The 70,902-nt window shown below is 45.2% G+C and overlaps 4 protein-coding genes and 1 long non-coding RNA gene across 6 annotated transcripts in view; 3 read left to right on the top strand and 2 right to left on the bottom strand.

The window, feature by feature from the left end:
• The window catches only part of LOC311116177 (uncharacterized protein), a 6,005-nt gene extending 2,238 nt beyond the window's left edge, over positions 1-3,767 (bottom strand). Inside the window, exons 1-5 of the mRNA XM_084191299.1 lie at positions 2,770-3,767; positions 2,402-2,615; positions 1,634-2,215; positions 1,244-1,456; positions 768-1,048 (exon numbers count right to left, since the gene is read on the bottom strand). Coding sequence (XP_084047425.1) covers positions 768-1,048; positions 1,244-1,456; positions 1,634-2,215; positions 2,402-2,615; positions 2,770-3,435 — 1,956 coding nt within the window. The 5' untranslated portion in view covers positions 3,436-3,767. The remainder of the gene's footprint in view (positions 1-767; positions 1,049-1,243; positions 1,457-1,633; positions 2,216-2,401; positions 2,616-2,769) is intronic.
• Positions 3,768-4,003: 236 nt separating this feature from the next.
• On the bottom strand, positions 4,004-5,695 carry LOC311116180. The gene is made up of 3 exons (XR_014611375.1): positions 5,653-5,695; positions 4,823-5,031; positions 4,004-4,124 (listed from the first exon to the last, which is right to left on the bottom strand). It is a non-coding gene; the product is annotated as an uncharacterized lncRNA (long non-coding RNA).
• An 8,976-nt stretch (positions 5,696-14,671) lies between these two features.
• LOC311116182 (transmembrane 4 L6 family member 4-like) lies at positions 14,672-17,895 on the top strand. Of its 2 annotated transcripts, none has more exons than XM_084191303.1 (5): positions 14,672-15,008; positions 15,691-15,756; positions 16,526-16,677; positions 17,226-17,412; positions 17,537-17,895. In XM_084191303.1, the coding sequence occupies exons 1-5, from the start codon at positions 14,814-14,816 to the stop codon at positions 17,543-17,545; spliced, it is 609 nt and encodes a 202-aa protein (XP_084047429.1). In that variant the 5' UTR covers positions 14,672-14,813; the 3' UTR covers positions 17,546-17,895. The 2 variants fall into 2 exon arrangements, with proteins under 2 accessions (XP_084047429.1, XP_084047430.1); XM_084191304.1 differs by having other exon boundaries at positions 17,534-17,895.
• Positions 17,896-19,663: 1,768 nt separating this feature from the next.
• On the top strand, positions 19,664-26,367 carry LOC311116178 (lysophosphatidic acid receptor 6-like). Its single transcript, XM_084191300.1, has 5 exons — positions 19,664-19,939; positions 22,199-22,324; positions 22,541-22,696; positions 23,361-23,559; positions 24,884-26,367. The coding sequence occupies exons 2-5, from the start codon at positions 22,219-22,221 to the stop codon at positions 25,374-25,376; spliced, it is 954 nt and encodes a 317-aa protein (XP_084047426.1). The 5' UTR covers positions 19,664-19,939; positions 22,199-22,218; the 3' UTR covers positions 25,377-26,367.
• Positions 26,368-35,029: 8,662 nt separating this feature from the next.
• Positions 35,030-67,909, top strand: LOC311116179 (galactose-3-O-sulfotransferase 4-like; the record flags this gene model as incomplete). Its single annotated transcript, XM_084191301.1, is given in 9 exon segments — positions 35,030-35,063; positions 35,484-35,777; positions 41,816-42,362; positions 61,572-61,697; positions 64,814-64,964; positions 65,085-65,231; positions 66,280-66,400; positions 66,992-67,719; positions 67,721-67,909. Coding segments are annotated over 9 exon segments (2,337 nt in total).
• Positions 67,910-70,902: the final 2,993 nt, after the last annotated feature.

Below are 70,902 nucleotides of genomic sequence, written 5' to 3'. Positions count from 1 at the left end.
ATAAATGTGTAAATTTCTTTGAACTATTTGAGCAATGTTGACCTTTTTTCTCTCTCCATAAAACGTAATACTTGACGTTTTACTTGACAAACGTATGATACTTGTGTTAGGCTATGGTTCAACCCAGCACTCAGAGAAACAAACACGACAAAGGGAGTGGAAGAAACAAAATATTTAATAAAAGTAAAAATTGTCTTAGTCCAAAAACCACTGAAGTAAAGGAACAGAGTGGGCTAGTCGGCTCCGGAGGAAGGAGAGGCTGAGGCAGGCAGGCAGGCAGGCAGGCAGGCAGGCAGACCGACAGGCAGGAAGGCAGGCAGGTTGGGAGGTATGTCCGAAACTAAAGACAAAACAAACGACAGGTTAAGGAGAGTGGAGAGCCAGGCTGAAGACAAAGACAAAATAACTTTACTGGTGAGCCAAGTTACCGCTCTGGTAAGAACAACGATCTGGCGCCGGTGGAGAGCCATGCCCCGGAATTAGTAGTGCAGGATGATTAGAGAATAGGATGCAGCTGCGTAGGCAGGAATCACTGGAAACAACCCGCAGCTGCACAGGAGAGGCAGATCCTGAGCCCGCCCCCTGATCCACTCCAGACACCCACATAAAGGGGACAAACACACATACAGATACAACAGACACAGAGGGGACAAAACAAGGAGGAAGGGAAACAGAAAAGGGAGAGACAAGCTGCCCACATAACAACTTGTGGCATATCATTAGCGAACTTGTTACATATCTTGTTTTTGAGAAAGGTGTTACATTACCTGGTCTGATGTGCTGTCTTGTGTGTCGTCTTCCTCCACAATGATGTCCTCATCCAGGGATCTGGGTCCACTGTCACCCTCCAGTGTCACCTGGGCCTCCACGGCACATATTGGAGGATCAGGATCACCTACCCTAAGGTCAGCTACCTGGCACACCGTGACGTCAGGTTCACCCCCGTCGTCCTCGAGCTCCTCTGTGGGGATCTCTGGCAGCTGCTGTGGAACCAGCAGGTCGCCTCTATTGGACTGGGCCAATAGGTACTCCACAGCAATGCGCTCGCCTGTAACACATAGTGTTTAAACACATAGTTAAAGAAGAGGAAAGGACACAAACACAGACACAGACACATCTCCTACATGTAGAGCCCGATCTTCACTCCCACGTCCTCTGAGGAGGGGTGGAGGTGGCAGAGAAAAGAAAAGTGGGAGAGGAAGTAATACTCAAATGCTCAGTGCTGATCTGAGAGCTATCTCACCAGTAGGTTTTCCAGGTGGGGTGAATTCTGGAACCAGAGAACAACCAAGGACCCGCTGGCTCATGCTGTTTAGGTGAGACATCAAGCGAACATCAAATGTCCTCAGGGTTGATGCCCCCACCACAGCTACAGCTTCCTTTGCCCGGTTCATGTTCCACCTCGATACCCCCTCCAGCATGTACATTTGTGTGTGCAATGCATTGCATCGAAAGCCTAAGAAACAAAATACTCAGGTTAGGTCAACCATTATTATGAAGTCAATACATATTAACACCTATTAAATACAAAGTGACAATTACATTGTTATTTGAATAATTCAAGTGCATACTATGTCATAACACAGACTTTTTTTTAAGATCAGCATACGGCAAGTTAACATTTTGAATTTACCTGGAACAAAAGCACACTGGTGGCGGTGAAAACTCTCGAGGGAGGAGGACCCCCTCCCACACCTGAGGACGTCAAGGACTTTGCCACCCTTCTGCAGTGTCCCTGTCTTTGTGTACAACTCCACCCCTGCAGGGTCCTGGATGCACTCCAGGTGCTTCTGCTGCACCTCCCACACATGGTGCATGCTGTCAGGGTTCACTAGACGCAGCCCCGTGGTGTCAGTCAGCTCCCACATCGATTCGAGCAGCCCCGAAATCATGACCCGGATTTCCTCCACTGCACGGGTCCTCCGCCTGCAGTGCTTTGCCATTTCACCAGTGCTGATACTGGCCAAGAGCAGTGCCTCAGTGGGAGCATTTCCGCCATGGCTGCTCTTCCACTCCCCTTTCTTGGCCTCCTTAAGCCGTTGCACATCCTCCTGATCCCACTCAAAGATACAGGCGGAAAGTTTGGAGCAAAAGGTACCGTAGAGAGGGTGGTGCTCAGTAGTGAGGCCGCAGTTAAACCTTCGCATGAAGTGGAAGACGTCTAAACGGACGACAAACTTCCATGGTCGAAAGAGTCTCAGCACTGACGACACACCTGTGAAAGACAAACATTGATTATTACAGACGTGATCATCTATTTTTTGGGCAATTACATTACATTGTTAGTTTATAGATTACTATCACCATTTTTCTCTTTTTTTAACATCATAATTAACTTTAGTTAATTACATACTGTAATCTGCAATGTATATTTCATAAAGTAACAATTTCAGCATCCCACCTGACTGGCTGCAGCAGTCCCGGTCAACATAGATAGCCTCAGGCTCAGCTTGTCCAGCATTCTCATAACGTGTGACGATGCCCTGGCACAACTCTTCCAGCCCTGCACCTTCACCTGTCGTCAGAACACTGTTCAGAACCTGGCCAAGCTCGTTGCCGATGTTGGACATCCATGCAGCGGTGTCCCCTATACTGCCAGCCAGCTTCTTGGTGATCTGAAAAACAAACAAAAACAGAACGTTCTAAAAAAAACTGTACAAACTTACTAAAATTAATACTATTTCATCATTAGGATGATAAAGTAAACTATTTATATCCATTCCAATTGGTTAACATCAGAGTAAATAAAATTAATGCTAAAACCCTCACCTTCTTTGTAGAGTCCATCTTCAGAATTCTACCATAGGTAGAGGTGATCACCCCCTTCATCTCTTCCAGGTGGCTGAGGATGTCGTTGGAGTGGACCGTCTCAAACCACTGGGCAAGTGGAAGGGGCCTGAAGGGTGGAGGAGGAAGATGGACAGCTGCAGAAGAGACGAAGGTAGCCATCTTCAAATGAAGCTCACAGTCAGACAGGTAGCGGATGGTCTGACGTGCCCACTCCTCGCTGTGTGCTTCCTCTACTGCAGACTGGAGGTAGGAGGAACTGTTCCCACTGGTCCTTGGCTTCAGGAAAGTCATACACTTCCTATCCAGGGCTAGCTGTGTAGTGAGGACAGCGGGAAACAGGCTCCTATGTGCCACATCCAGTTGAGCAAGGATTTCCTGGCTCCATGGGCAGACCGGCAGCATACACTTGCTGCAACGTGGATAGTCCCCTCCCACAAGGTAGTAGCGGGTATCCACATCTATCACCTCCCTCACCTTCGGGTAGATCCCTGAGTGGTGCATTTTCCGGTCACACCGCGTGCATTTCAGAGGAATCCCCCACATCCTCATTGGTGCCCAGAGGAACATCCTCTGCCGGAAGTGCCACCCGGGCTCGGGAGGAGACGGTTTGTGCTGCAGTGGTGGATGAAACCAGCACGCCTCCATTTTCTGCCTCAGCTGACCTGTAGGCTCATAGAGGACCTTGGCAATCCACACCCGATCTGCTGGCTGTATAACCTTTTTGAATTGATTGGGGAGAAAAGCTTCCCAATCAATGGAAGCTGGCCTAAGTGGAGTTTGAGGAGTGTGGCGTGGCGTGCTGGAGCAACCTGTTGGAGGAGGGAGCAGAGATGTAGTTGTCGGCGGAGATGGTGTGGGCTGTAGAGATGGTGTGGCCGTTAGCCGTGGAGATGGTGTGGGCCGCGGAGATGGTGTGGTCCACGGAGATGGCGTGGCCGTTAGCCGTGGAGATGGTGTGGGCCTTGGAGATGGTGTGGGCCTTGGAGATGGTGTGGGCCTTGGAGATGGTGTGGCCGTTAGCCGTGGAGATGGTGTGGGCCTTGGAGATGGTGTGGGCCTTGGAGATGGTGTGGGCCTTGGAGATGGTGTGGGCCTTGGAGATGGCGTGGCCGTTAGCCGTGGAGATGGTGTGGGCCTTGGAGATGGTGTGGGCCGCGGAGATGGTGTGGTCCACGGAGATGGCGTGGCCGTTAGCCGTGGAGATGGTGTGGGCCTTGGAGATGGTGTGGGCCTTGGAGATGGTGTGGGCCGCGGAGTTGGTGTGGGCCGCGGAGATGGTGTGGCCGTTAGCCGCGGAGATGGTGTTGGCCGTGGGGATGGTGTGGTGGAGCTACCTGTTGAAGTTGGCGATGGAGGTTGAGCCAACCAGGATAAATAATGGAACTGTTCTATATGCTCCAACAGGCCAACAGAACCTTGGACCTTGGCCCCACAGGTGTCACATGTCTCCTCTACATGGCGGTCAGAAAGGTGCATGGAGAATTTTTCTGCCTTCACAACCTGATTGCACTGACAGCACTTTACTGTTCTGTCTGCACTGGTGCCTCCGCCTGCCTGCCTTGAGCCTCCACCTGCCTCATAGGAGCCTCCACCTGCCTGACTGGAGGCTTCTCCTGCCTGACTGGAGCCTCCACCTGCCTGACTGGAGGCTTCTCCTGCCTGACTGGAGCCTTCTCCTGCCTGACTGGAGCCTTCTCCTGCCTGACTGGAGCCTTCTCCTGCCTGACAGGAGCCTTCTCCTGCCTGACAGGAGCCTTCTCCTGCCTGCCTGGAGCCTCCACCTGCCTGACTGGAGCCTTCTCTTGCCTGCCTGGAGCCTCCACCTGCCTCTGATGCATCTGACTGAAGGGGGGAGGCAGGATTTCAAGTACAAAAGAGGCTCATGCTACTTGTAATAAATAATTTCACCAATGATCCTACACTGTTAGTTTTATCCAAATTTGTGCACATAGGGTATGATCCATCAAATAATCGACTTCATGCTACAGCAACTTATCATCACTTAAATGAAATAAATCATCATATAACCTACCTTATGGAACCCACAAGAGCATTTTAGGTGTCTCCCGAACAGATCCACCTTACTCTTGCTCTGCAGCGGGCAAGCATCTATACACTCCAGGGCTCTTTTCCATTTCTTACCACCGGGCCTTTTGCCTGTGGAAAACTGGTAGCTGCCCTGGGCATACTTTTGGCAGATGTCTCTCCAGTATGAGTCTGGCTTCCCCGTCTTGGTCATATCTGCAAACATGAGCTAAGTTAGACTAAACGACCAAGTTCTCTGTTGTGATTACATTCTCAATCAATTTAGCATAGATGTACAGTCGTGATAGTTTGCTCTGGCTATGGTACAGTAATACCAGGTCCATACCATTTTATAAAATTAATACTTCCATAGAATAATATGCTTGTACTCCAACACGTCAACTTAATTTTGTTATCTCAACAACCTGGTCAAAGTATCATCAATGTAGTCATATTTTGTACTTCTGAGGTCAAATTAAAGTCAGCGGAAAAGTTGCATCTCACAGAGGGGACTGTACTATGGGGGGCAGCGAGTCTACATCGACAATTTAAATACCAGGACCGACATAAAAACATGTACATTCAAATCGTACGTCCATGGAATAATTTGCCTGTACATATCGATATTATTTTTTTTGTTACGCTGACAAAGACCAAGTAACTACTCAATTTAGCATTGATGTATCTACTGTCTACTGTACGCGTACTGTACCACTACGTTCAGCGGATAAGTTACAGACAATAAGAATACGTTTATCGAGACAGTTAGTCTACATCGGTCAATCAACATAATTCAGAAATACATGTCGCTTATACATATAATTTGCATTTACATACCTATTTTTCTGTTGTTCTTTTCTTTTGTACGTCTTAAAAAAAGTTATGTGCAGTACTGGCTCTTTCACTCAGCGCGCTGATTTGTAGTCTTCTGCAGTTTTACCTCACGTCAAAATGGGGCAAAAGGGTCACGTGACCCCTAGACCCACCTCTGTTCAGAATGGTTCGAAATGTGTTCGGAATTGTTCAGAATGGTTCGAAATGTGTTCGGAATTGTTCAGAATGGTTCGAAATGTGTTCGGAATTAGCAGTTGTTCAGAATATTTTCCTAATGTGGTTCGGATATTGTTAGGATGTATTTGCAGTCCAATTCTTGGCGGGTACGGCCATCGCAGCTGCTATTTCTGCTGCGGAAGAGTTTACTATAAAATAATGTCTTACCTGTCGGTGAACAATTAGTTATAATGTTATTTCAGTAACTGCTGGAATTATGTAGCTACGCCTACGTCGATCTGTTTGTAGCGGTCTACTTTTACAAATTGCCATGTGGTACAGCGCGCATAAATACGCAGTACACTCACTGCGTGCAAAGGCACAATATAACGTACAAAACGAGGATCATGCAGTACTTTGTTCTAATCTGTATGTAGGTGGCAGTACTGGGTATGAATTAAACTTTCATTACATGAGCTAGTCTTCTGTGTGGTGTTGAACCCCTATGGACCGGTTACCCAGACACAGATTAAGCCTAGTGCTGGACTAAAAAACGATGTGAATGGTTTTTAGTGCTGGACCAGGCTTATCTGTGTGGAGGAAACTGGCCCTGTAAATGTCTGTGGTTGAACCATTGACATAGTTAAACTATCTCTGGTTTAACCTTCACCAAACCCCCTGACACCACAACACAATGTATATGCACTGTAATGTAAAGTGTAATAGGAATAAAGCTCTATATTTCTTTCTCTGTCTCTCTCTCTCTCTCTCTCACTCACACAGAGAGAGAAGTGTCATGTCGCCGTCTCTCCTTCGTTTAGCTCCACGACCCCCACAACCGTCTTGAGGTTGGTACAGCCGATCTGCCAACTTCTGTCAGTAGCGTTCAAACAGTTTGGGCTACACTCTAATATGACAGACACTTCAGAACAAACTTCCTTTATATTTTTTTGGGGAACTATGTTGTTCCATGTTGTGAATCTGTTATTCAATGTATGGGCTAATAGCAATAAGGACAAAAATGTTTTTTCATCAAATAGTTGTTAAATATATTTATTTGATACTTCAAAGGGTCTTAAAATTCCAAATCAAATAACAAAATGATCCTTGGTATGACCTTCTTGAAACAATTCCGTATAGCTTAACACAATACTATAATAAATAACCTGGGATTAGAGGAACACCTCTCTTTCCATCTACGTCAATGGTTATACTAATATATTACCAGGCTTTTATTATGACCTTATTATCACAACTATGACACACTTATAACCTAGTGTGTGTGTGTGTGTGTGTGTGTGTGTGTGTGTGTGTGTGTGTGTGTGTGTGCATGCGTGGCAGGGCTTGTACCAGGCACAGGCTGGTAGATAGGGTGAGACGTTCATGCAACAGGGGCCATAAACCTTATTGGTGTCCTGGTCAAAACTGACTGTATCCTGTTATGTTATCTGTCTCCAAACAATAAACTGTCCATTGATATTTAAAACATGCTTTAATGATGCAATTGGTGTTTGAATTTGAGGAAATAGCACTTCCGTAGCCTATACACTTCTGTAAATTAATTGAGTGTAGAGAAATTGATGGCAAACAAGAATGACAAAAGGGTTGCTTTCTGTTGTCTCGCCAAACTTATGCTATAGCTTGTCAAAGGATGAATGAGACTGAGATGTCGATTGAACATTTCTCACTGGTCTAACTCAAGTGTAGTAAATGGTTTAAAACAAGTACTCGAATCTAGATTAGTGTAATGAATACTCAGGGAGAAAAAGGTGTAGATTCACGCACAGAGCGCGGCAGGTGTTAATTTCGCCTTCGCAAAAGGCAGAAATCGTGGTCACAGGCAGGCAATGGTCATACACAGGTAGGCAAACAGGCAGGAGAATCAAAAACTAGGACTGAAGGCTATAACTGGTTCTCATAAACGAGTTAGGAAAAGGTTTAGTAGAGTCAAAACGAACAATACCTCACAAGGCACAAAGAGAATGAACTGAACTAAATAAGGAGCTAATGAGACCAGGTGAGTAACTAACACAGGTGAAATCAATGAACAAAAATGAAAGACAGTGCTACGTTCAAGAACACAAAGAAACAGGTCTACATTCAAGAACACAAGGTTGACTAAGAAAATAAATACAGAACCTTACAACTAGTCTAACTTGAATCCATATTTGCAAATCATCCTGTTGCGGCTATTTGTACACCGATTTACAAAGATAATGAAAACAAACATTCTCTTTCTCTGTGGACATTTCAATGTGTCTGTGAACATATTAATCATAATCAAATGAGACCTATAATCTTTAACCTTTAGCCTTTAGGTATTTTATAAGGAGACCTATAACCTTTAACCTTTAGCCTTTAGGTATTTTATAATGAGACCTACAACCTTTAACCTTTAGGCTTTTTATAATGAGACCTATAACCTTTAACCTTTAGGTATTTTATAATGAGACCTATAACCTTTAACCTTTAGCCTTTAGGTCTTTTATAATGAGACTTATAACCTTTAACCTTTAGCCTTTAGGTATTTTATAATGAGACCTATAACCTTTAACCTTTAGGTCTTTTATAATGAGACTTATAACTAGCAACTCTCGAGTGGCGCAGTGGTCACTGCATCGCAGTGCTAGCTGTGTCACTTGAGATCCTGGTTCGTGTCCAGGCTCTGTCGCAGCCGGCCGCGACCGGGACACCCATGGGCGGCGCATAATTGGTCCAAGGTAGGGGAGGGTTTGGCCGGCAGGGATGTGGGTTTGTTTCCCACGGGGGGCCAGTATGAAAAAAAATGACAGCGGTCTAGGAGACCCTGCTGATTGTCTGTTTGTCTCTCTCACAGAAGAAAAAGCTTGTATGAAAAACCCAGATAAAGATGCCTGGCAAATGCTGATCTAAGATGGGATACTGTGGCATGTAAACATATGTTGTTTTTGTGGTCTGCGCAGGCTCAGTTTCGCATATCATGGGTGTTGTGTGATGATGTTTTCATCTGATTGTCAAACAAATCACTTCAAAGAGTAGGCTACCTGTGCAGTTTCATCCACCATAATAATTCCCAGGGGCGCAATTATATATTTTTTAATCCGGTCGGATAAACACTCCAAACAGCCTACCCGACCGCTCGGAGGCGTCTGCATGGTCCTAAAGCACACCGTTGCCTCGTTTTGTATCACATTCCAATGATAAAACTGGAGGGGACACAAATGCAATTTCAGAATGTGGGAGGGACATGTCCCCCCCGTCCCCAGTGTAAGTTGCGCCCCTTATAATTCCATAATAATTTAGCCTACTGTAATTAATTTAATATAATTTACTACTGGCCACTTTCACCCCTAATTTAGACAAGTTTTCTACTTATAATTCCCGACATTTGTTAGCCAACTATATTTTGATACATAGCTTCTCTTCTGTCATAACTTGTTGCACCAGAAGACTAAATAAAGGTGTGCTCACCAGAATAATGTCTTACTGTCACGACTTCCTCCGAAGCTGCCTCCTCTCCTGGTTCGGGCAGGCTTCGGCGTTCATCATCACCGGCCTTCTAGCCACTGCCACTCCTCATCTCATCATTCCATTTGTTTTGTCTTGTTTATTACACACATCTGGTTTATATCCCCTCATCAGTACCTGTATAAGTGTTCCCTCTGCCCCCTTGTCTTTGTGTGTGATTGTTTATTGTGGAGGTTAGTTCAGCTCGGTGGAGCTCCTTATATTTTTGTATCGCTGGGATATTTCACCCGTGTGCCTTGTTGTTTCCCAGTGCACCTGATTTACGCACTGGAGTGTTTGACGCATTGCTGCGTATCGCTGTGTTTTGGAAATAAACCCTTTATGTAGTGATTTACCCTCCTGCGCCTGACTCCGTCAAAATCACTCACCGCAGAATCACACACCAAGACATGGAGTCAGCAAAAGAAGAGCACTTACCTGGAGTTCTGGCGCGGGTTCGGGAGCATTCTACGATGCTAGTCAGCTTGGGAAAGCGATGGATCAGGTTCTCCAGGTCGTCCAATGCCTGGAGAGGAGAGGACCCGACCCTTTGGGACCAGCTGAGCGAGCCGTCTTCGATCACCCGCCCGAAGATAGAGAGGCGGGCGAGCGGCTGGTCCACCTGAGGCAGGGGACGAGGACCGCGCAGGACTTTGCCCTGGAGTTTCATACTCTAGCGGCCGTTTCCGGTGCAGCCTGCGAGAGGACGTCCGAAGGGAGCTAGCCTGCCAGGATACCATATTGACTTTCGACCAGCTGGTGGACATGGCCATCCGGTTGGACAACCTGCTAGCTTCAAGAGGACATCCTGGAAGGGGCCTGCCTGTTTTACCCCCCCTCAACCCGGATTCAGTTCCGATGGAGCTGGGTGGTGCAGCGATCCGGGAGAATGGAGGACGACAGCTCCAGTGTCATTCTTGTGGCAGGAGAGGACATTCGGCTGCACACTGTCGTCAGGGTTCTTCCGGGTCTGGAGGCGGCAGGCAGGGCACTCTCGCGTCACCCCAGGTAGCGCAAACCCACACTCGTTCAGAGCCCTCTGCTGCGCACTGCACCATACACGTCACCTTCCCTGATTACACAGTAGTTTCCCAGTGTAAGGCGCTGGTCGATTCAGGCGCAGCTGGGAATTTTATATACAGGTCGTTAGGGCATAGTCTAGGTATTCCATTGGTTCCCCTATCCATTCCACTGCCCATCAAAGCACTTGACAGTCGACCATTGGGGTCAGGGTTTATTAGGGAAGTTACAGCACCAGTCACAATGGTTACGCACGAGACCCATAGAGAGCAAGTCACCTTTTTTATTATTGAGTCCCCTGATTTCCCAGTTGTGTTGGGTCTTCCCTGGTTAGCACTACACAACCCCACCTTTTCATGGCCGCAGAGGGTTCTCACGGGGTGATCGTGAGAGTGTCAGCGTAGGTGTCTAGCTGTTTCCGTGCGCATTCCCCCCAAATACCTCGGTTTGGAGCCTGCGTTTTCCAAAACACAGGTGACCAAATTACCACCTCATCGGGCGGGGGATTGTGCGATAAACCTCCGGGTAGACGCTGTGCCTCCCAGGAGTCATGTATATCCCCTGTCGCAAGCTGAAACGGAGGCGATGGAGACATACGTCTCCGAGTCCCTGTGCCAGGGGTTCATACGTCCCTCCACTTCGCCCGCCTCCTCAAGTTTATTTTTTGTGAAGAAGAAAGACGGAGTTCTGTGCCCGTGCATTGTTTACCGAGCACTGAACAAGGGGACAATACGCCTCATTCCATCTGTAATCGAGTCATTGCATAGTGCGCGATTCTTCACAAAATGAGATCTCCGGAGTGCGTTCAACCTGGTGCGTGTCCGAGAGGGGGACGAGTGGAAGACAGCATTCAGCACAACCACAGGGCATTACGAATACCTGGTGATGCCGTACGGTTTGATGAATGCTCCATCCGTCTTCCAGTCCTTTGTGAACGAGGTGTTTCGGGATTTGCTTCGTCCCGGCTCCGCTGGTCTGCTGAGGCTGACAGGGCCTTCAGTAACCTGAGGGTTCTGTTCACCTCAGCCCCGGTACTGGCCCATCCCGATCCATCACTACCGTTCGTAGTGGAAGTGGATGCGTCCGAGGTAGGGATAGGGCCAACCAAGCTCCGCCCCTGTGCCTTCTTCTCCAAGAAGCTCAGCCCGGCGGAGCAGAACTACGACGTCAGAGCCCTGACCGTGTGGTGGCTCGAGGGTGCGAAACACCCTTTCCTTGTCTGGACGGACCACCGTAACCTGGAGTACATCCGGGCAGCGAGGAGGCTGAACCCTCGCCAGGCCAGGTGGGCCCTATTCTTCACCCAGTTTGATTTGACACTGTCTTACATCCCGGGTACGAAGAACGTGAAGGCAGATGCACTGTCACGGCTGTACGACACAGAGGAGAGGCCCATAGACAACACCTCTATACTCCTAGCCTCCTGCATTGTGGCGCCGGTAGTGTGGGCGATGGACGCGGACATAGAGCAGGCATTATGCAGAGCCATCTCCACCTCAGTGCCCAGCTGGGCTGCAGTACGTGACGTCTCTTGTCCGTGACCGTCTGATTTATTGGGCACACACGTACCCCTCCTCTGGTCACCCAGGTATCGGTCGTACAGTGCGCTGCCTGACCGGAAAGTACTGGTGGCCTACCTTGGCTAAGGACGTGAGGCTGTATGTCTCCTCCTGCTCGGTGTGCGCCCAGAGTAAGGCACGTAGGCACCTCCCAGCGGGTAAGTTACATCCCTTACCAGTGCCACAACGGCCATGGTCCCACTTGTGTATTGACTTTCTTACTGATCTTCCCCTCTCTCAGGGTAACACCACCATCCTGGTCGTTGTGGACCGCTTTTCTAAAGCCTGTCGCCTCCTTCCTCTGCCCGGTCTCCCCACGGCCCTGCAGATTGCGTAGGCCCTGTTTACTCACGTCTTCCAGCACTATGGTGTGCCAGAGGACATAGTGTCTGACCTGGGTCCCCAGTTTACATCAAGGGTCTGGAAGGCGTTCATGGAACATCTGGGGGTCTCGGTCAGCCTGACCTCTGGGTTTCACCCCGAGTCTAATGGGCAGGTGGAAACGGTGAATCAAAGGGGGGGGGGGGGGGGGGGAATCCCATAATTGAACTAAAATTTGTTATGAGCTATGGTCCCACACACGCATGCACCCAATCAGGCACACGAACACACAGCAAGAGACAGAAGCCAGCATGTCTGTGTGAACGATTGTACTGTTGTGGGGTGGTTTCCCAAACACAGATTAAGCCTAGTCCTCAACTAAAAAGCTATTTCAATGGGAGGTTCTCACTTGAGCATGCTTTTTATGGATTAGTTTTAACCTGCGTCCGGGAAACCGGCCCTGTAAATTCCACTTTATATGGTATTGATGACATACTTACAATAATCCAAATGTAAAATCTTACAGTGAAGAACTAACTGTATTGAATGAAATTTCACCTTGTCATGATTGGTTGAAAACAATATTTTGCTGCCAGGACTTTTCCCCCTGGATTAAAGTATGTTCTTAAAAGTGCCTTACGGCCTAACTGTGTTCTTGGTCTGTGATAGGATGTCAAGGGTCTTGTCAGTTTTTCCCATCATGGTTTATGGTCGTCATTTGCGTGTGTGTTTGTCTGATATGGTTGTATCAGTGAATTATGGTTCCCTACTCTGATGAGCGGGAGGTAGGGTCCAGAGTTCAAACATACACACACACACACACACACACACACACACACACACACACACACATAGCCACACTTGTCAAGGACACACAGATTCTGACGTCACATTATACATCTCACAGACACACAGATGAAACACACACCCAATCCCCCAACCCTCCCCCGGCTTATCAGTAGCCATGGTGATGGACCATAGTATTCTGATTAAACACAGATACTGCATACCCTAAAACTATAGGTACACTCTGGAGTATCTTCAGGTAAAGGTTACCCATTGGACAACATTTTAATCAAATTGAATTACTAAACTGAGCATTATTATCACTGTTCAGATTCCAGAACATGTCACAGGGTTGAAAATGTGACATTACCAAGTTTACAGATGTTTGAACAAATTGAACCACTAAAAGTGATTAGCCACCTAACATATACAACTTCAACAGGAACATTTCTACCAATGGATAGATCAGCATTGAATTGAAAATGAGTGGAACAGCAGTGAATGTTCCGAATGAGAAAGGTTCCGAGGTGGGTGCCGCAGCCAATACAAGAGTCCATATCTGATTTTCCATTTGGAATGTTCAATTTATTGACCGTTTTCACATTGGAACTCTGTGCCACATCGAAATTCTACACCAACTCCAGCAGTTTCCATTGGCCCACCATATTGGGTGTAGCCTACCCAGAGCAATAGATAGAACATTAATTTATGACTGTACCAACCTATATCCATATAGTCTGTTCAAATACATCTGTGTGGAGGAGACAACCTGTGAAGCAACCCCAACCCTGTTTGTGTACCAACCCAACATAAATTTACATAATTTTAAGATAGGGGATTCAAAGCATCGACCTTTCAGTTACTTGCCAATATTGCCGTCTCGACCTTCTTGCCCTTTGTGCTGTTGTCTGTGCCCAATAATGTTTGTACCATGTTTGTGCTGCTACCATGTTGTGTTTCTACCGTGTTGTTGACATGTTGTGTCGCTACCGTGTTGTTGTCATGTTGTGTTGCTGCCATGTTGTGTTGTTGTCTTAGGTCTCTCTTTATGTAGTGTTGTGGTGTCTCTCTTTATGTAGTGTTGTGGTGTCTCTCTTTATGTAGTGTTGTGGTGTCTCTCTTTATGTAGTGTTGTGGTGTCTCTCTTTATGTAGTGTTGTGGTGTCTCTCTTGTCGTGATGTGGTTTTGTCCTATATTTTTATTTTTAATCCCAGCCCCCGTCCCCGCAGGCCTTTTGCCTTTTGGTAGGCCGTCATTGTAAATAAGAATTAGTTCTTAACTGACTTGCCTAGTTAAATAAAGGTTTAAATCAAATAGATAATGCTCTTAACCTGGTACCTTCTGGCATACATAGAACGGCTTTGTTCTAGAACAGCTAACTCTATACACACTGTATGTGTTTCTTTATTGAGCTGACCTCTTGTTCTAGGTCTCCCTCCTAAAAGAGGTCTTCTGCCCTCAATGGAACTTCCTTGATAAATAGCGGTTAAATACAAAGTGGACGAAAATAATCCTGTTTTATGACTCAACGCTCAGGCCAACTAAAGGTGATGTAGTGATGTAATCACTGGGGTGTGGAGCCAGTCTTATCGCCTAACTAACCCCTCCTCTACCGAGCTAACCTTCACCTCAGGATTTAAGTAGCTTCGCCTCCATCACTAGACCCATGCTAGACCTAGGCTGAGAAGAGAGCGAAGGAGGAGTAGTCTATAAATTATTTTCAACTTCTGAATTCTTCTCATATCTCTTTCTACGAGGAAACCAAATAGAGTCTTGAATTATCTACGCAACATTCTTGAGCTTTTCAACGTTGAAGAAACCGTACAACCAGCAACATGTGTACAGGAAAGTGCTCTAAAGTCATCGCGATCCCGCTCTACATCTTGGCGGGGGTCTCAATCATCTGTAACATCATTGCGTTCTTCCCCGGCTGGAAGACGAATTACGCTGAGGAAGAAAGAGAAGGGAAGGGAGACCGGATCACAGATGAGGTTAAATATATGGGAGGGTTCATCGGTGGCGGACTCATGGTGAGTTTAATTTTGACCATTTTGTAACATGGTTGGTTTCATTTTGACCATTACCTAACATTATTAGTTTAATTTTGACCATACTACAATATGATTCTTTTAATTTTGACCATTATGTGACATGATTGGTTTAATGTTGAACATTATGTGACATGATTGGTTTAATTTTGGCCATTACGTGACATGATTGGTTTAATTTTGAACATTATGTAACATGATTGGTTTAGAAGACCAGTGTTTAGGTCAGTTCCATTTTAATTCAGAAAATGAACTGAAATTTCAACTCCAAAGTTCCTTATTGAAAAACAATATTGACTGAATTGAAATGGAATTGACCCCAATCTTGGTTTAGACATGCTGATTCTATAGACAATTGGTCACACCATGATCACAGGTTTGTGTAGTCATTTTTAGATGTATAAAAATACAATAAAATGTACCCTTTTCATGATCAACAGTTTCCTAAGTGTAAATTCATCTGAATGCTGAATGGATCTATACATGTGAAATATGCTGTCTCAATATGCTACTCCAAGACAAAATAATTGTGAAGAAGTGTTTTATCTCTCTCTCTCTCTCTCTCTCTCTCTCTCTCTCTCTCTCTCTCTCTCTCTCTCTCTCTCTCTCTCTCTCTCTCTCTCTCTCTCTCTCTCTCTATATATATATATATATATATCTTTAGTGCCTTATTCCAGCCATCCACATCCACCTGACCAGCAGTAATGGTTGCTGTGCCAACCGCTGTGGGGTAAGTCGAACAACAGTCCCCTAACCACAGATCTAGGATCAGATTACCCTCCCCCCAATCCTAACCTTAACCATTAAAGGGATGAGTAAATATCTAAACCTGTATCAGTTTCATTCTCTCTACTGCACCACACAACATGAGGGTGGTGGTTTGGGCCTATGGGTGGGCCAATGACAGCTTGTGTATTATAAATTCATCACAATAGTGCAATAACGAAAAACACCTTGACACCTTGCGGTCCTTTGTAGCTCAATTGGTAGAGCATGGCGCTTGTAACGCCAAGGTAGTGGGTTTGAGCCCCGGGACCACCCATATGTAAAAAATTTATGCACACATGACTGTAAGTGGCTTTGGAAAAAAGTGTCTGCTAAATGTCATATTATAATCACTTCACCACCCTCTACGTGTGTAATGTCAGGAGATAACAAACTGTCTGTTTATGGTTCTGTCTGATGTTGGCCCACAATGTTACATTATGGGTCAGTCTAATTTCCCAATGAAAGCACATTTGTAAAAAGTTTTAGATTACTCAAGGAACCAATCTAACATAAACTCTTGGGTCAGAAACACACCAGCCTTGGATTAGATGTATTTGTCATCCTATATTTAAAACGAGTTTGTAGAAGCCTAATTAAGAACAAAACCTATTTTCCAGGTGGTAAATACACACAAAAAAGCTAACATCTACAATAAAATCTCCCTTCTCTTCCCCTGACCTCCTCCCTAACCTCTCTGACCTCTGACCCCTGTCTGTGTCTCTTCTTTTCAGATGTTCCTGTCCATTGGGTTTGCTGCTGCTGGGGTTGTTGGAGCGCTGTACAGTTTGGCTACGTCTGCCCTGGTCCTGGCCAACGGGCCTGTCTGCTTATTCTTGGCTCCAGGTGAAACAGTTCCAAATTGGGGGAGGCCCTTCATGAACAAGTACGTATTTTTATAACTTTTTCCCCAGCTTTATTTAACCAGGTAGTCCCATTGAGGTCAAATACTGCTTTTTAATGATAACACAAATTATTATTATGTCTCCTGAGTGGCGCAGTGGTCTAAGGCGCCGCATCGCAGTGCTAACTGTGCCACTAGAGATCATGGTTCGAATCCAGGCTCTGTCGCAGCCGGCCGTGACCGGGAGACTCATGGGCGGCGCACAATTGGCCCAGCGTCGTCCAGGGTAGGGGAGGGAATGGCCGGCAGGGATGTAGCTCAGTTGATAGAGCATGGCGTTTGCAACGCCAGGGTTGTGGGTTCGTTTCCCACGGGGGGCTAGTATAAAAATATATATATGTATTCACTAACTGTAAGTCGCTCTGGATAAGAGCGTCTGCTAAATGACAAAAATGTATTATTTATATCTCTTTGGATACTATGCCTGGCTACTGTAAATAACTTTATGATGCCTGCCGATGTAAAAATATCAATACAATTGATTGCTTGCTTGATTGATTGAATGATTGCTTGATTGTTCATCGTTGCAGCAGCGGCAATTACCTGGGCGATAGTGAACTCTGGAATACTTGTAAAGAGCCAGAGGATGTTGTGCAGTTTAACATCGGCCTGTTTTCCACTCTACTGGTGGCTGCTAGCCTGGAGCTGGTGCTGTGTGGAATACAGATGGTCAACGGACTGTTCGGATGCCTCTGTGGTACCTGTGGCGGAAAGGAGGTGAGAGACGGGGAAGGGGAGGGGAGGGGGAGGGGGAGAGTGAGAAGAGAAGGGGGAGGGGGAGGGGGAGGGAGTAAGAAAGAAAGTATTCACCTAACCTTTGACCTTTATCTCCTGCCAGTAGGAAATGTGATGATCCATGATGACCATCGACTGTGACCATTTTTCAACCACGACCACTTGAGGACCGTAAAGAGCTGACCGCAGCAACCCCACCCTTATACTATCCTTCATCAAGAGGAATTAATGGTTATTGAAGAGTGGTTATATTCACTTTATCTTTGCTCTGGGGCCTATTTATAATATACCTAGACTGCTTAGTGTAGGCTATTAAAACACATCAGTGATTGTAATATGTAGCCTATAGTCAAGTTTGTATAGGTATGACATTTGCTTGTTCTGTCAATTGTATGTTTCTCATGTTTTAATTTAATTCTATGCAGATTTGAATTTGTTTTATTTTGTAATAAAGACTGAAAAATGTTTTAGTTTCTTCTTCTTCTTTATTTTGTTTTTGACATGTCCTAGTTATTCTTTTCTCATGAAAATATTTGAAGGCTAAATTGTAAGTAAACAATATGTTCACAGTTGGAGTGTATACACTTGACAAGCACACACACACACACACACACACACACACACACACACACACACACACACACACACACACACACACACACACACACACACACACACTCATGGAAACACACACTCATACACACAAGCCTACTCCTAACACTCGTGTACTCATGCACACACGCACACACACTCACAGACAAGCAGATGAAGCACACACCGAATCCCCCAGCCATAACACTAGATTACTTCTTAACAGTAGCTATGGTGAATGACCCCAGTGTTCTGATTAATACACAGATACCGCATACCTGCCATTTATCCGTGTTCTATACATGAAACAACTCCAGCAGTTTCCATTGTCGCCAAGTTGTGTGTAGGCTACCCAGAGAGATAGATACACATATATATATATCTTTTGGACCCCATGCAGGAAGAGTAGCTACTGCATTTACAACAGCTAATTGGGATCCTAAAAAACTAAACTATTTATGACACTGTGTGCCATCCAAGATCCACAGAGCAGGGACTTTGTCTGTTCTAGTATGTCTAAGCCTATATACTGTAAACAACCCATGGAGAAACCCCCAACCCAGTACATGACAATAGATCAATACATCTCCCTTTTTGACAGTTGGTCTAGTGGACAAACTCAAGGTCCATAGAGAGAGGGACTTTGTTCTAGTAGAATAAGAGTTAAAGTTCGAAATGTTTATGAAATGTCACTCCACAATATTACACTAATTGACAATACATATTACAGCCTTAAAAAACACATTGTTGTGGACCACTTGTTTTTGATACACCCTGATATACAAGATCGCGCTGATGGAGAAGGTGCCAGCTTTGCTAGCTCCTCCTAAGCATTTCACAGTACCATTTACACCTGCTTGCTGTATCCTGTATAAGTGATGAATAAACGTTGATTTGGTTGTTATACTTTTTTTCATCGAAATAGTATAGGCTAAATTGTAAATAGATGATATGCTCACAGTTGGAGTTTATTCAATATAATTGATATATGTTTTATCACCATTCGTATCACCATTCATAACGTAATCACAGCAAAAATGAATCGATGGTATTCCATACAGTTTACAAGGGAAAGATAATCTGAGTAAAATAATTTGACCCCGACGTGATTTGAACACGCAACCTTCTGATCTGGAGTCAGACGCGCTACCGTTGCGCCACGAGGTCCGTACCTAGATTCGTTAGGGTAAGGTATACAACTCTTAGTGGGAGTAAAGTACATTGTAACTGTTATTTGTTACATTGTAATAACTGTAGAAAATATTTTTTCTGGTTTGGTCGAAGGTTTTCGAAATGTTAGCCTAAATAATATATGTAATAAAACGTTCAAATTAAAAGTATTTTAATACGGATAATGTTCAAATCGGATGTACACAAAAATATTTCATAGATTTAAAAACATTGTTTTTCTTAACCAAATTATAGCAATGTCATGATTAACAGTAGCCTTGTCATGTGAATTTAAATGCCCTCTCCTTCTCTTTCCAGTCACGTAAAAGTCAGTGGCTTTTTCTGGCAGAGTGTCAGTGCAGGCCCTTTATATGGACTGTAACAGAGTGTGTGAGTGTTTGTGTGTGGTTTGTGTGAATATATCGAGAGCTTCCCCCTATAAATGCAGAAAATAAACAGTGTCAGTCATGTCACATACAGAGAGACATACATTCAGTAACACAGATATGGATAGAGTGAGAGAAGCGAAAGAGAGAGAGACGGATAGAGAAAACAAGAAGAGAGAGAGGGAGAGAGAGAGAGAGAGAGAGAGAGAGAGAGAGAGAGAGAGAGAGAGAGAGAGAGAGGGAGAGAGAGAGAGAGAGAGAGGGGCCTCATCATCCCTCATGCTTTCATTTCCTGACAAAGGAACTGTATTTGGAACTCAAGACAATCGCAATCAAAATACCCACTCACAAGCATCAAACAGGTGAGTGTTCCTCAGAATATCCCACAGTGTATTAATCTAGTCTGCGTGTGTTCATATCAACATCACATCCACTTCACACTGGTACTGTGACTGTATCCTTCCAAACATCAATGATGCTTCCTGACTACACCAATAACAGACGGGGTAACAGGATAACTTGGTCACCTGTGTGTGTAATTGTGCCTCGACTACTGTTATTGAGAGAAGGAGAAAATGGAGGGAGTGAGAAGGCTTCATGCAGAGTTTTTTTGTTTTACTCTCTCTCTCTCGTAGAAAATACAGTTACAGATACCATTGCAATTGAGGTGACTGAATAGTGAATGCAAATGTGCTATATACATTACAAAATAATTACATGCACAAAGAAATAAAATATATTTTCAAAAGATATACGCATAACGTTATATATTCATTTCTCAAATGTTCTGCAATGCTAGCAGCCATGTGTCTGTTTTTGCTTTTACTGGGGAAATGTAGTTTCACGCCTTCCATAGAGACATCCAAAAGGTCCAAAAGGCTTCTCTAGGTCCAAAAGGCTTCTCAACAGCTTCTACCCCCAAGCCATAAGACTCCTGAACAGCTAATCATGGCTACCCGGACTATTTGCACCCCCACCCCATCTTTTTACGCTGCTGCTACTCTGTTAATTATTTATACATAGTCACTTTAACTCTACCCACATGTACATATTACCTCAACTACCTCAACTAGCCGGTGCCCCCGCACATTGACTCTGCACCGGTACCCCCTGTATATATAGCCTCCCTACTGTTATTTTATTTTACTTCTGCTCTTTTTTTCTCAACACTTTTTTGTTGTTGTTGTTTTATTTTACTTTTTTATTAAGAAATAAATGCATTGTTGGTTAAGGGCTGTAAGTAAGCATTTCACGGTAATGTCTACACCTGTTTTATTCGGCGCATTTGGCAAATACAATTTGATTTGATTTGATTTGATCAATGAAGGCATTTATTTAGCTTTCACAGAAGTCAGAATAAAAGTGGACAAAACGACTTCTTGTTCCTCTTTGGTGAAGGCAAAATTAATATCTGAAACTGAAATATGATAGAGGTTCTGGTACACGAGCAGGGTCTATCAGTCTGTCAGACACAAATCTTTGAAGCGTTAAAAAGAACTTCCTCCCTCACCGACTGGCTGTTCAGCTTCCTTATTTCATCAGCAGTTTTACCCTCTTTGCATGCATAAGACGACAACAGTGAAAATAGTTCTGCATCCCAGCCTCCCAAATGGCAATTCCCTTATAGTGCACTACTTTTGACCAAAGCCCAAACTAAATAGGGTGCCATTTGCAGTCTTTGTGTAGTGTCGACCAGGGGATACAATTGAGACAGGCAAAAAATACGCAGACAGACGGTTAGGGAAATGGTGCCTATTTCACAATAACTACAGAGGACCGGTACAATACAGATCAGGACAGGAAAAGGTGTTTTGCAAGTGTGAGACAGAGACATGAAGAAAGAGAGAAATTGAGAAAGGACAAAGAAAGAGAGAGAGGAAAGAGGGGAATGGAGAAAGAATCAGACAGACAGCAAGGCTTTCACACTTGTTTCGCTCAGTGGCGTTGTACTTCAGGAAGCCCACCTCATTGGATGTCTTGGTTTTGACACCTCTCTCTCTTTCACCCTATCTCCCATCTCTGTGCAATCGCCTTGGTTGGCATCTGCAGAGGACAGGATGGGATTTTGGGATTCTTCTGTTCATTTGCGGTCCTGGAGGGCCCAAACACTTCTGTTTTGTGTTTCTACCTGGTAGTTAATTGCACTCACCTGGTGTCCCAGTTCTGGATTAGTCCCATATTAGAAGGAGAGGATGCCCTAAAGTAGGGTACAACTATAGGGTCCAGAGTTGTTCCTGCTCAGGAAACATGGTCAGAAAATACTCTTGGTCCTATAACATCATAACAGACACAATCCTGGATCATTTCTATAGCCTGCTAATCAGTCTCTTTCCCGCCCGCCCGCCCTCTCTCTCTCTCTCTCTCTCTCTCTCTCTCTCTCTCTCTCTCTCTCTCTCTCTCTCTCTCTCTCTCTCTCTCTCTTGCTCTCTCTCTCTCTCTCTCTCTCTCTGTCTCTCTCTGTCTCTCTCTCTCTCTCTCTCTCTGTCTCTCTCTGTCTCTCTCTCTCTCTCTCTCTCTCTCTCTCTCTGTCTCTCTCTGTCTCTCTCTCTCTCTCTCTCTGTCTCTCTCTGTCTCTCTCTCTGTCTCTCTCTGTCTCTCTCTCTTTCCCTCTCTCTCCTCAGAAACAACAAAAAAAGTAGCCATGACCATCAACACCACTCATAACTGCACAGAGCCCCAGAGTAACTGGATCTTTGTCGGGGTCTACTCCATGGTCTTCATGGTTGGCCTCATCCTCAACCTCACAGGTATAGGGACAGAATGTGCCTAAATTATCATCTTCTTGCCTATATCAATGAAAAGGCGTTTGGAGCAGGCCATAACTCACTTAAATTGCAACTGAAGCTTTGTTTTATGTCTGAATGGCATGTCTTTAGTAGCCAGACAGGCACGCCAATACAATGCTGCGCCTTCATTATGTTACAATATATCCATTTGATTTTTTCTCATGATTATTCTCACAGCACTGGTGGTGTTCTTCTGCTACACCAAGTCGTGGTCTCACACCACTGTCTACATGATCAACCTAGCCATCGCAGACCTCCTCCTGGTCCTGACTCTGCCCCTGAGGATCTACTACCATCTGGGGATGCATGGGTTATCTCAGGTCCTCTGTGAAGGTAAAGGTTTGTCTGAGTTACCTCAGGTCCTGTGTGAAGGTTAAGGCTTGTCTGAGTTACCTCAGTTACCTCAGGTCCTGTGTGAAGGTAAAGGCTTGTCTGAGTTACCTCAGTTACCTCAGGTCCTGTGTGAAGGTAAAAGCTTGTTCAGGTTACCCGAGGTCCTTTGTGAAGGTATATGTTTGTCCAGGTTACATCAGGTCCTGTTTGAAGGTAAAGGCTTGTCCGGGTTACCTCAGGTCCTGTGTGAAGATAAAGGTTGACTCTATGCTGTTATGTTAGCTTAGTCACAATATCTGTTTGTGCTATCATGTCAACTCATTGATGTCATTGTCAAGCCAAACATGTTAAGCACGACAATGAGTCACAATGATTTGGAATAATAGCACAAACAGACTGGCACTCAGGCTATTGTAAATATTTGAATATTGACTAGGCTTTTGGTATTTTTCTAGGAATCTACAACCTAGGATTTTTGTAGTTGAATGTTAAATGTTGCACTCTCTGTTTTGTCTGTCCGTGTGATGTTTTTTTATATAGATAATATTAATTGCTTTTCTTATGACGTGTAAAACTAATTCCCATTGGGGCAGTAAAGGTTTTATTTTCCTCCATTCATGCATTCATTCATTGATTCATAGATTCATTAATGCATTTATTCCAGGGGTGGGCCTGGTTCTGCTGGTCAACATGTATGGCAGCATCTTTCTCCTCACCTGCATGTGTTTCGACCGTTGTGTAGCTGTGTGTTTCCCCATGTCTTGCCGGGTTCGGGAGGGCCGAAAGAAAGCCCCGCTGGTCTGCCTCGGTGTGTGGGGGCTTACCATCGGAGCCAGCCTCCCCATCTACATCTCCAAACGCAGGTACAACTACGACCCAGATATTCTCCTGGTCAGGTCAACTAGGACCCAGATATTCTCCTGGTCAGGTCAACTACGACCCAGATATTCTCCTGGTCAGGTCAACTAGGACCCAGATATTCTCCTGGTCAGGTCAACTAGGACTCAGATATTCTCCTGGTCAGGTCAACTAGGACCCAGATATTCTCCTGGTCAGGTCAACTAGGACTCAGATATTCTCCTGGTCAGGTCAACTAGGACTCAGTTATTCTCCTGGTCAGGTAAACTAGGACCAAAATATTATGCTGGTCAGGTCAACCAAGACCCAGATATTCTCCTGGTCAGGTCAACTACGACCCAGATATTCTCCTGGTCAGGTTAACTAGGACCCAGATATTCTCCTGGTCAGGTCAACTAGGACCCAGATATTCTCCTGGTCATGTCAGGGAGGACCCAGGTATTCTCTTGGTCAGGTCAACTAGGACCCAGATATTATCCTGGTCAGGCAACTAGGACCCAGGTATTCTCCTGGTCAGGTCACAAAAACCCATTGCCCTATAGACCCTTTTCCAGTACATGACACATTTACGTCACACACAGATGCGCGCAACTCTTGGCAGCAGTAAGAAAGCCATCGCCATCCATTCAACACAGCCTAGATTAACTTTTTTATTACTTCTAAACAAAATCACTTTTTGGAGTTCTCATGCGCTTACGATGATATTTGTATTCTTGCTTGAGCAGTCGCTAAGATTATATTTGGTTCTGATCTTTGCAAAATAACTATTTTGGATGCAGCAGTTGTTAGCTAGAATGCTAACGCTCATTGATATAAGCTGTAGCAAAAGCTAGCTAAAGAGCCATTTTACTGGTTGAAGTTGAAGTGTTTTTTAAGTATAATGCAGTTGCTTTGCGATGATGACACAAACATTATATTAAGCAGGACATTCATACGAGCATTAAAATCCAATTATAATCCAAAAGCAGTGTGAAATGCACCCATTAGCAACATGTAAATAGAGGCTTTTTTTGCTGGCGTTCTATAAGAACTCCCCCTTGTTCTGCCACCAACTTGCGCACATCGCCATCATGCAGCAATGTTTGCAAACACAGAAAGTGGTCTATAACATCACATCAGACCCAACCCTGTATCATTTATATATCCTTTTATAATCCCTCTCTCTCCCTTTCTCTCTCTTTCTCTCCCCACCTCTCTCTCTCTTCCTCCCTCTCTCTCTCGCCCCCTTTTTCTCTCCCTTTCTCTCTCTTTCTCTTTTCCCCCCTCTCTCTCTCTCCCTCATCCCCTCTCTCTCCCTTTCTCTCTGTCTGTCTTTCGGCTGAAACGTAGCAAGGCATCCAAGGAGATCCAGGTGGACCGCTGTTTCGGGAGCTTTCCGGTCTACGCCACACAGACCACGGCGGTCGCCTCGACACTAACCGTCGGCTTCGGCATCCCCTTGGTGGTGATGTTGGTCTGTTCCTGGGCGTTGATACATGCCATCACAAGAAGCGCTGTAGCGCAGACAGACCTTATCAACTCTGGGAAGATCCAGAGGATGATCGCCACCAGCCTGGTGATATTTCTGGCCTGCTTCCTGCCCTACCATGGGACTCTGGCACTCCTCTATGTCCATAGGGAAGCGGTACCGTGCTCCCTACTGTCGGTATACCACTATAGCCTAATGGTGGCCTGTCTGAACGCCATTTTGGACCCACTTGCCTACTACTTCACCACAGAGACGTTCAGGAGGAAGGTGGATATGGACGCCATGACGAGGATGTTCCCACTCAACAGTCAGAACTCTGAGGGGAACAACTCCAGAGCACCCGTCAACACTTAAAGTTTTAAAGCTACAGTCTGGGATTGGAAAAACAACAAATCCGTCACCCCGCTGGCCGCCACTTGTTTTGGTAAAATCGTATTAAAGGACGTTCTATATACTGCCAAGATATAGAATGGTGGCGATATTGAATTTATAAAGTGTAGTTCTAAGCTAAGCTAGCACCCATTGTGTTAAGTTATTGGATCATCCATGTGCAATCAGTTGGTTCTCATACTGAAGTTTCGGACTATGCAGTGGCATGTATTCATGGATGCCAAAGGAAGGCAGGATTCCACAAAACATTGACCCCCAAAAAAAAAAATATATATATAAAAGAATTGATCTTTCGTGTCTGTGTGTGTCAAAATGTTCCTTCAATTCGCAAGAGCCGGAATTTACAGTATCTCCGAGCGAAGCGAAACAGCGCCCCTCTGTCTCTGTATGTGTTTTGGGTAGAGCAGACGTTTCCATATGTTTTTGTTAGCTGCATGTGCGACATAACTCCACCAGTCCTACTGATGATATCATTTACGAAGATTATACCTTCTTTTTTTTTTGTCCCAAAAAAAAGTTTTTTTAATGAATTAGTATATTTGAGTTTAACCACAATATTTGTTGCATTATTTGTTCTGTCGTTTCTGGAGGATTCAATTGAAATTGCAACCAACTTTCTATGGCTTGTTTTAGAAATAGTGATATTTGGGAGATTATGTCACACCCTGGCTCTGGGACTCATTATGTTGAGCCAGGGTGTGTTCATTCTATGTGTGTATTTCTATGTTGGTATTCTGTTGTGTTGATTTCTATGTTTTGCCTGAGTGACTCCCAATCAGAGGCAACGAGTGTCAGCTGTTGGCTGGTTGTCTCTGATTGGGAGCCATATTTAAACTGTATGTTTTCCCTTTGTGGTTGTGGGTTTTTGTTCCGTGTTCGGTCATTGATACCGTTGGACGTCACGAGTCGTTTCTTGTTTTGTATTGAGTTTAAACTTTAACTAATTAAAGTATGTTTGTTCATCACGCTGCGCCTTGGTCTACTCCTTACCTCGATCGTGACAGATTATTTCCTTTTCAAATAACTAAAAGTGAGAGGTAATCACCGGGCAGATGTTGCTCTCATGTTTTGTGATAAAACAAAGGTGTGGTTGATTTTATTCAGCCACTGTGTCTTATTGTCCCGTCCTTAGACCTATATATCACGGTCACAAGGCATATGAACTAACAGATTATAGAGCAAACAATGTAATTATCACAACATAGGTTGTAATATGGCTTTTTTCCCCTGGCTTGGCTTCCTCAGTGATTTTACCCACACCCCGGTACTAGGACTATGGGTCTTTTAGCATTGGAGTTATACAGAAATGTTATCTATGTTTTTAAAACAAGGTGCTGTTCTAGAACTTTGAAGTTTCTACTTGGATAAATCCCCCTTGTCGGCAGACAGAGCAGCGTCGGTGAGAGCTTTCACAGATGCTGAGAACCAGCACCTGTAAGACAGTGATACATTTCATGGTAGAGAGAGATGACGTTTAAACAAACTACATCTGATTGCCTGAACCCTGTGGTAATTTACCACATAAGTAGGCCTACTGTCTGTTTACAGATTTCACACATAGATACAGAAACCATATATGTGGAATTGAAGAGGCAACTCAAAGGGACAGGATGTACAAGATGATAATGTGTGTTAACTTAAGATGGTGTTAATGCTAAACATTCATAATTCAGCGACAAACATGACGACATCAACGGTGTCAAAAACAAACACCATGAATGCAATGCACATTAAATTGCCATTCTCTTGAATTATACATTTTACACTGAGTAAGCTTGTTTGTAAGTGGCTATTTAAAACGTGTATCAAAAGTGTTTTCTAACAGTTTTTTTTTTGTGTAGATAAAGTACATCTTCATCAAGCTTCAAATGTTTCTGTTCCTGGTTATTTTTCACATTCTTTGCCTAAAATATATAAATGCTGACCATACACAATCACAACAACCCTGCAGCAGCAGGTCTACACTATCTGGGGCTTCAAAATCTAAATAGGATAATTATACTGCAGCATAAAGAAGTGTTTTTAACACTCCCCCCCCCCAAAAAAAAACAAAAAAATACCACCAACCCACGACTCCCTCTCTCTTGTGCCACTGTTGCCTCCGAGCAGCACCACTTCCTGTGGGTTCCTGCCCTCAGTGGTAAATAGACAGATACACATTTTGTACAGTCATCATTGTGTACATTATTATATAATTAATATTATCAAAATGAATACCTCAAACAAATCAATAATAACTTAAAGGTAGACTCAGTGATATGGCGTAGATGCAGAAAGTAAACATATTAGTGGGTTAATTTACGCAACAACTAAGAGTGTTCCGCTGTTTTGGTGCCCTGGCTACCGTGCTATAACAGCTTGACGCGAACCCATGCACATATACTGTGTGTGACTGTGTGAGAGTTGAAGTCTTGCATCTCGCTCGTCTCAATATCTGTTTGTGGCAACGCCATTTCACTGAGTTTAAGATACTTTGTGTGTCCACGCGTGTGTGAGTGCGTGTGTATGTGCATAGTTACAGTATGAGGTTGTCAGCGTTTAATAAACAGGCCTGGGTGACAGCGTGTGGGTGTGAGAATACAGAACAGTGGTAGTTTCTTCTTCACTAAGTTACAACCACATAGTCAACCGCCTTTGTGAAATGAAACCCTGCAAAATAATTACACGTTGTGCAAATTAAAATTGCATACATATCAGTCGCATGTCATGAATCACTCTGCACTGTGACCAAATGTTCCTATCTTTGACCGCTATGAGTGGTTGATTATTTTGTGATTGTTTCAAGCAGTGTAGCCTGGTCTCAGATCTGTACGCTTTTATAGCCAACTCCTTTGACAATACCAACATCAGAGGACCTAGCTAAAGCACAAACTGATATGGGACCAGAGCTAAGTAGACTGCACCATTGTAGCTGATCATCTTAATCATTTTGTGTGAGAAAACACTTCATTGCATCTTTTGGACTTTTCCCCTGAGTCTTGTCTACAAATCTAAATCTCTAAATCTTCAACTTCTCTCAGAGAGTTGTATCTCTTAATCATTCACACACACACACACACACACACACACACAAACATAAACACAAACACACACTCACACAAACACACAATCACACTCTTCCATTTCCAGGGCAGTCAGTTACAGTAGCTTGTCAGTTGCATGACAGTGCTATTGAGGTCACCACATTGGGCTAAAACAGAGTGCAGTGTGTGAAAACGTGCCAAACTGTCTTGTGTGAAAAGAGGACAGACAAGTGGCGTGTGTGTGTGTGTAGTTGTCTCTATAGGGGAGCTGTGCATCAAATAGAGAAGTGTGTGTGCGTGAGCGTGCGTGCGTGTGTGTGTGTGCGTATGTGTGTGTGTGTGTGTGTGTGTGTATTAAGCATCTCAATATGTCTGTGGGGAGTATCTGACCTCTATTTAACTGTGTTGCTCCCGCCCCATCTCTCCACTGCTGAGAAAGGGTAAAGAAGTCACCAACACACTATGCAAAGTGCAAACAACAAACACAGGGGGATACCCCTAACATTGAAACTAGGACAGACTACCACAAGTACTCTATTTGAGACGTCTAGGCCAAGAAACGAATGCTTTATTAAGTTGACATACTAATTTCTGAACCAAATCATTGTCAATCTATCAATCGAAATCAGGAGACTATAGCCTATCAAACAAACTAAGGCATAAAACCCTTCCCCCCAAAGCCCTGCACATTGATCAGGTGCAGGAGTGAGCTAGAGAGAGAGAGAAAAAAACTCATTTGGATTTTATGGTCATAAGATAGAAGCCATAAAGGCTTTAGCCCCTGGACCATTATTCTGCTAACTGTGGGTCATTACAGCTGGACTATAGGGTATAACAGAAACAGCTAGAGAGACGACATGCTCCACTGGAGTGTGTCCGTCCACCAGACAAAAAGAGGACAATAATATACTGGAGAGAGGAGGGAAGGAGGAAAGGAGGATAGGAGGAAAGGAGGGAAGGAGGGAAGGAGGGAAGGAGGAAAGGAGGGAAGAAGGAAAGGAAAGAGGGGCATGACAGGGAGGAGGGACAAAGATAATAGTTTGAGGATTTGCGAGTTTGAAAAATGAAGGTTGTGGGGAGATCTCTTTAGCTGCTATTGTTGTGTGACTTTTTCCACCCTGTCTAACTTTCTTTTTTGGTTGTGGGGAGATCTCTTTTGTGTTTGGGTGCTGAAAAGTCTGAAGGTGTGTGTGGGGGGGGGGGGGGGGGGGTCATGGAGAGTTTAATTGCTGTAGTTGAGTGTTGTTTGTATGAATCAATACATTTTCTAAACAGTATGATTGGTTTTATTACAGATTAAGTAGCCTACACACTGTTCTTGAAGTGTTGTTTATTGACGCTTGAGGTATAGGCCTATAGCCAGGCCTTGAGGTATAGGCCTATAGCCAGGCCTTGAGGTATAGGCCTATAGCCAGGCCTTGAGGTATAGGCCTATAGCCAGGCCTTGAGGTATAGGCCTATAGCCAGGCCTTGAGGTATAGGCCTATAGCCACGCCTTGAGGTATAGGCCTATAGCCACGCCTTGAGGTATAGGCCTATAGCCACGCCTTGAGGTATAGGCCTATAGCCACGCCTTGAGGTATAGGCCTATAGCCACGCCTTGAGGTATAGGCCTATAGCCACGCCTTGAGGTATAGGCCTATAGCCAGGCCTTGAGGTATAGGCCTATAGCCAGGCCTTGAGGTATAGGCCTATAGCCAGGCCTTGAGGTATAGGCCTATAGCCAGGCCTTGAGGTATAGGCCTATAGCCACGCCTTGAGGTATAGGCCTATAGCCACGCCTTGAGGTATAGGCCTATAGCCACGCCTTGAGGTATAGGCCTATAGCCACGCCTTGAGGTATAGGCCTATAGCCACGCCTTGAGGTATAGGCCTATAGCCACGCCTTGAGGTATAGGCCTATAGCCAGGCCTTGAGGTATAGGCCTATAGCCAGGCCTTGAGGTATAGGCCTATAGCCACGCCTTGAGGTATAGGCCTATAGCCACGCCTTGAGGTATAGGCCTATAGCCACGCCTTGAGGTATAGGCCTATAGCCAGGCCTTGAGGTATAGGCCTATAGCCACGCCTTGAGGTATAGGCCTATAGCCAGGCCTTGAGGTATAGGCCTATAGCCAGGCCTTGAGGTATAGGCCTATAGCCACGCCTTGAGGTATAGGCCTATAGCCACGCCTTGAGGTATAGGCCTATAGCCACGCCTTGAGGTATAGGCCTATAGCCAGGCCTTGAGGTATAGGCCTATAGCCAGGCCTTGAGGTATAGGCCTATAGCCACGCCTTGAGGTATAGGCCTATAGCCACGCCTTGAGGTATAGGCCTATAGCCACGCCTTGAGGTATAGGCCTATAGCCAGGCCTTGAGGTATAGGCCTATAGCCACGCCTTGAGGTATAGGCCTATAGCCAGGCCTTGAGGTATAGGCCTATAGCCAGGCCTTGAGGTATAGGCCTATAGCCACGCCTTGAGGTATAGGCCTATAGCCACGCCTTGAGGTATAGGCCTATAGCCACGCCTTGAGGTATAGGCCTATAGCCAGGCCTTGAGGTATAGGCCTATAGCCAGGCCTAATGCTTTTATTGCAGTTGAGGGGCATAAAGCCTGAATAAGTGACACACATTATCACCATGTCAAATATGCCATTTTCAGCTGTTATTAAAACTGTAGCACATCAGTAGACCTAGTCTGCATGCCAAAATAACTCCATTCGCTTTCTAAACTTTTTTTTTTTTTTTTTACTTTGGCAAAGGGTAAAGTCTACAATATGCAGTCCACTCTGTTTGTTACATATTCTAGTTTTGGAAACAGAAAACTGTACGGCTCCCGAGTGGCGCAGCGGTCTAAGGCACTGCATCTCAGTGCTTGAGGTGTCACTACAGGCTGATGGCCAATGAGAGGCTTTGAAGCCACAGGCCACCATATTGGTACTCCTCAGAAGGAAGCGGTCTATACTGGAATTGTCCAGTGTATATATAAAAAGGGACAAAATTACATGTATTTAAGCATTTCTTTGTTGTAGTGGGGACAGTAAAATTAGTACTCAAAAAAAAGAAAACTTTAAGTAATATTGTTTTTATATATATATATATGTTATGTTCAGGTCACATAATATAATTTAAGGTGTGTGTAAAATCTTTTTTACAACAGAGGAGTACCAAAATGGCTGCGTGGTGGCTTCAAAACAGCGCCCCCTGTCGGTCATCTAGGGTTATTGATTGGAACCCTTATTTTATTTTGTATTATTATTATTATAATTTTTTTTATGGTAGGTGGAATTATCATGCGTTGTCAATCATTGACTAATGTCGCCCAATAGGGGTCCTTAACTCTACATATCAATGAGCTCCTGTTGGGTCAAATCTGGGTGGGCGTCTGTCCACGGTGGCGGTTCTGGCCCTGGTCGTGGTCCCCACCCCACCTTAGTCACTATCCGCTTCCGTAGCCTCCTCCACATGACCACCCCCCAACTAAACCCCACTGGATTAAGGGGCGGCACCGGACTAACGGGCAGTACCGGACTAAGGGGCAGCACCAGGATAAGGGGCAGCACCGGGCTAAGGGACAGCACCGGACTCACTGGCGGATCCTGGCTGGCTGGCTCTGGCGGGTCCTGGCTGGACGGCTCTGGCGGATCCTGGCTAAGGTGGGGTGGGGACCACGACCAGGGCCAGAACCGCCACCGTGGACAGACGCCCACCCAGACCCTCCCCTAGACTGTATGCTGGTGCGCCCGGAGTGCGCACCTTTAGGGGGGGGTACTGTGACACTCTGGCTCCGGGACGTTTGTATTTGAGCCAGGGTGTATTTTGTGTTGTTGGGTTTTGGTTTGGTTATGTTGGGCATTTGGGTGTATTTCTATGTTTGCATTTCTGGTGGTTGTATTTCTAGGTTTGGTCGATGACTCCCAATCGGAGGTAACGAGTGTCAGCTGTCGGCTCGTTATCTCTGATTGGGAGCCATATTTATTCTGTATGTTTTCCTGTGGGTATTGTGGGTTTTTGTTCCAAGTTCAGTCATTGTCACTGTTGGACTTCACGTTCGTCTTTTGTTTTGTATTGACGTGCTTTATAAATTAAAGTCATCATGTTCACTCGCAACGCTGCGTATTGGTCCGCTTCCTCAGACGATCGTGACAGAAAAACCCACCATAAGAGGACCAAGCAGCGTGTCAAGCGGCAACAGGACCCAGCTCCAAAGGTCTGGACATGGGAGGAGATTTTGGACGGAAAAGGGTCCTGGACTTGGGAGGAAATCCTAGCGGGAGAGTATCGCCGCCCTCGTGAAGAGCTGGAGGCAGCTAAAGCCGAGAGGAGGCGGTATGAGGAGGCAGCACGGAGTCAAGGCTGGAAGCCCGTGGGTACTACCCAAAAATTTCTTGGGGGGGGGCTAAAAGGGAGTGTGGCGAAGTCAGGTAGGAGACCTGCGCCTACTCCCTGGACTTACCGTGGAGAGCGAGAGTACGGGCAGACACCGTGTTACGCAGTAGAGCGCATGGTGTCTCCTGTACGCAGGCATAGCCCGGTTCGACACATTCCAGCTCCACGTATCGGCCGGGCTAGATTGAGCATTGAGCCGGATGTCATGAGGCCGGCCCAACGCATCAGGCCACCAGTGCGTCTTCTCGGTCCGGCGTACATGGCACCAGCCTTACGCATGGTGTTCCCGGTTCGCCCTCATAGGCCGGTGCGGGTTATTCCACCTCCCCGTACTGGTCGGGCGACGGGGAGCACCAACCCGGGTAAGGTTGGGCAGGCTCAGTGCTCAAGGGGGCCAGTAAGCCTGCACGGTCCGGTATTTCCGGCGCCACCTCCCCGCTCCAGTCCAGTACCACCAGTGCCTACACCACGCACTAGGCTTCCTGTAAGTCTGCAGAGCCCTGTGTCTCCTCCACGCACTAGCTGTATGGTGCGTGTCTCCAGCCTTTTCCCACCAGTGCCTACACCACGCACCAAGTCTCCTGTGTGTCCCCCGAGTCCTGTGCGTCCTGTTGCTGCTCTCCGCACTAGGCGTTATGAGAGTCCCCAGGGTCCAGCATGCCCTGTTCCGGCTCTCCGCACTAGCCCTTATGTGCGTCCCCAGGGTCCAGCATACCCTGTTGCTTCTCCCCGCACTAGCCCTGAGATGCGTGTCCTCAGCCCGGTACCTCCAGTTCCGGCACCACGCACCAGGCCTACGGTGCGCCTCAGACGGCCAGAGTCTGCCGTCTGCCCAACGGGGCCTGAACTGCCCGTCTGCCCAAAGGCGCTTAAGCCGCCCGTCTGCCATGAGCCGGAGCCGTCCGCCAGACCGGAGCCGCTAGAGCCTTCCTCCAGACAGGATCAGCCAGAGCCTTCCGCCAGACAGGATCAGCCAGAGCCTTCCTCCAGACAGGATCGGTCAGAGCCTTCCGCCAGCCATGAGCAGCCAGATCCGTCAGCCGGCCATGAGCAGCCAGATCCGTCAGCCAGCCATGAGCAGCCAGATCCGTCGGCCAGCCATGAGCAGCCAGATCCGTCGGCCAGCCATGAGCAGCCAGATCCGTCAGCCAGCCATGAGCAGCCAGATCCGTCGGCCAGCCATGAGCAGCCAGATCCGTCAGCCAGCCATGAGCAGCCAGATCCGTCAGCCAGCCATGAGCAGCCAGATCCTTCAGCCAGCCATGAGCCGTCCAGCCAGGATCCGCCAGAGCCGTCCAGCCAGGACCCGCCAGAGCCAGACAGCCAGGATCCGCCAGTGAGTCCGGTGCTGTCCCTTAGCCCGGTGCTGTCCCTTAGCCCGGTGCTGCCCCTTATCCTGGTGCTGCCCCTTAGTCCGGTACTGCCCCTTAGTCCGGTGCTGCCCCTTAGTCCGGTGCTGCCCGTTAGTCCGGTGCCGCCCCTTAATCCAGTGGGGTTTAGTTGGGGGGTGGTCATGTGGAGGAGGCTACGGAGGCGGATAGTGACTAAGGTGGGGTGGGGACCACGACCAGGGCCAGAACCGCCACCGTGGACAGACGCCCACCCAGACCCTCCCCTAGACTGTATGCTGGTGCGCCCGGAGTGCGCACCTTTAGGGGGGGGTACTGTGACACTCTGGCTCTGGGACTTTTGTATTTGAGCCAGGGTGTATTTTGTTTTGTTGGGTTTTGGTTTGGTTATGTTGGGCATTTGGGTTATTTCTAGGTTTGCCTTTCTGTTGGTTTCATTTCTAGGTTTGGTCGATGACTCCCAATCGGAGGTAACGAGTGTCAGCTGTCGGCTCGTTATCTCTGATTGGGAGCCATATTTATTCTGTATGTTTTCTTGTGGGAGTTGTGGGTTTTTGTTCCTGTGTAGTCTTTGTCACTATTGGACTTCACATTCGTCGCTTTGGTTTGTTGTTTTTGGTTGCTTTAAGTAATAAAGTCAACATGTTCTTTTCACTCGCTGCGCCTTGGTCTCCTTCACTCCTCGACGAACGTGACAGGGACAAAATTACATGTATTTAAGCATTTCTTTGTTGTAGTGGGGACAGTAAAATTAGTACTCAAAAAAAAGAAAACTTTAAGTAATATTGTTTTTATATATATATATGTTATGTTCAGGTCACATAATATAATTTAAGGTGTGTGTAAAATCTTTTTTACAACAGAGGAGTACCAAAATGGCTGCGTGGTGGCTTCAAAACACCGCCCCCTGTCGGTCATCTAGGGTTAATACATATCATTGATTGGAACCCTTATTTTATTTTGTATTATTATTTTTTATTTATTTTTTATGGTGGGTGGAATTATCATGCGTTGTCAATCATTGACTAATGTCGCCCAATAGGGGTCCTTAACTCTACATATCAATGAGCTCCTGTTGGGTCAAATCAGTCAAATGATTGACAGCTCATGACAACCTGGAATTCAAAGCAAGCCAGGGAATGGGATAGAACCTCCTTCACTACCCTGATCACATTTACCAGTTGAAATAAAAAAATGTAAAATGAGCCCGTTCTCATATAGCTCCTCCCACCAGCCTCATCTGATGCATTGTAGGCGTACTAACCCTGACTGAGTTGTTTCTCACCCCTGACTCACTGCTACCCCCCTGTGGTTCTTCTGTATCTCTAGGTACCGGCCTCCCTGCTGGTCCCAGCGACGGGTTCGAATCCCGGCAGCGCTACAGCAGTGGCTACATCCAGTGTATGCAGGAGGTCCACAACCTGCTCCTGGGCTGTCCAGGCATGGACAAGCCTCTAGGGGCCCGGCTCCTCAATCACCTCCTCAAGTCTCTGCCCCACATCAGCTCAGAAACTGGGCCTGGAAACACTGGTGGCAATGGGCCCAATCGGACCCCAACTAGGGCTATAACTGGTGGGGTGAATGGGACCAAGGGGGTGAATGGGACTCCGATTAGGGCCACTGGTAATGGTAGTGTTGGTGGTGGTAGTAGTAGTAGTATTAATTAATTAAAACAATAGTAAATGTGAATCATCTTTTGTATGCTAACGTTATGAATACTAAATCATATAAATACAATTCTATTGTGTATGGGTATTAAAAATGACAATTATATCTAACAATCAGGCTAGTTTTATGAAAATGCGTATTATATCCGGATAGCGTGGCCGAGCGGTCTAAGGCGCTGGATTAAGGCTCCAGTCTCTTCGGGGGCGTGGGTTCGAATCCCACCGCTGTCAGGTAACTTTTGACTGAACTTCATTTGGTCTGACCGTAGAAGGAATAAACTGTAATTTTACCCGAACGCCCCATTGCCAATTGCAATTAACAGTACGTAGTACAAATATACAACAAATCATGTATCTATAATCCTTAACGGAAGGATACATATATATACATATATACACTACCAGTCAAAGGTTTGGACACACCTACTAATTCAAGGTGTTTTCTTTATTTGTTACTATTTTTTACATTGTAGAATACTAGTGAAGACATCAAAACTATGAAATAACACATATGGAATCATGTAGTAACCAAAAAAGTGTTAAACAAATCCAAATATATTTTATATTTCAGATTCTTCAAATAGCCACCCTTTGCCTTGATGACAGCATTGCACACTCAAGTCAAATCTAATTTGATTTGCCACATACAACAGTGAAATGCTTACTTACAAGCCCATAACCAACAATTGCGTTGAGGTCGGGGGATTGTGGAGGCCAGGTCATCTGATGCAGCACTCCATCACTCTCCTTCTTGGCCCGAGTGGCGCAGTGGTCTTGAGCTGTGCCACTAGAGATCCTGGTTCGAATCCAGGCTCTGCTGTAGCCGGCCGCAACCGGGAGACCAATGGGGCGGTGCACAATTGGCCCAGCGTCGTCCAGGGTAGGGGAGGGAATGGCCAGCAGGGAGGTAGCTCAGTTGGTAGAGCATGGCGTTTGCAACGCCAGGGTTGTGGGTTCCATTCCCATGGGGTATGAAAATTATAAATAATAATGTATGCACTAACTGTAAGTCGCTCTGGATAAGAGCGTCTGCTAAATGACGTAAATGTAAAATAGCCCTTACACAGCCTGGAGATGTGTTGGGTCATTGTCCTGTTGAAAAACAAATGATAGTCCCACTAAGCCCAAACCAGATGGGATGGCGTATCGTTGCAGAATGCTGTGGTAGCCATGCTGGTTAGGTGTGCATTGAATTCTAAAAATCACAGACAGTGTTACCAGCAAAGCACCCCCACACCATAACACCTCCTCCTCCGTGCTTTACGGTGGAAAATACACATGCGGAGATCATTTGTTAACCCAAACCGCGTCTCACAAAGACACGGCGGTTGGAACCAAAAATCTCAAATTTGGACGCCAAACCAAAGGACACATTTCCACTGGTCTATTGTCCATTGCTCGTGTTTCTTGGCCCAAGCTAGTCTCTTCTTCTTATTGGTGTCCTTTAGTAGTGGTTTCTTTGCAGCAATTTGACCATGAAGGTCTGATTCACACAGTCTCCTCTGAACAGTTGATGTTGAGATGTGTCTGTTACTTCAACTCTGTGATGCATTTATTTGGGCTGCGATTTCTGAGGCTGATAACTCTAATGAACTTATCCTCTGGGTTTTCCATTCCTGTGGCAGTCCTCATGAGTGCCAGTTTCAGCATAGCTCTTGATGGTTTTTGCGAGTGCACTTGAAGAAACTTTCAAAGTTCTTGAAATGTTCCGCATTGACTGACCTTCATGTCTTAAAGTAATGATGGAGTGTTGTTTCTCTTTGCTTATTTGAGCTGTTCTTGCCATAATATGGACTTGGTCTTTTACCAAATATGGCTACCTTCTGTATACCTTGTCACAACACAACTGATTGGCTCAAACGCATTAAGAAGGAAAGAAAATCCAAAAATTAACTTTTAAGAAGGCACATCTGTTAATTGAAATGAATTCCAGGTGACTACCTCGTGAAGCTGGTTGAGAGAATGCCAAGAGTGTGCAAAGCTGTCATCAAGTCAAAGGATGGCTATTTGAAGAATCTCAAATATAAAATATATTTTGATTTGTTTAACACTTTCGTTACTATATGATTCCATATGTGTTATTTCATAGTTTTGACATCTTGACTATTATTCTACAATGTAGAAAATAGTAAAATATAAAGAAAAACCCTTGAATGAGTAGGTGTGTCTAAACTTTTGACTGCTAGTGTGCATCTCCGTAATGTCCGCGGTGTACATAAGGAAGGCAAAACATTTCACCACTAGGTGTCACGGTTGCGTTAGTAATGACTTTTTATTCATCCCTGGTTTGTCTGTGTACATTCAATGGCATTTTTCACCTACTTTAAAACCACAAAATGTTCTCCTAAACCAGATTGGTTGATTTATGTTAACCATTAGGACTATATATATATATATATATATATATATATAATAAATCTACCAATCTGGTTTAGGAGAACACTTAGTGGTTTTAAAGTAGGTGAAAATGCAGTAGAATGTACACAGACAAACCAGGGATGAATAAAAAGTCATATATATATATATATATATATATATATATATATATATATATATATATATATATACACACACACACATATACAGTGCATTCGGAAAGAATTCAGACCCCTTGACTTTTTCCACATTTTGTTACATTACAGCCTTATTCTAAAAGGGATATTTTTTTATTTTTTTATTTTTTTTATCTCATCAATCTACACACAATACACCATAATGACAAATCAAAAACAATTTATAAAAAAATAGATAACTGAAATATCACATTTACATACACTACCAGTCAAAGGTTTGGACACACCTACTCATTCAAGGGTTTTTCTTTATTTGTACTATTTTTTACATTGAAGAATAATTGTGAAGACATCAAAACTATGAAATAACACATATGTAATCATGTAGTAACCAAAAAAGTGATCATCTGTTCACCCACACCGCGTCTCACAAAGACACGGCGGTTGGAACCAAAAATCACAAATTTGGACTCCAGAGCAAACACATTTCCACCGGTCTAATGTCCATTGCTCGTGTTTCTTGGTCCAAGCACGTCTCTTCTTATTATTGGTGTCCTTTAGTAGTGGTTTCTTTAAAGCAATTCGACCATGAAGGCCTGATTCACACAGTCTCCTCTAAACAGTTGATGTTGAGATGTGTCTGTTACTTCAACTCTGTGAAGCATTTATTTGGGCTGCAATTTCTGAGGCTGGTAACTCTAATGAACTTATCGTCTGCAGCAGAGGTAACTCTGGGTTTTCCATTCCTGTGGCAGTCCTCATGAGTGCCAGTTTCATCATAGCGCTTGATGGTTTTTGCGACTGCACTTGAAGAAACTTTCAAAGTTCTTGAAATGTTCCGTATTGACTGACCTTCATGTCTTAAAGTAATGATGGACTGTCGTTTCTCTTTGCTTATTTGAGCTGTTCTTGCCATAATATGAACTTGGTATTTTACCAAATAGGGCTATCTTCTGTATACCCCCCCTACCTTGTCACAACACAGCTGATTGGCTCAAACACATTAAGAAGGAAAGAAATTCCAAAAATTAACTTTTAAGAAGGCACGTCTGTTAATTGAAATGCATTCCAGGTGACTACCTCATGAAGCTGGTTGAGAGAATGCCAAGCGTGTGCAAAGCTGTCATCAAGGCAAAGGCTCTCAAATATAAAACATATTTTGATTTGTATAACACTTTTTTGGTTACTACATGATTCCATATGTGTTATTTCATAGTTTTGATGTCTTCACCATTATTCTACAATGTGGAAAACAGTAAAAATAAAGAAAAAACCTTGAACGAGCAGGTGTGTCCAAACTTTTGACTGGTGCTGTAAGTATTCAGACCCTTTACTCAGTACTTTGTTGAAGCACCTTTGGCGACGATTACAGCCTTGAGTCTTCTTGGGTATGACGCTACAAGCTTGGTACACCTGTATTTGGGGAGTTTCTCCCATTTTTCTCTGCAGATCCTCTCAAACTTTGTCAGGTTGGATGGGGAGCGTCGCTGCACAGTTATTTTCAGGTCTCTCCAGACATGTTAGATGGAGTTCAAGTCCAGGCTCTGGCTGGGCCACTCAAGGACATTCAGAGACTTGTCCCGAAGCCACTCCTGCGTTGTCTCGGCTGTGTGCTTAGGGTCGTTGTCCTGTTGGAAGGTGAACCTTCGCCCCAGTCTGAGGTCCTGAGTGCACTGGAGCAGGTTTTTATCAAGGATCTCTCTGTACTTTGCTCCGTTTATCTTTCCCTCGATCCTGACTATTCTCCCAGTCCCTGCCGCTGAAAAACATCCCCGCAGCATGATGCTGTCACCACCATGCTTAACCGTAGGGATGGTGCCGGGTTTCCTCCATCCGTGAGGCTTTGGCATTCAGGCCAAAGAGTTCAATCTTGGTTTCATCAGACCAGAGAATCTTGTTTCTCATGGTCTGAGAGTCCTTTAGGTGCCATTTGGCAAACTCCAAGCAGGCTGTCATGGTAGAGTGGCCTTCCGTCTGGCCACTCTACCATTAAGGCCTGATTGGGGGAGTGCTGCAGAGATGGTTGTCCTTCTGGAAGGTTCTCCCATCTGCACAAAGAAACTCTGAAGCTCTGTCAGAGTGACCATCAGGTTCTTGGTCACCTCCCTGACCAAGGCCCTTCTCCCCCGATTGCTCAATTTGGCCCGGTGGCCAGCAATAGGAAGAGTCTTGTAAGGTCCCACAATCCTGTCTCGGCGCTCTACGGACAATTCCTTCAACCTCATGGCTTGGTTTTTGCTCTGACATGCACTGTCAACTGTGGGACCTTACATAGACAGGTGTGTGCCTTTCCAAATCATGTCCAGTCAATTGAATTTACCACAGGTGGACTCCAATCAAGTTGTAGAAACATCTCAAGGATGATCAGTGGAAACAGGATGCACCTGAGCTCAATTTCAATTCTCAAAGCAAAGGGTCTGAATACATATGTAAATAAGGTATTTCTGTTTTTAATTTGTAATAAATTGGCAAAAATTTGTAACAACCTATTTTCACTTTGTCATTATGGGATATTGTGTGCAGATTGATGAGGAAAATGTTTAATTTAATACATTTTAGAATAAGGCTGTAATGTAACAAAATGTGGAAAAAGTCAAGGGGTCTGAATACTTTCCGAATGCAATGTAATATGTAAACGCTGATAATTATCAAGTGTATTGTTGTTGATTTGTATTTATATCCCTGACCTTTTTCTTTTTTTCCATATAATTGATCGAATTTTGATTCGGATGGTCGGGAAGGAGAGAGACAGAGTGCTGCCCCTGAACTGTGAAGAAAGCACTAAGGTTCCTGGAATTCCCTAGTGGGATAAAATTATTTCCTTATGGTGTTATCAAGGGTTGTAATTCTAATTTTATTTGTTATTCTGATTTTGTTTATTTTTATTTATCCGGCAGTGTTATTTTTTGGGTGGGGGGCGCATGAATCACGGTCGCCACACAAATCTATGCCCAATGTCTAATTTGTCAAGCCTGCCAGTCACCTGGGACCCTTTTTGTAAATATGCAAAGTAATTTTGTTCATGTGCCAGCCTGTAAAATAAAAAAATATTTGTTGGTAATGGTTGACAGTAACTCCAAATGGGTTGAAGCCTTCCCCACATCAAATGAGGAAGCAAAGACTGTGGCTAAGTGTCTGTGACAAGATATTGTTCCACGATTCGGTATACCACAAAAGTTTAGATAGCGATAGGGGGACACATTTCACTTCGAAGATAATGAAAGAACTGTGTGACATGACGCAAGTTAAGAGAAATGTGCATGTAAAGTTTCACCCAGAAAGTTCTGGACTTGTAGAACGCTACAGTGGCGTTCTGAAAAATAAACTGGCAAAAAAATATGTGCTCAAACAGGACTTGCCTGGGTGGAGGTGCTACCCACAGCCTTGTTTTCAATGCGTTCCACCACAGTCAGAAAAACTGGCCTCAGTCCACATGAGGTACAGATGGCTAGCCTCATTAGGACTCCTGCGTCACCACCAGCTGCAGTCCCAGATCTGCATCTGTTGGATGACACTATGATGAAGTGCTGCATGGCTCTGACTAACTGTATTCGAGCTGTTCACTCACAGGTCTCTGCTGCCCAAACTACCTCAGACGACCGTCCCCATCACAATCTCCAGCCTGGAGATCGGGTAATGGTCAGGAGGCATGACAGAGGTAAAGAACCTTTGAAACCCAGGTGGAAAGGACCACATCCGATCTCCCTCACCAACCCAACGGCGGTAAAGTGCTTAGGGAAAGACACCTGGATCCACGCCTCCCACTGTAAGCAAGCAGCAGAGCCAGAAGAAGATGTTACTATTTTACTCCTACAACCCAGTAGGGGCACTCTGCTCACCCTGAGACTCGCAGCCATTGTGGCTGTGGGCATCCTCTGGGTGGTAGCAGACTTCCAGCAAGAGGAGGGTGAACGTGCTAGTAACCTCTCCCCGACCTCTCTGCTCCAACGAGGCCCGGCTTCCACAGGGGGAAGGCCAGAAGTAGCTGACCTGAACCTGGACCCTGGTGACCCCCTGGTGACCCCCTGGTGACCCCCTGGACCTGAGAAGAAGAAAAAGAGGACATGAATAGATCTGGGTTCAAATAGTACTTGAAGATTGACTAACTTTATCTGTGCTTGATTGAGTATACCTGGCGCGAATGGAACCAATGGAATAGTCCCAAAAGTCAAACCCCAACCCTGTTATCCGGCCTGATCTATCTCTCTTAGGCAGGTCACGGCAAATACTCAAAGTATTTGGAAGATTTCAAGTATGATTTGAACCCACTCTTGCCCTAAGCTTCCACTGGTGCCCCCAATTGAGGACAGCCAAGACAGTGAACGTAGTGACTGTAACTAGGAAGTAAGTCACCGTGAGTGACACCTCCTGTTAACACGATTGTGTAAACTAGTTCATCATCTACAGTTTACCGACACACACACATAGACACACACACAAGGATGTGCTTTGGGCTCCTAGGCCCTTTTTACAAAGCGTCTCACTCGCAGAGTCAGAGTGCTGATCTAGGATCAGGTCCCCCCTGTCCATATCATTTTATTCATTATGATCTAACTGGCGAAACTGATCCTAGACCAGCACTCCTACTCTGAGATGCTTTGAGAATACAGGCCCTGATACGTTGTCATCTTACAATCCAGCTCCATTCAACTCCTGGACAGTTGTTTTCAGTCTCATGTGTAAGGACAGGGTCCCGCTTCAAATGGATCCAAATTAACCCCATGGTACTATCCTGTCTCCAAATTAACCCTATAGTACTATCCTGTCTCCAAATTAACCCTATAGTACTATCCTGTCTCCAAATTAACCCTATAGTACTATCCTGTCTCCAAATTAATCCTATAGTACTATCCTGTCTCCAAATTAACCCTATAGTACTATCCTGTCTCCAAATTAATCCTATAGTACTATCCTGTCTCCAAATTAATCCTATAGTACTATCCTGTCTCCAAATTAATCATATAGTACTATCCTGTCTCCAAATTAACCCTATAGTACTATCCTGTCTCCAAATTAATCATATAGTACTATCCTGTCTCCAAATTAATCCTATAGTACTATCCTGTCTCCAAATTAATCCTATAGTACTATCCTGTCTCCAAATTAATCATATAGTACTATCCTGTCTCCAAATGAACCCTATAGTACTATCCTGTCTCCAAATGAACCCTATAGTACTATCCTGTCTCCAAATGAACCCTACAGTACTATCCTGTCTTCAAATGAACCCTATAGTACTATCCTGTCTCCAAATTAATCCTATGGTACTATCCTGTCTCCAAATTAACCCTACAGTACTATCCTGTCTCCAAATGAACCCTATAGTACTATCCTGTCTCCAAATGAACCCTATAGTACTATCCTGTCTCCAAATTAATCCTATAGTACTATCCTGTCTCCAAATTAACCCCATGGTACTATCCTGTCTCCAAATTAATCCTATAGTACTATCCTGTTTCCAAATTATCCCTACCTAGTACCCTATCTTGTCTGACTTGCCAATGCTATCATAAGTTGATGACAAGCAGTCACCGTATATGCTTGTGAATTGAGTTTTTCCCCCCGTTTAAACTCTAATGTAATGTGTCGATTTTAACAATCCCCCATAAGGTTGCAACATTTCAATAACCTTCCGTAAATTCCTGGATGGGGGATTCCCAGATTCCATACTTATTCCCTCCTGATTCCAGGAATCGTCCAACCAGGATTTCTGGAAACCTTGGGAATAGGCCTAACCCAAGCAAAACCAATGCATTTGCTTCTGGTTTTTGGGTTGCAATACTTTAATATTCTCTCTCCTTCCTAAACCTGCCTACTAAGATGTTTACCCTCTAGTAATGGAGATTCTTTCCCCATAGGCTTAAATGTGCAAATTGCAAGATGGTAATGATCTGGTACAGTGCAACTGTCTGAGGGGTTGGGTAGCCTGTATAGGCTACATTGTTGACATAGCACCAGTATAAGAGTGCTGAACAGTATCAGTAAGAGATCAGAGCTCAGGTCGCCTCCCCCATTGAAATGCATCCTATTGAATATAACCTTCTGGATAGCCCTTCTGTCCATTTCATTCGCTGTGAAATGCATCCTATTGAAGGTAAACTTTTGGATAGCCCTGCTGTCAATTTAATTCACTATGAAATGTGTCCTCGGTAAACCTGTCTGAGTAGGCTGGGCCTGTGGATTGCAACGTTACAGAACATTGATAGAAATATATTGTTTTGACAATGTCGTGTCATGTAATCGTGCCAGCTCTATTCAATACATTTCCATCTGAGAGCCTGTTCAGAAAGGTTCAACATTACAGAAAATACAGATAGGACTGTCTTGTCTGTCATGTTCTATACGTCACATTTCTACATGCATGTAGAAATGTGCGTTGGCAATGTTTCACCTCAATGAGCGCTGCCTGTTCAGAAAGGTGTGTTACAGAATGTTCACAAGGAAAGGCATTACATAGAACAGATAGGACTGTCTTGTCTGTCATGTTCTATACATCGCATTTCTACGTGCAGTGCTCTGAACATTTCACCCCAGGCCAGCCACACAGAGACACCCTTCACTAGAAGTGATAACTGTCTGCTCTTTTCATTGTATTTCTATGATTCACTGCGATAGAAATTTACCTGGCTAAAAGGTGAGCCACTTTCATGGTACGCTACCAGTTATCCCGAGTTGAACTCAGAGTTGATCAAAGTTATTAGAAGTGGTGTGTATTCATGGATGACATGGGAAGACAGGCTTCTCCAAAAAATGCACCAAGAAAAAAGAAACAAAACATAAAATAATGTATCTTTCGTCTCTCTGTGTTGCATAATTGTCCTTCAATTCGCAAAAGAGGCTGACTGTAACTCACTGGAGAAAGCATCCGAACGAGTGAAACAGCGCCCCCTCTGTCTCTGTATGTGTAGGCCATCTATCTGATGCTGCCAGGTCATAAAGATTATTACATTGTTTGCATTGAATGCAAAGGAAGCCAGTGAGCTTTTGGCCTCCCTTGAAATATTTTGTTAAAAAATAATAACCAATCAGCGTTGAGCTAAACTGAGTGAGCTCAACTGTGAATGGTCCTGGTGCACCAAAAAATGTGTCAAGGGTATTGACAGAAACAACTTGAATTGTTGCATCTCGTTGTGTTGTTGTCCTCCGGTGGTTAGCTAGCTAGCTAAAATTGTCCCTTTCTCTAATTAAGCCATGGATGGAGATAGGGATTTGGACTTTTACTTTATTCTCCGTACTGGCCAATGATTGTAACTGCGATTCTGATAAAACCATTAATTCATGCATTGTGCCCTTGGACTGAAAGGATGGAAGTTCTATATGTAGCTAGATGTAGAAGGCTAATGTTAACTAGCTAACGTTGCCATGAAAGGAAGTTAGGCTAGCGAGCAAGCATTTTAGCCAGGTAACCTAGGACACGAAAAATATAAGCGTTTTAGAGTGATAGTCATAGACAGTTTTGTCAACATGAAAGAGAGGAGGATGGCATTGGCGTTTCTGTACAAGTAGGGTGAATCAACATGTTTTTTTCTATTTGCACGAACGCACGCACACACACACACACAGGTTATAGAGCAAACAATGCAATTATCAGAACACATAAGTTGTAATATGGCTTTTTTTCTGGCTTGGCCTCCACAGGGATTTTACCAATGCATTATTACTGGTTATTAGTGGGCCTGTCTAACTACACCACCGGTCAAAAGTTTTAGAACACCTACTCATTCAAGGGTTTATCTTTATTTTTGCTATTTTCTACATTGTAGAATAATAGTGAAGACATTCAAACTATGAAATAATACATATGGAATAATCTAGTATCCAGAAAAGTGTTAAACAAATCAAAATATATTTTATATTTGAGATTCTTCAAATAGCCACCCTTTGCCTTGATGACAGCTTTGCACACTCATGAAACTGAGGAGTATTTCTGTCTGTAATAAAGCCCTTATGTGGGGAAATATTCATTCTGATTGGCTGATCCTGGCTCCCCAGTGGGTTGGCCTGGCTCCCAAGAGGGTGGGCCTATGCCCTCCCAGGCCCACCCATGGCTGCGCCCCTGCCTAGTCATGTGAAATCCATAGATTAGGGCCTAACGAATTTCAATTGACTGATTTCCTTGTATGAACTGTAACTCAGTAAAATCTTTGAAATTGTTGCATGTAGCGTTTATATTTTGGTTCAGTATAGTTTTTTAAATTTATTATCTGGCTATTAATAGGATTCATGGAATAAAATGGGCCAGTGTGTTAGAAATGCCAGAACCGATTTCTAATCCCAGTCTGCCCCTGTTGCTATAGGATACCCCTCACGTCTCCTGCTCTGCGCGTTCTGTCATGCATGATCCGAGCAAACGAACAGAGGCTAGATCCATGACGTCAGAGCATGACGGACTCACAGGGCAGTGGGCAGAGCAATCTCTCTCTCTCTCTCTGTGATGACTTGTTTGTGTGACTCCCTCGCCTCTCATCACACAACATAAAGCATACCACTCTCTCTCCCCGTCCAAACAAGTTTTATGGCGGAGCGCTGAAGCACTTTGAGGTCGCTGGCATGTAGGCCTAGTACTGACAATAATACCCGTTTTACTATATCTCTCGATGGCTTGATTATTTTGTAGCCTATCGTCGGTAAAGGCACGGCCAGGGCTCAAGCCTTCGAGATGCACAGTGGCTGCTGCTGCCACCAACCACTGCACTACAACACGGACACCGCCACCGGTCCGGTTCTATCATGGTTTTCAAATGGAGAGCGAGGTAAGAACACCGGGTTTATGTTCGGTCGGGACTGGGGCATGCATTGGCGGCGGGAGGACAAGTGAGGTTGAGAACGATCGATAGGGCTCTGAATTTCTGATTGAAACCGAAGCTGAGATGATACACAGCAGCTGTGGTCCGTGCAGACAGGATCTGAAAGGAGAGGAGCCTTTGCCTTACCAAACAAAGGCCCCCCTTTCGTTCGTTCGGGAATGTATCTTGCTTATACCCTTCATTGCGTTATATAATTTATGTTCGCGTCTCGAAATATAGACTAACTTCGCCTCGCGGTACGCTGCCTTGCTTGTAGTAAGTCGAATCATCATACTTGTGTGACAAAATCAAATCCGTGCTTTGGAAGACACTATTTATGATTCGGGTATGTTGTAGGCTATCTAGCAAGATTAATTTGCAATCAATGCTGCTATTCTTGTGTAATTGCTAGCTTCGTCTTTCAGGCCTAAAATCTTGGTTCTTGATTGAACGTCTGGGCACATTTAAGTATATTTCCCCCCTTTATCTCAGTTTTTATCATTATTTGATTATAGCAATAAATCCGTGTATTGTAGCACTTAGCGAGGCGTGGGTGGTTATACATACGGTGACATAAACATTACAGTGGGACAGTAGGCTAGAACTGTAGAAGGCTATCTAGCAGTACAATTACTGTTATTGTTGTGGCATTTGTTTAAATTCTTCATGCAAAACATCCAGTGGTGAACAGTGAGTCTTCCATTGATAAAATTACAGTACCACTAAACCAGGGATGGGCATTAGAGTTAATTTCGTGCAATTCTACACATTTTGCCATGGGGCATAGAGGAAAATGTACCGTTTTACAGCAAATTTCCTGTCATTATACAACATTTTCCATAAGGTGGAGAGAAATGTTTGCAGGTTTTAATGATATCTGAGTGAGACTGAAAATCAATTGGGGCGGGTAATTCGACCATGATTACTTAGTTTAGATTTTTATTTATTTTTATTTCACCTTTATTTAACCAGGTAAACCAGTTGAGAACAAGTTCTCATTTACAACTGCGACCTGGCCAAGATAAAGCATAGCAGTGCGATAAAAACAAACACAGAGTTACATATGGGGTAAAACAAAACAAAGTCAAAAATACAACAGAAATACATATAATATACAGTGTGCAAATTTAGCAAGTTATGGAGGTAGGCAATAAAATAGGCTATAGTGCAAAATAATTACAATTAGTATTAACACTGGAATGATAGATGTGCAAGAGATGATGTGCAAATAGAGATACTGGGGTACAAATAAGCAAAATAGATAACAATATAGGGATGAGATAGTTGGGCGGGCTAATTTCAGATGGGCTGTGTACAGGTGCAGTGATCGGTAAGGTGCTCTGACAACTGATGCTTAAAGTTAGTGAGGGAGATAAGTGTCTCCAGCTTCAGAGATTTTTGCAATTTGTTCCAGTCATTGGCAGCAGAGAACTGGAAGGAATTGCGGCCAAAGGAGGTGTTGGCTTTGGGGATGACCAGTGAGATATACCCGCTGGAGCGCAGACTACGGGTGGGTGTTGCTATGGTGACCAATGAGCTAAGATAAGGCGGGGATTTGCCTAGCAGTGATTTATAGATGGCCTGGAGCCAGTGGGTTTGGCGACGAATATGTAGTGAGGACCAGCCAACAAGAGCGTACAGGTCACAGTGGTGGGTATTATATGGGGCTTTGGAGACAAAACGGATGGCACTGTGATAGACTACATCCAATTTGCTGAGTAGAGTGTTGGAGGCTATTTTGTAAATGACATCGCCGAAGTCAAGGATCGGTAGGATAGTCAGTTTTACGAGGGCATGTTTGGCAGCATGAGTGAAGGAGGCTTTGTTGCGAAATAGGAAACCGATTCTAGATTTAACTTTGGATTGGAGATTCTTAATGTGAGTCTGGAAGGAGAGTTTACAGTCTATCCAGACACCTAGGTATTTGTAGTTGTCCACATACTCTAGGTCAGACCCGTCGAGAGTAGTGATTCTAGTCGGGTGGGCGGGTGCAAGCAGCGTTCGGTTGAAGAGCATGCATTTAGTTTTACTAGTGTTTAAGAGCAGTTGGAGGCTACTGAAGGAGTGTTGTATGGAATTGAAGCTCGTTTGGAGGTTTGTTAACACAGTGTCCAATGAAGGGCCAGATGTATACAAAATGGTGTCGTCTGCGTAGAGGTGGATCTGAGAGTCACCAGCAGCAAGAGCGACGTCATTGATATACACAGAGAAAAGAGTCGGCCCAAGAATTGAACCCTGTGGCACCCCCATAGAGACTGCCATAGGTCCAGACAACAGGCCCTCCGATTTGACACATTGAACTCTATCTGAGAAGTAGTTGGTGAACCAGGCGAGGCAGTCATTTGAGAAACCAAGGCTATTTAGTCTGCCAATAAGAATGCGGTGGTTGACAGAGTCGAAAGCCTTGGCCAGGTCAATGAAAACGGCTGCACAGTACTGTCTATTATCGATCGCGGTTATAATATCGTTTAGGACCTTGAGCGTGGCTGAAGTGCACCCATGACCAGCTCGGAAACCGGATTGCATAGCGGAGAAGGTACGGTGGGATTCGAAATGGTCGGTGATCTGTTTGTTGACTTGGCTTTCAAAAACTTTTGAAAGGCAGGGCAGGATGGATATGGGTCTGTAACAGTTTGGATCTAGAGTGTCACCCCCTTTGAAGAGGGGGATGACCGCGGCAGCTTTCCAATCTCTGGGGATCTCAGACGTTACGAAAGAGAGGTTGAACAGGCTAGTAATAGGGGTTGCGACAATTTCGGCGGCTAGTTTTAGAAAGAAAGGGTCCAGATTGTCTAGCCCAGATGATTTGTAGGGGTCCAGATTTTGCAGCTCTTTTAGAACATCAGCTGTCTGGATTTGTGTGAAGGAGAAGCGGTGGGGGCATGGGCAAGTTGCAGCGGAGGGTGCAGAGCTGGTGGCCGGGGTAGTGGTAGCCAGGTGGAAAGCATGGCCAGCCGTAGCAAAATGCTTGTTGAAATACTAGATTATTGTAGATTTATCGGTGGTGATAGTGTTTCCTAGCCTCAGTGCAGTGGGCAGCTGGGAGGAAGTGCTCTTATTTTCCATGGACTTTACAGTGTCCCAAAACTTTTTGGAGTTAGTGCTACAGGATGCAAATTTCTGTTTGAAAAAGTTAGCCTTTGCTTTCCTAACTGCTTGTGTATATTGGTTCCTAACTTCCCTGAAAAGTTGCATATCGCGGGGGCTATTTGATGCTAATGCAGTACGCCACAGGATGTTTTTGTGCTGGTCAAGGGCAGTCAAATCTGAGGAGAACCAGGGGCTATATCTGTTCTTAGTTCTGTATTTTTTGAATGGGGCATGTCTATTTAAGATTGAGAGGAAATTACTTTTAAAGAACAACCAGGCATCCAGATAGCTGGCCGCTAGACTAATATACCAATCTAAAAAATGTTAGCTGACATGGTCTAATTGAGTGACTATCAGTGACTGATATAAGAAGAGAAGAACTGCTGATGCACAACCAAATGTCTAAATTGCACCTTGTGTAGTCTACTGTTCTAACTTGCAACAGTAAATTGAGAGCCCGACTGAGTACTTTTGTCTACTCCCACGATTTTGCAAGCCCTGTAGTCCTGACAAATTGTCATTCACTGCTCTGTTTACATACACTGTTTTCCGTGTCTACAGAGAACAACGTCAGACTCAGTGTACTGTACTAGCTGAATTATACTGGTGCTTCTCGCTGGTCATCACAACCCTCATGTCATATTTGTTTGGTGAACCATACAACTCTGCCTCTCTCCCCTTATCTCTCTCCCGGCTCTCACAAGCCCTCTTTCTTTTCTCCATATGTATCTGTCCTTTCTCTCAATTCAATTCAATTTTCAATTTAAGGGCTTTATTGGCATGGGAAACCTATGTTAACATTGCCAAAGCAAGTGAAGTAGATAGTAAACAAAAGTGAAATAAACAAATATTAACAGTAAACATTACACTCAGAAGTTCCAAAAGAATAAAGACATTTCAAATGTCTCTTATTTTTTAATTTGAGGGAAATATGTGTCTCTAAGGTCATACATTTGGCAGGAAGTTAGGAAGTGCAGCTCCGTTTCCACCTAATTTTGTGGGCAGTGTGCACATAGCCTGTCTTCTCTTGAGAGCCAGGTGTGCCTATGGCAGCCTTTCTCAATAGCAAGGCTATGCTCACTGAGTCTGTACATAGTCAAAGATTTCCTTAATTTTGGGTCAGTCACAGTGGTCAGGTATTCTGCCACTGTGTACTCTCTGTTTAGGGCCAAATAGCATTCTAGTTTGCTCTGTTTTTTGTAAATTCTTTGTACATTTGTAAAGTAATTATCTTTTTGTTTTCTCATGATTTGGTTGGGTCTAATTCTGTTGTTGTTGTCCTGGGGCTCTGTGGGGCCTGTTTGTGTTTGTGAACAGAGCCCCAGGACCAGCTTACTTAGGGGGCTATTCTCCAGGTTCATTTCTCTGTATGTGATGGCTTTGTTATGGAAGGTTTGGTAATCGCTTCCTTTTGGTGGTTGTAGAATTTAACAGCTCTTTTCAGGATTTTGATAATTAGCGGGTATTGGCCTAATTCTGCTCTGCATGCATTATTTGGTGTTTTACGTTTTAGACTGAGGATATTTTTGCAGAATTCTGCATGCAGAGTCTCAATTTGGTGTTTTGTTGAATTCTTGGTTGGTGAGCGGACACCAGACCTCGCAACCATAAAGGGCAATGTGTTCTATAACTGAATCCTCCCTCTCTCTCTCTCAATTCAATTCAATTCAATTTAAGGGCTTTATTGGCATGGGAAACGTGTGTTAACATTGCCAAAACAAGTGAAGTAGATAGTAAACAATAAATATTAACAGTAAACATTACACTCAGAAGTTTCAAAAGAATAAAGACATTTCAAATGTCATATTATGTATATATACAGTGTTGTAACAATGTGCAAATAGTTAAAGTACAAATGGGGAAATAAATAAACATAAATATGGGTTGTATTTACAATGGTGTTTGTTCTTCACTGGTTGCCCTTTTCTTGTGGCAACAGGTCACAAATCTTGCAGCTGTGATGGCACACTGTGGTTTTTCACCCAGTAGATAAGGGAGTTTATCAAAATTGGGTTTGTTTTTGAATTCTTTGTGGATCGCTGTAATCTGAGGGAAATATGTGTCTCTAATATGGTCATACATTTGGCAGGAGGTTAGGAAGTGCAGCTCAGTTTCCACCTCATTTTGTGGGCAGTGTGCACATAGCCTGTCTTCTCTTGAGAGCCAGGTCTGCCTACGGCGGCCTTTCTCAATAGCAAGGCTATGCTCACTGAGTCTGTACATAGTCAAAGCTTTCCTTAAGTTTGGGTCAGTCACAGTGGTCAGGTATTCTGCCACTGTGTACTCTCTGTTTAGGGCCAAAAAGCATTCTAGTTTGCTCTGTTTTTTGTCTCTGTCTGTGTCTCTGTGTGTGCATATATGCTGGGAGTTTTTTGGTGTGGAGGGCTTGTCCTAACTTGTTTCTTTCCTTGGTTTTTCCTTTCAATTTCTCTTTTCTATGGTGGAGGGTTAATGTTGTTTTAGTGGTACCCACTGTTTTTATTTTCAAAGTTAGGGAGGAAGAGGACAGAGGTTTAGTTTCCTGGGGTTTTGAACGGTGTGGTGTGAGCGATGGCTTCGCAGCCTAGCGCGGAGGAGACGCTGTCGTTATGGCATGGATTCAGGTGTTTTCCTGAGAATGGAATTAAGGTGGAGGAGGTTCTGCTTGCGGTCGGCGAACAGGTAGGAGCTGATTCTGAATAACAATGAGCAACAGTTAAATGTGCACTTTAAAGTGAGGCATGGGGAGAGGCGCTACGCAGGTTTTGCCAGCACAGATAGTCTACGGTGCTTTGAGTGTGGGGATTTGGGGCATAAGAGCTTTGCGTGCACACATAAAGGCCGTAGACAAGGTGAGGGTTCAAGCACCAGTGGGGGAAATCGAGGTCAACGTGCAGGGGGCCATGAGACACAGGCAGCAGAGGCTGGGCCTAGTCATGCTACAGATGGTGGGGTAGATAAGACTGGGTCTAGTCATGCTATAGATGGTGGTGTAGGTGAGGCTGGGTCTAGTCATGCTACAGGTGGTGGTGTAGATGAGGTTGGGCCTAGTCATGCTATAGATGGTGGTGTAGATGAGGCTGGGTCTAGTCATGCGATAGGTGGTGGTGTAGATGAGGCTGGGTCTAGTCATGCTACAGGTGGTGGTGTAGATGAGGTTGGGCCTAGTCATGCTATAGATGGTGGTGTAGATGAGGCTGGGTCTAGTCATGCGATAGGTGGTGGTGTAGATGAGGCTGGGTCTAGTCATGCTATAGATGGTGGTGTAGATGAGGTTGGGCCTAGTCAGGTTATGGATGGTGGTGTAGATGAGGCTGGGTCTAGTCATGCTATAGATGGTGGTGTAGATGAGGCTGGGTCTAGTCAGGTTATGGATGGTGGTGTAGATGAGGTTGGGCCTAGTCATGCTACAGATGGTGGTGTAGATGAGGTTGGGCCTAGTCGTGTTATGGATGGTGGTGTAGATGAGGCTGGGTCTAGTCATGCTATAGATGGTGGTGTAGATGAGGCTGGGTCTAGTCATGCTATAGATGGTGGTGTAGATGAGGTTGGGCCTAGTCATGCTATAGGTGGTGGTGCAGATGAGGCTGGGTCTAGTCATGTTATGGAGGGTGGGGTAGATGAGGCCTGGTGGAAAGGGGCAAGTGTGCTGAGCCATGGGACAAATGTTAGTGCAGGGGTGGCAGTCCTTTTTGTACCGGGTCTGTCTGTAAAAATCTGCTCCTCAAAAGAGGTGTGTTGGGGTAGACTGCTTGTAGTAAAAGCAGAAATTAACAACAGGGGTTTTGTCTTTATAAATATGTATGCGCCTAACACAGGGAGAGAGAGGGGGCTTCTATTTGGGTGTCTTAGACAGGAACTCTCACAGATATCGCCTGAGGAGACGCTGGTGGTCGGCAGGGACTGGAACTGTACAATGGATTTTACGAAAGACAGAAATGGGGAGGAGCCTCATTCAGGTTCAGTGGGGGTGTTAAGGGACATTATTAATCAGTTTGACCTAGTGGATGTTTGGAGAACTAGACATCCCAACACAAGGCAGTATACATGGGTGAAGGTCTTTGGGGCTAGGGTGAGTGCAGCCCGGCTTGATCAATTGTACATGTCCAGGAATCAGAGCAATAGGCTGTTGGGCGCTACTATTCTCCCAGTAGGTTTTTCAGATCATCACATAACCATGGCTCGGCTGTCTATTTCACCAGGGCCTCGGCAGGCATCCTATTGGAAGTTTAATGTAAAGCTCTTACAAGATGCCACTTTTTGCTCAGGTTTCCAGACTTTTTGGGAAAGGTGGGGGCAGCGAAAAGAGGAGTATGAGTCTCTGAGTCAATGGTGGGATGTGGGAAAAGTCCAAATTCGGCTTTTCTGCCAACAGTATACAGCTCTCTCATCCTCAGAGGCTAGGAGAGTATTGGGGGAACTCGAGCGTAGTATTAGTGAGATGGAGGTAGAGCTGGTGGGGCAAGGCAATGTAGGCCTCCAGGCTAATTTAGCTGAACTACGTAGGGACCTTGGCAGTTTTTTCCAGGTTAAAGCATAGGGAGCACTTGTAAGAGCTAAGTTCTCCATGCTCAAGGAGATGGATGCTCCCAGCTCCTTCTTCTTTGGTTTGGAAAGACAGAGCGGTGAAGCCAAGGGTATGCATTGTCTTCGGCTTTCGGATGGGCGGGTGACCTCTGTGGTGGGGGAGATGCGGGAGCGGACTGTGGAGTTTTATACAGAGTTGTATAAGGCAGAACTGTGTGATCCTATGTGTGCTCAGGTTTTGTTTGCCGAACTCCCTAAGCTCTCTCTGGTAAAAAGGGATGAAATGGACATTCCCCTGTTGTCCCATGAACTGGCAGAGGCCGTAACCCAGATGTCCCCCGGCCGTGCACCGGGGGTCGATGGACTCCCATTGGAGTTTTATAAAAAATTCTGGGGAATAATTGGACTGGACTTCTTTTGCGTGTTGCGTGAGTGCATCGGGGTAGGAGAGTTGCCGATGAGCTGCCGGAGGGCGGCTCTGACTCTCCTGCCCAAAAAAGTGGACTTGTGTGAACTTAAGAACTGGAGGCCTGTGGCATTGCTCTGTGCGGACTGCAAGATATTTGCCAAGGTCCTCACTAACAGACTGAAGTCCCATCTGGACTCTATAGTACACAAGGACCAGACATATTGTGTACCAGGACGCTCAATCACAGACAACTTGTTCTTTATCAGGGACATGTTGGACTTGTCAAGAGGTTCTAATGTGAACTTTGATCTGGTCTCTTTATATCAAGAGAAGGCTTTTGATAGAGTGGACCATGAGTATCTGTTTAATGTGGTGTTTGGGGAAAGGTTTTTGGCCTATGTGAAGATGTTGTATGCTGGGGCATCATGTATGGTTAAGGTGGGAGGGGGGCTCAGTAGGCCAGTCTGGGTAAGGCGGGGCATTAGAGGGCATCCTTGTCTATCAGGGAAGTTATATACACTAGCCATTGAGCCTTTTTTGGGTGGTCAGGATATGCAGGCACTAGAGAATAGTCTGAAGGTGTACGAGGGAGCTTTGTCAGCTAAGGCAAACTGGGGCAAGAGCAAAGCTCTGTTATGTGGGGCATGGGGGGATAGGGCCCCTCCTCTGCTTCCAGGGGGTTTGCAGTGGGGTTGTGAAGGGCTTAACATTTTGGTGGTGTACCTGGGCTTGGAGAGGTGGGTCAGGAAGAACTGGGAGGGGCTGTCACAGGCAGTGGTGTCAAGACTGGCCAGGTGGAGGTGGCTCCTGTCCCAAGTGTCATATAGAGGGAGGGTGCTGATAATCAACAACCTGGTGGCATCTTCCCTGTGGCATAAACTGGCTGTCCTCAACCCCCCCGCCGGGCTGCTCGCAGACCTGCAACGCAAGCTGGTGGATTTTTTCTGGTCGGGCCATCACTGGCTGAGGGCGGCAGTGTTGTATATGTCCGTAAATGAAGGAGGACAGGGCCTGGTGGAACTGGAAAGCAGGGTGGCTGCATTCCGACTAAAGGCGGCGCGGAGACTGCTGTACCATTTTTAAAAAAAAATTTATTTCACCTTTATTTAACCAGGTAAACCAGTTGAGAACAAGTTCTCATTTACAACTGCGACCTGGCCAAGATAAAGCAAAGCAGTGCGATAAAAACAACAACACAGAGTTACATATGGGGTAAAACAAAACAAAGTCAAAAATACAACAGAAATACATATAATATACAGTGTGTGCAAATTTAGCAAGTTATGGAGGTAAGGCAATAAAATAGGCTATAGTGCAAAATAATTACAATTAGTATTAACACTGGAATGATAGATGTGCAAGAGATGATGTGCAAATAGAGATACTGGGGTACAAATGAGCAAAATAAATAACAATATAGGGATGAGGTAGTTGGGCGGGCTAATTTCAGATGGGCTGTGTACAGGTGCAGTGATCGGTAAGGTGCTCTGACAACTGATGCTTAAAGTTAGTGAGGGAGATAAGTGTCTCCAGCTTCAGAGATTTTTGCAATTTGTTCCAGTCATTGGCAGCAGAGAACTGGAAGGAATTGCGGCCAAAGGAAGTGTTTGCTTTGGGGATGACCAGTGAGATATACCTGCTGGAGCGCAGACTACGGGTGGGTGTTGCTATGGTGACCAATGAGCTAAGATAAGGCGGGGATTTGCCTAGCAGTGATTTATAGATGGCCTGGAGCCAGTGGGTTTGGCGACGAATATGTAGTGAGGACCAGCCAACAAGAGCGTACAGGTCACAGTGGTGGGTATTATATGGGGCTTTGGAGACAAAACGGATGGCTCTGTGATAGACTACATCCAATTTGCTGAGTAGAGTGTTGGAGGCTATTTTGTAAATGACATCGCCGAAGTCAAGGATCGGTAGGATAGTCAGTTTTACGAGGGCATGTTTGGCAGCATGAGTGAAGGAGGCTTTGTTGCGAAATAGGAAACCGATTCTAGATTTAACTTTGGATTGGAGATTCTTAATGTGAGTCTGGAAGGAGAGTTTACAGTCTAACCAGACACCTAGATATTTGTAGTTGTCCACATACTCTAGGTCAGACCCGTCGAGAGTAGTGATTCTAGTCGGGTGGGCGGGTGCAAGCAGTGTTCGGTTGAAGAGCATGCATTTAGTTTTACTAGTGTTTAAGAGCAGTTGGAGGCTACTGAAGGAGTGTTGTATGGAATTGAAGCTCGTTTGGAGGTTTGTTAACACGGTGTCCAATGAAGGGCCAGATGTATACAAAATGGTGTCGTCTGCGTAGAGGTGGATCTGAGAGTCACCAGCAGCAAGAGCGACGTCATTGATATACACAGAGAAAAGAGTCGGCCCAAGAATTGAACCCTGTGGCACCCCCATAGAGACTGCCATAGGTCCAGACAACAGGCCCTCCGATTTGACACATTGAACTCTATCTGAGAAGTAGTTGGTGAACCAGGCGAGGCAGTCATTTGAGAAACCAAGGCTATTTAGTCTGCCAATAAGAATGCGGTGGTTGACAGAGTCGAAAGCCAGGTCAATGAAAACGGCTGCACAGTACTGTCTATTATCGATCGCGGTTATAATATAGTTTAGGACCTTGAGCGTGGCTGAAGTGCACGCATGACCAGCTCGGAAACCGGATTGCATAGCGGAGAAGGTACGGTGGGATTCGAAATGGTCGGTGATCTGTTTGTTGACTTGGCTTTCAAAAACTTTTGAAAGGCAGGGCAGGATGGATATGGGTCTGTAACAGTTTGGATCTAGAGTGTCACCCCCTTTGAAGAGGGGGATGACCGCGGCAGCTTTCCAATCTCTGGGGATCTCAGACGTTACGAAAGAGAGGTTGAACAGACTAGTAATAGGGGTTGCGACAATTTCGGCGGCTAGTTTTAGAAAGAAAGGGTCCAGATTGTCTAGCCCAGATGATTTGTAGGGGTCCAGATTTTGCAGCTCTTTTAGAACATCAGCTGTCTGGATTTGTGTGAAGGAGAAGCGGGGGGGGCATGGGCAAGTTGCAGCGGAGGGTGCAGAGCTGGTGGCCGGGGTAGTGGTAGCCAGGTGGAAAGCATGGCCAGCCGTAGCAAAATGCTTGTTGAAATTCTCGATTATTGTAGATTTATCGGTGGTGATAGTGTTTCCTAGCCTCAGTGCAGTGGGCAGCTGGGAGGAAGTGCTCTTATTTTTCATGGACTTTACAGTGTCCCAAAACTTTTTGGAGTTAATGCTACAGGATGCAAATTTCTGTTTGAAAAAGTTAGCCTTTGCTTTCCTAACTGCTTGTGTATATTGGTTCCTAACTTCCCTGAAAAGTTGCAAATCGCGGGGGCTATTTGATGCTAATGCAGTACGCCACAGGATGTTTTTGTGCTGGTCAAGGGCAGTCAAGTCTGAGGAGAACCAGGGGCTATATCTGTTCTTAGTTCTGTATTTTTTGAATGGGGCATGTCTATTTAAGATTGAGAGGAAATTACTTTTAAAGAACAACCAGGCATACTCTACTGACGGAATGAGATCTATATCCATCCAGGATACCTGGGCCAGGTCAATTAGGAAGGCCTGCTCGCTGAAGTGTTTTTGGGAGCGTTTGACAGTGATGAGGGGTGGTCGTTTGACCGCGGACCCGTTACGGACGCAGGCAATAAGGCAGTGATCGCTGAGATCCTGGTTGAAGACAGCGGAGGTGTATTTAGAGGGTAAGTTAGTCAGGATGATATCTATGAGGGTACCCATGTTTACGGATTTAGGGTTGTACCTGGTAGGTTCGTTGATAATTTGTGTGAGATTGAGGGCATCTAGTTTAGATTGTAGGATGGCCGGGGTGTTAAGCATATCCCAATTTAGGTCACCAAGCAGTACGAACTCTGAGGATAGATGGGGGGCAATCAATTCACATATGGTGTCCAGGGCACAGCTGGGGGCTGAGGGGGGTCTGTAGCAAGCGGCAACAGTGAGAGATTTATTTCTGGAAAGGTGGATTTTTAGAAGTAGAAGCTCAAACTGTTTGGGCACAGACCTGGATAGTATGATAGAGCTCTGCAGGCTATCTCTACAGTAGATTGCAACTCCACCCCCTTTGGCAGTTCTATCTAGACGGAAAATGTTATAGTTGGGGATGGAAATGTCAGAATTTTTGGTGGCCTTCCTAAGCCAGGATTCAGACACTGCTAGAACATCAGGGTTGGCGGAGTGTGCTAACGCAGTGAATAACTCAAACTTAGGAAGGAGGCTTCTGATATTTATGTGCAGAAAACCAAGACTTTTACGGTTACAGAAGTCAACAAATGATAGCTCCTGGGGAGTAGGAGTGATACTGGGGGCTGCAGGGCCTGGGTTAGCCTCTACATCACCAGAGGAACAGAGGAGGACTAGAATAAGGATACGACTAAAGGCTTTAAGAACTAGTCTTCTAGTGCGTTGGGTACATAGAATAAAGGGGGCAGTTCTCCGGGCGTTGTAGAAAAGATTCAGGGCATTATGTACAGAAAAGGATATGGAAGGATATGAGTACAGTTCATGTAACCCTAAGCGTTGGGTAACAATGAAGGAGATAGCGTCATTGGAGGCACCGATTGAGCCTGTCTCGGCGTGTATGGGGGGTGGAACAAAGGAACTATATGAGGCAGTTTGAGAGGGACTAGAGGTTCTACAGTGAAATTGTATAATAAGAACTAACCCAAACAGCAATAGGCAAGGCATAATTGACATGGGAGAGGCATAAAGCAGTCACAGGTGTTATTAGAGAGAGCTAAGACACAACTGGAAATAGCGATAACGTTTGGGCTAAGACTAAACAGAATAAACAGGACAGGACCATACTGATGTCGGATGGAGGGAACCAGCATGCGCGCTGCTGAGGAGAGCAGGCGGATTAGGGTTGGACCGGCAGCTATTCCTCATGAGGCTGGAGGGGCTGAGTACAGCAGGTCTCTCTGATTTTTACTCTGCGGTGCTGAGGGCCTGGCAGCTACTAAGGCCCACACGAGAAGGGGGTGTGGAGCCTGGGCTGTGGGTGTGGGAGGAGCCTATCTTCCACAACCCAGCCATCCTTTTGAGATCGGTTCAGTCGGCCACCCTGAAGAGGCGACTGATGGCAGCGGGATTACTAGGGCTGGGTGACCTGCGACTGCTGGGAGAGGAGGGGTGGAAAACCCCAGAATCCTAGCACAACAAACAGGCCTAACATCTCTTAGGCTGCTGGAGAGATTCCTGGGGGAAGTCCAGGAGGCACTGTCTGAGCCGGTAAAGGGGGTGTTTGAGCGGCCAAAGGGGGAGGGGCCACCAATGTTTCCGCCACTGCACGTGACGGCAAAGACTGGGGACTGGCAAGGGGGTCTGGAGGACTTGTTAGCTTTTAACACTCCGAGCCTGGGGGAGTTTGAAGGGGTGGGAGGTAAAGCCCTATACAACCTCTGTATTAAGGTAAGGAACATCAGGAGCCTAACAGGAGTGAAGGCACGTCAGTGGCAGGGGGCATGTGGGGCGGAGAGTATGGTGGGTTTTAGATGGAGGGGGCTCTACAAACTCCCAGTACCAAAGAGGTCAGGGGACCTCCAGTGGAGGGTTTTACATGGAGCCCTAGCCACTAACAGCTGGTTGGCACGGGTTGAACTCGGAGTCGGACAGGGGTGTCCTTTCTGTGTCATGAGTGAAACTGTGATTCATGTGTTTTCTGTGTGCGCCAGGTTAATGCCTTTAATGTCTCAGTTGGAATGTCTGTGTGAGAGGTTGGGGGTGGGCTTTACTGTCGGGATGTTTATAATGGGGTACAGGTATTCAAATAAGGAAAAGGAAAAATGTGTGTTGTTGAATTTTCTGTTTGCTCAGTCAAAGTTAGCTATTTGGATAACAAGGAGGAACAGGGTCAAAGGTGGGGGGACAACAGACCCTTTACTATTATTTAATGGGATGGTCTCTGCGCGCCTTAGGGTGGAATTTGAGTTTTATAAAATGGTAAAAAGTGTGGAGATGTTTCAAGAGATATGGTGTGTTGGGGGGGCTGTCTGTATAGCTGGGGGAAATGGTCTGGATATATGGTTGTAGAGTTGATGTAGTTTGGGTTATTGTGATGTGTGGTGTTGTTTTTGTATCGTGGGGTAGAGGAAAAGATGAGTATGCAGTACAGGGGATATTGATCATTTTTATTTTTTATTTTAGGGGGAGGGGAGGGGGGTGAGGTTTTAATGAAATGAGGATGTACTATTAAAGAAAGACAAAAAGTCAGTCTCTCTCTCTCCCCCTCTCCCTCCCTCCAGTTGGTAGAGCATGGCGCTTGCAACGCCAGGGTTGTGGGTTCGTTTCCCACGGGGGGCCAGTATGGATAAGAGCGTCTGCTAAATGACTAAAATGTAAATGTAAGGATGCGGCCGGGGCCCATGTGGCTCTGGACCCTGAAATTAAATCATATTTATTTTTCTCTCTCTGTCCAGGAGGATGCGGCTGCGGCTGGGGCTGGGGTGCTATCGGGTGGGGCCCCTGTGGCTCTGGAAGGCCCTGCTGGTGTTCGTGGCCATCGCCTTCGCAGGACAGCTCCTGGGAGTCATCTACAACAAAAGGTTTAGAGGTCACCTAGCCTCTAGCCTGGTCACCTAGCCTCTAGCCTGGTCACCTAGCCTATAGCCTGGTCATCTAGCCTCTAGCCCGGTCACCTAGCCTCTAGCCCGGTCATCTAGCCTCTAGCCTGGTCACCTAGCCTCTAGCCTGGTCACCTAGCCTCTAACCTGGTCACCTAGCCTGGTCACCTAGCCTCTAGCCTGGTCACCTAGCCTGGTCACCTAGCCTCTAGCCTGGTCATCTAGCCTCTAGCCTGGTCATCTAGCCTGGTCATCTAGCCTCTAGCCTGGTCACCTAGCCTCTAGCCTGGTCAACTAGCCTCTAGCCTGATCACTTAGTCTCTAGCCTGATCACTTAGCCTCTAGCCTGATCACCTAGACTCTAGCCTGTTCACCTAGACTCTAGCCTGGTCACCTAGCCTGGTCATATAGCCTCTAGCCTGGTCATATAGCCTCTAGCCTGGTCATATAGCCTCTAGCCTGGTCACCTAGCCTCTAACCTGGTCACCTAGCCTCTAGCCTGATCACCTAGCCTGGTCACCTAGCCTCTAGCCTGGTCACCTAGCCTCTAGCCTGGTCACCTAGCCTCTAGCCTGGTCACCTAGCCTCTAGCCTGGTCACCTAGCCTCTAGACTGGTCACCTAGCCTGGTCATCTAGCCTCTAGCCCGGTCACCTAGCCTCTAGCCCGGTCATCTAGCCTCTAGCCTGGTCACCTAGCCTCTAGCCTGGTCACCTAGCCTCTAGCCTGGTCACCTAGCCTCTAGCCCGGTCATCTAGCCTCTAGCCTGGTCACCTAGCCTCTAGCCTGGTCACCTAGCCTCTAGCCTGGTCACCTAGCCTCTAGCCTGTTCACCTAGACTCTAGCCTGGTCACCTAGCCTGGTCATATAGCCTCTAGCCTGGTCATATAGCCTCTAGCCTGGTCATATAGCCTCTAGCCTGGTCACCTAGCCTCTAACCTGGTCACCTAGCCTCTAGCCTGATCACCTAGCCTGGTCACCTAGCCTCTAGCCTGGTCACCTAGCCTCTAGCCTGGTCACCTAGCCTCTAGCCTGGTCACCTAGCCTCTAGCCTGGTCACCTAGCCTCTAGACTGGTCACCTAGCCTGGTCATCTAGCCTCTAGCCCGGTCACCTAGCCTCTAGCCCGGTCATCTAGCCTCTAGCCTGGTCACCTAGCCTCTAGCCTGGTCACCTAGCCTCTAGCCTGGTCACCTAGCCTCTAGCCCGGTCATCTAGCCTCTAGCCTGGTCACCTAGCCTCTAGCCTGGTCACCTAGCCTCTAGCCTGGTCACCTAGCCTCTAGCCTGGTCACCTAGCCTGGTCACCTAGCCTCTAGCCTGGTCACCTAGCCTGGTCACCTAGCCTCTAGCCTGGTCACCTAGCCTCTAGCCTGATCACCTAGCTTCTAGACTGGTCACCTAGCCTGGTCACCTAGCCTCAAGCCTGGTCACCTAGCCCGGTCCCAGATCAGTTTGTGCTGTCTTGCCAGCTCCTATGGCTGCACCCGTCCTGCAGCTTTTGTTGTTGTTCTACTTCATCACCATCATCATCATCATCTTCATCTATTATTAATCTGTATTATGTTTCTATTTCAATCTGCTCGTCAATAGAAAATAGACTAGAAAAGACCAAGATATAAGACACAGCTCTGTCCTAACTGCCTAAAGTGCTGGTCTAGGATCAGCATTCCCTGTTCCAGTCCTGTCCATAACCAGTAGGAAAATAAATACAACTGGCCTTAGAGCAGTGTGTTGTGGTTCGGTCAACTATCACCTACACCTTTAGCCATTTCCAAATGTCACCTTTCTCTCACAGTACTGTAAGAGTCAGTCTACCTGTAGTTTGAGTCATGTACTATTGACCTCCAGAACCGATGCATTATTCTCTGTTTCTGACCCATATGTTTTTAACAGATTACTTATTTGACACATTGCTATCATCAGCAAAACAATGACAAAGAAAAATATATTGTAGAATTGTAGTTCTCCCCATGTGTATCTAGGGTCCTGGTTCATTAATCACTGTGTGTGTTTACCCATGCTTTCAATACCTTATGTGGGTGCCAGAGGAGGCTGGTGGGAGGAGCTATAGGAGGACGGGCTCATTGTAATGGCTGGGATGGAATTAATGGAACGTTATCAAACACATGGAAACCACATGTTTGCCTCCGGTCCATTAATTCCATTCCAGCCATTACAATGAGCCCGAGTGGTGGGTGCATAGACAGACAACAGGACAGAAGAGAGCAGGACTGGTTTGACTGGATCTCTAGGCTGGCATGCTCTTGATAAGGCTTAGTTATATTGCCTGGGGCTGCATAGATTGACTGTGATTTGATTTATATTATTTCAGTGTCATACACCTTTAGGTTCACAGCCCATATGGGCATACAAGACACTCTTCAACAAATACTTGTGTAGAAAACAACATTACAAAACAGCTTATTAGGATACAAGCTTTAGCTACAGGGCCCTACATTGTGTATTGCTGCTTTGTCAATACAGAACCATTTTTTTGTCATGCCATTAAATTATTTCTGAAATTGAGAAGTTGGGACACACCCTAAAGCTTTAGCTATAGTACCCAGGGGCCGTGGGGCCAGATACTTGGACACTCCCTTCTTAATGTAGGCTGCATACTGCCAACTAACTCAGCCACACACTACTCCAGCGAATAGACACACTTTAATGGAATTTGTTGTTTTGTACACTAGAGAGACAGACATGTTGTTAGTCTTGTAGTTTTTTTTCTTGTTGCTGCTTTTCTCTCTCTCGCTCTGTCCCATTTCTTTCATACTGTCTTTCTCTCTCTCTTCCTCACTTTCACTTTCGATCTCTTTCATTCTTCTCTCTTTCTCTCCACATCTGCCAGTTTTACCTAGGGGTTTTAGCTTCAGCCTTTTTCCTTTTGTGGGGAACTAGTGTCCCTGCTCTCTTTCAGTGGTCCAACTGTTGTTTGGATAAAAGTGTCTGCTAAATTATTACAATCTAACCTGTCTTATTGATATTCAAATGACCGTCACCCTCTGTCTCTGTCCCTCTGTCTCTGTCTCTCTCTCTCTGTCTCTCTCTCTCTGTCCTTCTCCCTTCTCCCACTCTCTCTGTCCCTCTCCCAATAGCCTCCAGCAGGACAGGTTGCGGTCGCTGTTCTCGTCCGATGGCCAGGGCCTGTCTCTGGGCTCCTGTCGGCCCCACAGCCACGTCATGTTCCTGAAGACCCACAAGACAGCCAGCAGCACCGTCCTCAACATTCTCTACCGATACGGAGAGGTACAGACTCCATCTCCACATTCAGAGAGATATTTTCTTGGTTCAAAAGAGCACAGAGCTGTGCAAAAATACTGTAAACCTCATAATAATCTGGCAATTGGATTCTTCTTCTTCTTCTAGGAGAAGGACCTACGCTTCGCCCTGCCTCTGGGGTATCAGTTCGGCTACCCCCTCCCCTTCAACGCCCACAGGGTCAAAGGTTACAGAGGGCCCCGTGTGGCAGAGTTCAGCATCATGGGAAACCACATGCGTTTCAACAAACCAGAGGTACGTTACTTCAGGGGCGTATTCATTGCGTCAATTCTGTTGCAAAACGTGTCTTAAATGGAACAAAACAGGGAGGGACCTACCTGAATTTGTCCAACAGAAACTCTTGTTTTGCTCTGTTTACTTCCGTTTGTTCTTAAACGATTTCCGCAATGAATTCGCCCAAGATGTTCAAATTTTAATGTCTTAAAAACTATAAAAGTATAACATTTTCCAATTTTAATATATTGAGGGTTTTAGTCTCAGATTATCAATGTTATTGTATTTTCCCCCATGTATTCATGTGTATGTTTAGAAATGTATTTTTTAATTCTAGAATTACATGTTGGCATTTTAATTCTTGAGGAAATGAACAAAAGCAAAATCAAATGTTTTAGGACTGTTGTGTGTTAGCAAACATTATAATTTGCATGGAGCAGATGATATATTTTTTAGGTCTGTCAGCTCCCTAATGTTTTGTTATCTACTCATGTCACTGTTGGAAAAGAAAGGACTAAATGTTTTAGTTGTAGGTTAACATTTCAACAGGAGTTAGCTTAGTATCATAACTGAAGAAGGAGTGATACGGTGTGTGTACTGTGTGTGTGTGTTTGTCTCTCTGTGTGTGTACGTTACTTTTGAAAACAGGACAAACCAGAGCTCGTTAAAACAGGTTTGTTAGTTTGAGATGACAGAGCATGCTGACATGCTGTGTGATATGCCATCTCTAGAGCAGCAAAATTCCACTGAAGTGTTATTTTTACATCTTTAAAAATATAAAGAAAACATTTAATTTAGGCCTACTAAAATGTTGGCTATAATGCCACCATGTACCTGATGAAGGCATATCATACTGTAATGAAGACAGGAGTGTGTGACTTATTTATTTTTCATTAGTGAGCACGGCAGCGCCTAACTTCATATGATCCGTTTTATATGTCATGATTTCATTAAAATAACCTCATATCTAACAGTTTGACGATGGCATCCGTCACTCATTTTCTTTCTCCATGACCTTTGACCCCTCTAACCTCTCACCTCTTACCTCTTCTTCTGCGGTCTACTACAGGTAGGGAAGGTGATGCCAGACGACACCTTCTATTTCTCCATCCTTCGTGACCCCGTAGCGCTCGCCGAGTCGTCCTACGCCTACTACAAAGTCGTTGCCCCTGCCTTCAAGAAAGCCAAAGGTACATATCTATCAATCAATCAATATCTTTATTGTCCTAATTGGGAAATCATATTGCACTCAGGGTTAAAAAAACAACATCATACAACAATAATTGCTCACTATATGTCTGCTGCAGAGAGACGAGAAAGCATGAGAAAATGAGCTTTGTTCACTTATGGAAATAAAAGTGCTGAAACATGTTGGCTCACTATTTAAAAAAAGAAGATGGAGAACCAGCTATAGGATGAAAAATACCGGAGTTTTGGCGCAGATACAGCCGACTAGCGCTAGCTAACACTACCTAGCAAAAAAATCGATACTTGGAGTCAGTCAGGGTCAATTCCAGTCAATTCAGAAAGTAGACCAAATTCCAATTCCACATTTTCCTAATTGAAAAGCATTGAAGAGAATTTAAATTGGAATTTCAGTGTACTTCCTGAATTTACTGGAATTGATCCCAACACTGGTAAACATATCGATATAATATCATCCAAAATATGTAATTGTATGGATCCCCCCCCATCACCAATGTATATTGAGTCTGTATGCTATCAAATGAATAGCCTCATTGAGGACATTTAGGTTTTCTAATCTTAATGTAATCTGACAGGCCTGGGAGACTTCGCCGACAACCCCCTGAAGTACTATGACCCCCGTCTCCGTAACAACCACTATGCCCGCAACCTGCTGTCGTTCGACTTCGGCCTGGACCACAACGCCAACTTCTCCACCACGCTGGCGCAACGAGGTGAAGTGGCCATCCGACATGCCTTCAAACTCATACTGGTCTCGGAGTACTTCGACGAATCCATGATCCTGCTCCGCCACGCCCTCTGCTGGCCTCTGGATGCTGTCGTCTCCTTCAGCCTGAACGCCCGGCAGCAAAAGCCCAGCAAAGGCAGCTCCTGGGAGGATAAAGCGGCTGCTGCTCAGCCCCCCGCCATGGCTCTCACAGACAACCAACGCCAGAAGCTCCGGGAGTGGAACGCCCTGGACTGGCACCTCTATCAGGCATTCAACCGCTCCTTCTGGGATGAAGTGGATCGCTTTGGGAGAGCCAGGATGGACCAAGAGGTTGTTCTACTCCAGACCCGCCGGAAGTTGCTGGCTAAGGCTTGCCTGAGGGATGGCGGGAGGCCGGTGGAGGCAAGCCGCATCCGGAACAAGGCCATCAGGCCCTTCCAGAGCGGCTTGGTGAAGATCCTGGGATATGAGCTCCAGCCTGGGCTGGACAACACTACCCGTCAAGCCTGTCTGAGGATGATCAGGCCGGAGATCCAGTATAAAGACCTGCTGGATGCCAGGCAGTTCCGCAGGGCAGCTCCCCCAGCCTGCCCAGGCTTGGGGAGCTTATGTGAGGAAAGACCCCTCCTCCCAACTCAGGACAGGAGAGCTGGGAGTGGGGGGAGGAGGGAGGGCGGGGGAGGAGGAGAGGGACTGGGACGGGAGTCTGTTATCTCGTAATAATAATAATAATAACAACAACAACCAAACATTGGTGCGAGATAGTGGTGAAAAGGGAGCATAAGATCGTTTTCCAGAATTCATTCTAGATAGGGAATGGAAAAGACTAAACCCCGACTGAGCCTGTGTATTCTTACTCAAGCACTTGTTGAGTATTTCTGTTACTCAAGTACTACTGAGTATTACTCAAGTACTCCAAGAGACTCACAGGGATAAAAACCCATTCTCCATCCAACCATGCTGCGCCTCCACTTTACTGTACATTCCCATTTTTCTGGCGCGTCTTATCTCCTTTATGAACGGTTATGACTGGTTATGACTCCTTTATGAACAGTTATGACTGGTTATGACTCCTTTATGAACAGTTATGACTGGTTGACTCCTTTATGACTGGTTATGACTCCTTTATGAATGGTTATGACTGGTTATGACTCCTTTATGACTAGTTATGACTGGTTATGACTCCCTTATGACTGGTTATGACTCCCTTATGTTCATATTGACTTTGTCAGGGTGCACATTATGGGGGAGGCAGGGGGAGCTAAGCTTCCCTGAATGAGACATGAGCTCCTGTAAAGGCACAAAAGTCAAACTTTGGGAGGGGGTCTCTGCATATTGATAATTTGACCTAAACACGCACAGCAAGACGCATCAATCTCACCGCTTCTATGGCTCAGTATGTGTAGGCCATATATCTGATGCTGTCGGGACCAAACATGTATGACTGAGGGGCGGCGTTTCGCTCACTCTGCACCTTTCTCTGGTGAGATACAAGTAACTGCCAAAATAAAGGACACCCCAACATCAAGTGTCTTAAAAGGGCATTGGGCCACCACGAGCCAGAACAGCTTCAATGCGCCTGCCGCCATGGTATAGATTCTACAAGTGTCTGGAACTCTATTGGAGGGATGTGACACCATTCTTCCACGATTTTGTGTTTTGTTGATGGTGGTGGAAAATGCTGTCTCAGGCGCCGCTCCAGAATCTCCCATAAGTGTTCAGTTGGGTTGAGCTCTGGTGACTGAGTCACACACACACTTTAAACCCCCTATGCTCCTTTGAGACAGTCTTTCAAAGTCACTGAGATCTCTTCTTCTAGCCATGGTAGCCAAATTTTTTGGCAACTGGGCATTTTTATACAGACCCTAACCAGGTTGTGATGTTCATTGCTTAATTAACTCAGGAACCACACCTGTGTGGAACCACCTGCTTTCAATATACTTTGTATCCCTCATTTACTCAAGTGTTTCCTTTATTTTGGCAGTTACCTGTAGATTCATTTTGGGAATTGATGGAAAATTATTAAACACTTTTTTTCTTTTTTTCTTTCACATTTTAGGGGAAACATAGCTTCCCTTGGCATCCAAGAATACCCCCACTGTAGAAGGCCTTATGACAATCACCTAATGTCATTACACTGATGCTGTCTGTAGCAGATGTCTCTTTCCATTCATTAAATGGCGCATGCCCAGTGCACTGTTTGGATGAACGTGCACAGCCGCAGGTAGCCTACATTTTGAAGTGATATGTTTGACTGGTTGTGTTCATGCCACATTAAAATGTAATACATCTTTACCGTTAAATTAAAATATCTTTACTATTAGGCCAATATATTTTTTCCTCCCGTAGTGGCTCCCCTGAATGTCATGGGTATAATTCGCACTCTGGACTTTATGAACACTGTGGATGTTTTTCAATGGGACTTGAAATGGAATTGCATTGCATTCAGTGGGCCAACTGTTGTTAAAAAAGTTTGCTTCTCTGCTTGAGATATGGAGGTCCAACTTCTCTTGCACAATCAAAATGTCAGCATTTTCTTTCTTTTTAGAAAAATAACTAGGCTTTTACCTTTTTTTCTTGAACGCTAATGATAAAACAGCAGACAGGCAGCCAGCCATAGCTACTGTACATGCTAGGATAGGGATGGTGTGAACTGCATGTTCTGACTGAGGATGGGAACGGAATCCATCCCTTTGAACGCAGTGTGCCTGGCGTAGAAAATGTAGTCCATATGAAGCAGCGGAGGCTGGTGTGAGGAGGAAAGCTCATAATGGCTGGAATGCAGTGAAAGGAACGGCATCAATCACATGGTTTCCATGTGTTTGATACCGTTCTATTCATTCCATTTCAGCCATTACACAATCAGCCTATAATTTAAAGTGACACCAGCCTCCACTGATACGAAGTCAGCATTGGAGAGCAGTGAATCTCACAATAGGCCTTACTGTGATGTCTTCTGGATGAGGTATAGACGGAAAACCTCTTAAAGGCCCAATGCAGCCGTTTTTATATCAATATCAAATATTTCTGGGTAACAATTAAGTCATAGATTTCCATTAAAAAGGGCAAAAATTGTTTTTTAATGAAAAAATAAATTCTCAAGCAAGAATTTTGCTAGGACTGTTTGGGAGTGGTCTGAGTGGGGAGGGGGAAACTGAAAACTAGCTGTTATTGGCAGAGAGGATTTTAAACTATTTTGTTATTGGTCTATTATCCAATTTATCGCATGGTGATGTTACCATGGAAAGCCCAAACTCCCGCCCATGCAAGCCTGCTGATTAGAATTTCCTGTGTAGATGTTTTTTTTCAACCAGCAACTATCAAGAAATAACACTGATTAAAAAACAAAACTTTTACAGTGTTGGTTTCATCAGCGGTATAAATTAAATAAAACACAGGAAAACAGAATTTTGACTGCACTGGGCCTTTAATGTTAACACATGATACTTTGATAGGGACCGAAGTGTACAGCAGCAATGTACTGTATCTGAACTGAAGCACTGTGGTTGAATGGATAGCAAGTCTGACTATGAACCTTTTTAGTGTGGCTTTTAAGTCTGGCATTTCATACACTGTGGATACAGTATGTATTGTAAGATACACAGTATGTCCCTGGCTCAATGGCAGTATTCAATGCCAGCTATGAGTCCACCCCCTCACACATAGATATTCACATGTGTAGCCTGAGTATGTCTCATGCATACCTTACATACAAGAACACATATGTACATCATATCTTACATAGTGTATACATTTTCACACACACACACACTGTAC

This window comes from Coregonus lavaretus, assembly GCF_964263955.1.
Source record: "Coregonus lavaretus genome assembly, contig: HAP1_SCAFFOLD_1864, whole genome shotgun sequence".
NCBI classification, from domain to species: Eukaryota; Metazoa; Chordata; class Actinopteri; order Salmoniformes; family Salmonidae; genus Coregonus; species Coregonus lavaretus.
Note: the sequence above shows the minus strand (reverse complement) of the source record. Positions and strands in the feature narration are given on the sequence as shown.

Excerpts from the sequence above, each read along its gene's own strand:
- LOC311116182 (XM_084191303.1), top strand. The coding sequence starts at position 14,814 with ATGTGTACAGGAAAGTGCTCTAAAGTCATCGCGATCCCGCTCTACATC. Across the intron at positions 15,009-15,690 it reads TCATCGGTGGCGGACTCATG|TGCCTTATTCCAGCCATCCA; the intron begins GTGAGTTTAATT and ends ATATATCTTTAG. Across the intron at positions 16,678-17,225 it reads GGGAGGCCCTTCATGAACAA|CAGCGGCAATTACCTGGGCG; the intron begins GTACGTATTTTT and ends TCATCGTTGCAG.
- LOC311116178 (XM_084191300.1), top strand. The coding sequence starts at position 22,219 with ATGACCATCAACACCACTCATAACTGCACAGAGCCCCAGAGTAACTGG. Across the intron at positions 22,697-23,360 it reads ATCTCAGGTCCTCTGTGAAG|GGGTGGGCCTGGTTCTGCTG; the intron begins GTAAAGGTTTGT and ends CATTTATTCCAG. Across the intron at positions 23,560-24,883 it reads ATCTACATCTCCAAACGCAG|CAAGGCATCCAAGGAGATCC; the intron begins GTACAACTACGA and ends GCTGAAACGTAG.